The 60,948-nt window shown below is 31.8% G+C and overlaps 1 protein-coding gene across 2 annotated transcripts; it reads left to right on the forward strand.

The window, feature by feature from the left end:
* The first annotated feature begins 30,740 nt into the window (after nt 1-30,740).
* Nucleotides 30,741-54,244, forward strand: LOC143075613 (beta-1,3-galactosyl-O-glycosyl-glycoprotein beta-1,6-N-acetylglucosaminyltransferase-like). Of its 2 annotated transcripts, none has more exons than XM_076251096.1 (2): nt 30,741-31,007; nt 52,525-54,244. In XM_076251096.1, the coding sequence occupies exon 2, from the start codon at nt 52,756-52,758 to the stop codon at nt 54,226-54,228; it is 1,473 nt and encodes a 490-aa protein (XP_076107211.1). In that variant the 5' UTR covers nt 30,741-31,007; nt 52,525-52,755; the 3' UTR covers nt 54,229-54,244. The 2 variants fall into 2 exon arrangements, with proteins under 2 accessions (XP_076107211.1, XP_076107210.1); XM_076251095.1 differs by lacking the exon at nt 30,741-31,007 and adding an exon at nt 48,334-48,488.
* The last annotated feature ends 6,704 nt before the right edge of the window (nt 54,245-60,948 follow it).

The raw sequence follows: 60,948 nt of genomic DNA on the forward strand, positions 1-60,948 counted from the left end.
CGCATATGAATCCAGTTCTTGTCCAAAGCAATTATAGTCAGTAAGTACTTGTGGGACACAGAATTTATTTCTGTAAACTTCAAACTGTGTAGATAATATAATTGGATTAAAACTGTAGTTTGTACATTGGTTTGCACGGTTTTCAGTTGATTTGAATTCAGGGATATTTAAGCAATATCGGAGTTGAATACCTTCAGTGACAGATACTAACAAATATTTACCCAACGTCAAAAGTTTAGAAAGCCTTTCCTTTTGTTTAGTTTTGCTTAAATCGTTTATAGGATCCAACCCATCTGCTTTGATTTCAAGAGAAAAGTATTTAAATGTCTGAACACCATTGCATAGAGCACAAAATTTATTTCTATATATCATTGAATTACCGCCAATCACAAACGGGCCTCCTGTTACGATATCATCATTTAAACAACGAAAATGAACATCTGTATTGTTGAATAACGACGGGCAGTGTGAAAGCACCAATGCTCCAAGACGAACAGATTTATCGTTTGTGAATGGATGACATTCAGTGAAGAGGTTTTGCTCTGTTTGGTTTTGTTTGGCATCCACACAGCAATTATTGAACAAGTGACATTTTTCATCACAGTTGCAGTACTTAAATTTCTTTGTTGATACAAAGTGACAGGTTCCGTATGTGTAACAAACATCTTCTGTAGTTATATTCCACTGCTGATAAGATGTGCCTGTTGTAGTATGCTTTACTTCTCTAGTAGACAACATATTTTGGTTCCCCTCAATTTCAGATTTGTTAAGTAAGGATTCGTTGGTCATCAAATTTGATAAAATACTATCAAATGAACTGTGGTTATCCGTTTGTTCAGTATTGAATTGTCTGTTTTGCGGTAAAGTACTACCAGAAAACCCTAATTCTAGCATAGGGGTGTCTTCGTCTAAACTTATCTGAGTGTTGGTTTTATTGGTTGTCATACTCATTGTGGATTCACTGACATCCTTTTTGTGAACTGCCTGCTTTATTCGAGATGTTGATAATTCGATAAAGCTTGTTTTGTTTTCCGTATCGTTGCTGATTACATCTACTCTTGTAGAAGATAAAATACTATCACTGCCACTCCTGTTTTCCATGGAAGTCGTGTGTTCAGTATGTTCTAAGGTTATATCATGCTGTCCAGTTATCACAACGTTTTCAGCTTTAATGTCGTGTTTAAAAGACAATATTAGAAGAATATAAAATGTCCTCAATTGAAAGAAACGTAACATTGTTGAAATGTATTGTCTTTAATACAGTCTAGTGCGAATTGCTGATTCAAATGACAATGTTCATTTAGGATTGTCTGTTTTATAGTGATTTATAGTATTAATTATAATATCAGAACTTAGCACGTGGTCATTTTGTCTTAAGTATTGATTGGTTACAGTGATGGATAGTTGACTTCCTTTCCTTAATATAAGGACAGGTGCGTGTCTATATTTTATTTTTTTACCAGATGTACTACTTTTCCGTCGTAAACGCCATATGCATTGAATTTAAAGAAAATAGTCTTTTTTTTTAGGTTATTTATCATCATTTTATCTTTCATAAGTTTGTTTATTTAAACAAACATTAAAGCAGATCAAAAAGAAAAAAAAACCGGCCTTCCTATTGTACCATCGCAACAAATCTCTTAAATACTATTTTCATAACATCTGTTTCAAAATGTGAGAGTTACTGCGTATAATGATATTGTTAAAAAGGTTTCAGTTATATTTAATAAGGAGGAAGACAACGATTCAATGGTTTCAATCACGTTATTCTTAGTCATTAGTTTTTTATCTGTTTGTTTATGGACACGTTTGTCTTTTCGTAGTCTTTCGGGTTTTTGCCACATCATTGTCAGTTTCTCTACGGTTTATGCATTTTAATGTCCCCACTTTCTGCACCTTCTTTTTTCAACATAAGAAACACAAATTTCATTATGGTAAATACCTTACCTTCCAAATTTCATAAATTTCTCTCATTTCGTGCAATAGCTTTTCTAACTAATAATTATCCGTCTGCCAATGGTATTCTTTAATACTACTCGGTTTTTGTGTTTGCCTGCCGAAATTGCATGTAGAAAAGTGTGACTTTCACTGTCTTAAAATACCACGAATAGTAATCGAGCTTACATATCCATGTTCTTGTAAACGAATCACTTATTTGGTGAGATGAACTCACAAAGACGTTTGTGATCCGGGCCCGTATGCATAAAGCTACTTAAGTAAAAATGTGTTCCGAAAGGACATTTTTTTTTATAAATGTCCTTCGACAAATACATGTAAGTTCTACGATTGAAAATCTTAACTTTAAATTGTTTTATGCATATTGTAGTTTACGTCAATTTGTCAGCAACGATTTTGAATAAGAACCCAACAAGAACGCCATCAAAAATAGAGTGAACTTATATTTGTTACCTATTAAGCCACATGATGGGTAACACATGTGGTGCAGGAAATGCTTCCTTATTTAATTGTTTGAGTTATAAAAATAATTTCAAGATCAGTTCTCAGTTCTCCTCACAACAATTTTTCAAATAACTGATTTGGATCGTCAATGCTCTTTAACTTTGTACTTGTTTGGCTTTATAAATACTTTGATATGAGCGTCACTGATGAGTCTTATGTAGACGAAACGCGCGTCTGGCGTACTAAATCATAACCCTAGTACCTTTAATAACTATGTATAAATGTTTTGAACAGTTCTAGTTTTCCAAGGTAGAAGTATAGAAATATTTTTTGGGATGTTCGAATCAGAGTTGCGGTAGTTTTTATTAACATTCCTTGGAGCAGTTCTATGATTATCAGTATCAATGAAGAACTATGTATTTTTTTTCTGGGATTAACTTCGATATATGAATTTAGGGTAGAACAGTTTTGAATTTTAATGTGCGTATTGTTATGCGTTTACTTTTCTACATTCGTTAGAGGTATAGGGGGAGGGTTGAGATCTCACAAACATGTTTAACCCCGCCGCATTTTTGCGCCTGTTCCAAGACAGGAGCCTCTGGCCTTTGTTAGTCTATTATTTTAATTTTAGTTTCTTGTGTACAATTGAGAAATTAGTATGGCGTTCATTATCACTGGACTAGTATATATTTGTTTAGGGGCCAGCTGAAGGACGCCTCCGGGTGCGGGAATTTCTCGCTACATTGAAGACCTGTTGGTGACCCTCTGCTGTTGTTTTTTATTTTGTCGGGTTGTTGTCTCTTTGACACATTCCTCATTTCCATTCTCAATTTTATTTCAAAATTCTGATTATTGAATCTGCTGTATAATGAGTTATGGTTGCAGAAGAAGAAAAGGGCGGTTCCTTGTAAGTTGCATTTTAGACTCATATTATAAAGAAGTATAGGCTTGAATGTATGCTAGTCTTAAATTATATAAACATATACGTAATATGTTTGAACAACAGAGAACATTAATGTCTAAATTTGCCTTGATATTATTCAATATTAGATAAAGGGTAATAACCTAATCAAGTTTAAACTTTCAAAGAAAAAAGTTCTTGTGTCGGGAAACAATAACATCTGATCAAAACAACAACAATAAGGAATGGCTAGAAACCAATGTCAAGCTGATATTAATTTCAATAATTAGATAATATTGTATGATAATATATCGTATTGTATCCTCAAGCAAACTATAAAATAATGTAATTGTTAATTACAGCTAATGAAACAATTTGATATAATATACATCTATAGCTCATTAAATAAACCAAAAGGCAACTCATGATGATAATAATTATTAATTTTCTGCTTGTCATCCAGATACATTTTCTACAAAGATGATAAAGTTAGATTCTTCATAAACAAAAAACATATTTGCCCTTGAGGGCTTGGATGGGGTTAAATGATTAAAAGAATACCCTCAAAATATGAAGATTAGGCCAATTAAAATTAATTGATAGATTTTCATTCCCGCCCGCCCCTCTGAAATCTTCCCGCCCCAATTTTTTTGAAAAAATTACGATTTCCGGATTTTGTTCATTTCCATTACCGGTAACCGTCGATAATTTCGTTTCATTTAAAACTTCCTGTTTCAAATTTCGGTTTTCGTATTTCTTAAGATTATTCTTACTAAATGATTTTAAAAGTCGATATATTCTGCTGATCTATGATGACAACTTCATTTACCGAGAATAGAGATTGATTACAAGACGGGCGTGAAATATGCGGGTTAAGGGTAATATGCTGCGTCCAAGAACGGAAATCGCCGTATGTCACAAATGTTTGTGAGTAAAACACCTTGGATTCTTCTTAATTACACAATAACTTTGCGTCAAGAAATTTGGACTTGAGAGAGGTTCATTCATAATTTGGCGGGAATAAACATGTAAACAGAATCTTAAACTTCTTCCAAACTCGAAACAATGGTACAACAACATTATTTCCGAATTGATTTTCCTTTAAGTTCAGTGTTTTTGTGATTTTACTTTTTACATAATAAGAACTATTAAATGAGGCAAAAAGGGCTGATTTATTAGGTCGACACAACATAATGTCGGAGCCTTTTATAGAAGCCTTTGCATTATTATGTTTGCTCTCTCTATACGGCCGTATTGTATAGTGTAAATGTGTTTCATTTTGACTATATTCGAAAGTGTCCCTTTGTCAATACAACGTCCCTACCTCTCAGCATAAGCACAAAACATACTAACAAAATTACTAAAACGCAAAGAATCAATCTTCGAGTAGGCGTAGTGACTGAAAACTAGATAAAGGTCAAGTGCAACATATAAGTGAATCATATTTCCAAGACGTAAGTCATTCAACTCACATATAACATTTTTAGTTAATTAAAGACTCATAAACCCTTCGGAAACAATCTGGAAACAAACATGACCTAGTGCAATGAAATAATTCACAAGTTATTAAGTTTTCTATGATTTACAAATTATCCTGTTTCACGTACCTCCAGGACGCAGAGAACGGGTTCTAATACAGAAATGAAAATTTTGACACATTTGTATAGAATTGCCTGTTTTGAACATGTTGAAACTTAAACTTTAAATTTAGAAAAGTATAATTATTGCTGTTGATATTAGTTATTAGTTTAATAAATTTGTGCAGTATAACTTAAAAAGAACTTATCATTAAGGAACCTATCAAATTCAAATAATTTGAATTTAGAAATCCTGAGGACTTATTTTGTCCTTAATTTTGAATATCATACTACCAACTGTGTATGTTTTATAAAGCATGATGTCAAAGTTGTTTTTAATAAATGGAAAGCAATATAGATATAGTGACACAGACAGCACCCAAACGACAAAAGAAAAAAATAATTACCACAGATGTAGAAAGAAAGATAACATCATAAAACTAATTGAAAGGACGACAAGCCCAAAAGAATAAGAAAAGCTTTTTGTAAAAGACAAAGTCATGCATAAATATACTATTTGTTTTGAACAAATAGATTTTTTTGGTGATTTTTCTAACATTAGACAAACACAAATCTGTCTAATGATTATCATATTAAGCAGGGTATCCATACCCTTACGGGATCGCCTGAGATTTAGACGAATTTAAGAGGGTTAATCTTGTTGATCCTTATGTTTTCTTTGTTGTGTTTTCTTTGTTGCGTTTTGAATAGTTTTGTTCGTCTTTTTTTGTCTTTTCCTTTTTGCCTTTGCATTTTCAGTTTATTTTTAACTCCAGTTTTAATGTTTATTTGTTATCTTTCGTCTCTTTACTTTAATGATTTTGTTTCTAAAACTTCAAACTGAAAGGATGTTGAACAATTTTATTTAAAAAGTACATATACATTATACACATTGAAAGCAACCAATGACAGCTTACCCAACAACATACATGTATATATCACAAGAGAATATTTTCAATGTACATACAGACACATCTCAAAACATAGAATTACTTATATATGGTAGTAAATGCAATTGGCATTAATGTTAACAGTAAAAGTAAACTATTTTGTGATATAAAAAAAAACTGTAGAAGAATATTACACGTTTCATGCAGTAGTGTTCTTTAATTGTTTTCTTTATCTTTGTTTTTTCGAATAATCTTCCGAATCCCTGTTCAGTATAAAATACAAATTTTAGTTTTAAATTCTTCATCCAGTAGCAAAACCCTTGTGTAAAAGATGCAACCGTATGATTTTGTAAGATGTATAAATATCCAGTCGCGGCTCGTCAAAAATGGTACGCTTAATAAGATACCTTTCTCTACGCACGTTTCAGACCCCTGACAACAACTCTTTGGAAGAACCCATTAAGGATCTACATCGAGGTAAAACGTCAACCTCCGTCTCATTTACAATATGACAGATGTTATCCATTGGTTGATATTTTTGAGGTTTCGATTTTGCCATTTGATTAGGGACTTTCCCTTTTGAATTTTCCTCAGAGTTCAGTATTTTATGTGATTTTACATTTTTAACCGATGACAATCCAAATTTAAAAAAGACAAACAACAGTACATCACACACTACAAAACACACTGATGACTGAAAAATGCAAACCTCTACAAACATCTGGGATGATCTCAAGTGCTTTGGAACTTTCTCCACAGGAGAAAGTATGATGAATACACATTAGACACTTGAATTCGGTAACCACATGTATAATAAAACTACCAAAACAAGACCATTTTGATATTCATAACAAAAACCGTCTGTTAGACTTCGGTGTTTGCTTTTGCAATTTTGTTTTATATATTTGCATTAAAAATTTGCAGTCTTTTAATCTAGAAAAAAGCTGCATAACTGCCAAATATAGTCTCATGTTTAATCTTGTCATTACTTTATGACAAATAACCTCACTCAAGAAGATATTTTTTTCTATCTGATTTAGTTTACACAGCTGACAAACTGTGTAAATTATCTTTTTGGGTAGGATTGTTGCTTATGTTTGGTCAAAGCTATTGATTGAAAGGAATTTGATCTTAAAGTCTTTTATTTCAATATGTTTATGATATCAAAATTGACATTTCTGCGCATAAATGTTCAAATGAGTAAATTTCCTAATTAATATTTGGCAGCAACTTGGGAATTCTGAAATATCAATGCACTTCAATTTCATTCTTTAATTTTAATTTGTTAATTTGTTGTATAACTTTTGTAGACGCGCGTCTGGGGCAGAAAGTTTAAATCGTGGTTTTACGTGTTGAGTTAATTGACTAAAATCATAAGAGTTGTGCAACACGGATACCAGACCAGGTAGAAACTATAAACAAAATCAATTACAATCAACCATTCATATTCTTGTAGTGACACCCTGGTTTTGATTGTTTTTAATATCAAAAACGATTTGATGATTAGTCGAACTAGGTAAAATCATTTCGAAACACTTAACGTACTTGATTGTGTCGTTGATGTGCTTCCACTTCTAATCATTCTTATTTTGTTACATACAACCCTGGTAGTGAGATTAGCCACGACAATGAACATACCTTGTAAACTACAAGTGATTACACATATATTTTTTAAACTTTCCGACTCAAAAATTCTACCCAGAAGTCCCATGACCCAAAGAGTACCAGTAATAAGTGCAAGTCGAGTGTAGATATGTACCTGTTTGAATGATTGTGTTTTCCGTAGTGAACTAGCATTTTTCTTTTGTTTAGAAACGAATATTATGATTGAAATAATTGTTAAGAAATTGAAGATAATGCTAAATAGAATAGGACCAGTAAAAAAGATTAAATTTGTTCGAAATGATGTAGGAAAGCACGAGATTCCACCATATTTCGGAGAAAAATTTGGAACCTCAAAATAATTTAATAAAATGCAAGGTACGACAATGCAGAGTGGAATAAATAATCCAAAACATGTAAACTGTCTTCTTGTTTTCTTTTCTTCATGATCTCTCCCTACATTATTCACCATTTGTCTCAATTTGTATCCTACATAGCCGATAGCTATTGAAATAAACGAGAAATTGGCTAGCCAGGCAAAATGAATAGCAATTCCCAGGAAAAAGCATACGTTTTCATACTTGTTAGTCCCAATACCAATAAGAACTAAGGTACTCGATAAGAGAATACTTAGAGAAAAATTTTCTGTGTTAGACCCTGCAACAGAATTTGATAACCCCATCCGTTGGTTTACAACAATCAAACAAATTATGGAAACAATTGAAATAGAAGTGCAGATGTACGTAAACAGTATTTGAAGTTCTCCCCAATAAGGAGAACTGTTCATGTCTATTAAACATTTAAAATGTATAAGTGAGAGTACAGTTATATTATATACACCTGCAACTTCAATGTCGTTACACAAGTATTCTCCATTATCTATCAATGCTGTTGGTGTATGCATTTCTTTGAAATATGCTTTTATGAAACTTTCATTCATAAAATTGTTCGGCAAAAAAAGTTTGGTTATATTTGACTGATAATGATCATACTCGTATTTGAAAATTTTAATTAAATTCCCCGAAACCGCATTTGTTATAGCTATTGACCACTTAAATGTTTTAAAATGTTGGTTATAAATTTTCAATTTTTGTAAAGACAAACTTTCTTTAAATCTAATAACTAACGATATCTGATAAATAACGCTAATCTCCTCTAACGAACCATTGTTGTACATTGGACTAAACGTTACTACAGAAACAACATCGATTTTGTTTTGCACAAAAAGAGACCATACTAAGGCCAAACTGCTGTGATATAAAATTTGATCATCGATCGGAGCAACTGATGCCAAGGTCAAGTTGACTGTAGTTGTGTACCTTTCGTATGTTTCTGTTGCCATTGTATCACAGGTCAAATAGGTCTGAAAACAAAATATTATATCATAAATAAGAAATCACAGTTTTTTTTATTGACAATGCAATATCTGTTATATTCAATATTTAAAAAACAGTCTACTGATTGACTATAGCAAACTGATATCATTAAATTTGACGTTCGATAGTACAGAACATGGTCTGAATTTGTACTTTTTAATATAGTTAAGCTAACATTAAAACCAGGTTAAATCCATCATATCCTATATAAGAAAATGCCTGTACCAAGGCAGGAATATGTCAGGTGTTGTATATTCGATTAATGTGTTTTGGCTTTTGATTTTGCCATTTGATTAGGGACTTTCCGTGAAGAATTTTCCTTGGAGATTAGCAATTGTGATTTTACTTTTTACTTAGCTTTTGCATTGTTTGAGGGAAGCATTTAAACGATGTCTCATATTTTATGCCGTCATTCGCTTTGTATCTCTTGAATAACAAATCGTATTTTTCTCTTTTTTTGCCTTTAACAGAGTAGATCTCCCATTTGTAAATTCACAATGTATTTATGCAAATACAAAATTTCCAGAACTTTGCAAATATTAGTGTATCTTATATCAAAACTGGATGATGCAAAATTTGTGATCATTATTCTTCATTGTTCGACGAGTAACAATTTTCAAGTGTACGTGAAGGTTAACCAAAATTAAAGAAATTAAAATTCTCTAACAACTGTCTTGCCGAAACTGTTAGAATCCAATTAATTATAGTTATCAAAGGTACCATGCTTGTAATTTTATACGCTAGACGCGCGTTTCGTCTACATAAGACTCATCAGTGACGCTCAGATCAAAATATTTATGAAGCCAAAACGAGTGCAAAGTTGAAGAGCATTAATCCAAAATTCTAAAACGTTGTGCCAAGTACGACTTAGGTAATCAATGCATGGGATCAGAAAATCCTTAGTATTTCGAAAAAATTCATATTTTTGTAAACTGTTTCTGAATACACAACAATATGTTCAAAAGAAAAAATAGATCATGTCAATTGTGATAAATCAAATACGAGGAAATTTAACAATCGTTTCAATGTTAATTATGCATTTTAAAGAATTTAAAAAATGTATATCTCAATTTCTAATAATTTATTGACAATGCAAATGTCTGTTAATTTCTAATAATTTAGATTTGAAGTGTTTTGGAACTTACCGTATCGGTGCAGGACGTGTACTCATCTTGATTGTCATAATAAAACGTTACTTTCGTTGTATTGAAATCATTAGAAGGTTCAAACGCATATGAATCCAGTTCATGTCCAAAACAATTATAGCCAGTTACTACTGGTGGGACACAGAATTTATTTCTGTAAACTTCAAACTGTGTCGATAATATAATTGGATTAAAACTGTAGTTTGTACATTCATTTGCACGGTTTTCAGTTGATCTGAATTCAGGGATATTTAAGCAATATCGGAGTTGAATACCTTCAGTGTCAGATACTAACAAATATTTACCAAACGCCAAAAGTTTAGAAAGCCTTTCCTTTTGTGTAGTGTTACTTAAATCGTTAATAGGAAGCATCCCATTTGGTTTAATTTCAAGAGAAAAGTATGTAAACGTCTGAACACCATTGCATACAGCACAAAATTTATTTCTATATATCATTGAATTACCGCCAGTCACAAACGGGCCTCCTGTGACAATATCATCAGTTAAACAACGAAAATGAACTTCTGTATTGTTGTATAACGACGGGCAATGGGATAGAACTAATGCTCCAAGACGAACAGATTTATCGTTTGTGAAGGGATGACATTCAGTGAATAGGTTTTGCTCTGTTTGGTTTTGTTTGGCATCCACACAGCAATTATTGAACAGGTGACATTTTTCATCACAGTTGCAGTACTTAAATTTCTTTGTTGATACAAAGTGACAGGTTCCGTATGTGTAACAAACATCGTCTGTAGTTATGTTCCACTGCTGATATGATGTTCGTGTTTTAGTATATTTTACTTCTCTAGTAGACAACACATTTTGGTTCCCCTCAATTTCAGATTTGTTTAGTAAGGATTCGTTTGTCATCAAATTCGATAGAATATTATCATATGAACTGTGGTTATCAGTTTGCTCAGTATTGAATGGTCCGGTACTACCAGAAAACCCTGATTCTAGCATATGGGTGTCTTCGTCAAAACTTATCTTAGTTTTATTGGTTATCATACTCATTGTGGATTCACTGACATCCTTTTTGTGAACTGCCAGCTTTGTTCGAGATGTTGATAATTCGATAAAGTTTGTTTTGTTTTCTGTATCGTTGCTGATTACATCTACTCTTGCAGAAGATAAAATACTATCACTGCCACTCCTGTTTTCCATGGAAGTCGTGTGTTCAGTATGTTCTAATGTTATATCATGCTGTCTAGTTATCACAACGTTATCAGCTTTAATGTCGTTTATGGTAGACAATATTAGAAGAATATATAATGTCCTCAATTGAAAGAAACACAACATTTTTGAAATGAATTGTCTTCAGTACGGTCTAGTGCGAATTGCTGATTCACATGACAATGTCCATTTAGGATAGTCTGTTTTAGAGCAATTTATTGTGTTAATTATAGTATAGCACATGGTCATCTTGTCTTAAGTATTGATTGGTTACAGTGATGGAGAGTTGACTTCTTTTCGTTAATATAAGGACAGGTGCGTGTCTTTGTTTTATATTTTTACCAAATGAACTACTTTTCAGTCGTAAACGCCATATGCATTGAATTTAAAGAAAATAGTCTAGTCAAACTAGATAGTTTGATAAAGCCAAATTGCAATCAATAAAATAAAACATGTTAAGGTTATTTATCATCATTTTATCTTTCATAAGTTTTTTTTTTCTTTAAACAAACATTAAAGCAGATCAAAAAGAAAAAAAAAAACTGCCTTCCTATTGTACCATCGCAACAAATCTCGTAAATACTATTTTCATAACATATGTTTCAAAATGTGAGAGTTACTGCGTACAATGAAGATATTGTTAAAAGAGTTTCAGTTATATTAAATAAGGAGGAAGACAACGATTCAATGGTTTCAATCACGTTATTCTTAGTCATTAGTTTTTTATCTGTTTGTTTATGGACAGGTTTGTCTTTTCGTAGTCTTTCGTATTTTTGCCACATCATTGTCAGTTTCTCTACGGTTTATGCATTTTAAAAACTCTTACCGCTAATTTTATTACTACCACTGGGTCGATGCCTCTGCTGGTGGACTATAAGTCCCCGAGGGTATAACCAGCCCAGTAGCCAGTACCAAAATGAAAATACGGATTTTTCGTGTTATTGAAATTTGCTGTTACAAAATGATAGAAATTATTATAAATTAAGGAATGTATCTCCCTCATGCAAAGCTCTGATTCCTTTCACGGATTTGGCTATACGTTTTGGACCTTTTGGATTATAGTTCTTCATCTTTTATATAAGCTTTGGATTTCAAATATTTTGGCCACAAGCATCACTGAAGAGACATGTATGGTCGAAATGCGCATCTGGTGCAAGAAAACTGGTACCGTTAATTTTATTACTACCACTGGGTCGATGCCTCTGCTGGTGGACTATTAGTCCCCGAGGGTATCACCAGCCCAGTAGCCAGTACTTCGGTACTGGCATGACAATACGGATTTTTTGTGTTATTGAAATTTGCTGTTACAAAATGATAGAAATTATTATAAATTAAGGAATGTATCTCCCTCATGCAAAGCTCTGATTCCTTTCACGAATTTGGCTATACTTTTTGGACCTTTTGGATTATAGCTCTTCATCTTTCATATAAGCTTTGGATTTCAAATAGTGTGGCCACGAGCATCACTGAAGAGACATGTATTGTCGAAATGCGCATCTTGTGCAAGAAAACGGGTACCGTTAATTTTATTAATGTCCCCACTTTCTGCACCTTTTTTTTCAACATAAGAAACACAAATTTCATTATGGTAAATACCAAACCTTCCAAATTTCATGAAATTCTCTCATTTCGTGTAAATAGCTTTTCTAACTAATAATTATCAGTCTGCCAATGGTATTTTTTAATACTACTATGTTTTTGTGTTTACCTGCCGAAATTGCATGTAGAAAAGTGTCACTTTCACTGTCTTAAAATACCACGAATAGTAATCGAGCTTACATATCCATGTTCTTGTAAACGAATCACTTATTTGGTGAGATGGACTCACAAAGAAGTTTGTGATCCGGGCCCGTATGCATAAAGCTACTTAAGTAAAAATGTGTTCCGAAAGGACATTTGTTTTTATAAATGTCCTTCGACAAATACATGTGGTGCAGGAAATGCTTCCTTATTTAATTGTTTGAGTTATAAAAATAATTTCAAGATCAGTTCTCAGTTCTCCTCACAACAATTTTTCAAATAACTGATCTGGATCGTCAATGCTCTTTAACTTTGTACTTGTTTGGCTTTATAAATACTTTGATATGAGCGTCACTGATGAGTCTTATGTAGATGAAACACGCGTCTGGCGTACTAGATCATAACCCTAGTACCTTTGATAACTATGTATAAATGTTTTGAACAGTTCTAGTTTAGAACAGTCTTAAACTTTTCCAAGGCAGAAGTATTGAAATATTTTTTGGGATGTTCGAATCAGAGTTGCGGTAGTTTTTATTGACATTCCTTGGAGCAGTTCTATGATTATCAGTATCAATGAAGAACTATGTATTTCTTTTCTGGGATTAACCTCAATATATGAATTTAGGGTAGAACAGTTTTTCAAAATTCTGATTATTGTATCTGCTGTATAATAAGTTCTGGTTGCAGTAGAAGAAAAGGGCGGTTCCTTGTAAGTTGCATTTTAGACTCATATTATAAAGAAGTATAGGCTTGAATGTGTGCTAGTCTTAAATTATATATACATAATATGTTTGAACAACAGAGAATGTATAATGTCTAAATTTGCTTTGATATTATTCAATATTAGATAAATGGTAATAACCTTATCAAGTTTAAACTTTCAAAGAAAAAAGTAATATATTTGTTGTATTAGAACTGATTTAGTTCATTTCAATTCTTGTGTGGGGAAACAATAACACCTGATCAAAACAATAACAATCAGAAAGGGCTAGAAAACCAATGTCAACTTGATATTAATTTCAATTATTAGATAATATTGTATGATAATATATTGTATTGTATCCTCAAGCAAACTATAAGATAATGTAAATGATAGTTACAGCTAATGAAACAATTTGATATAATATACATCTATAGCTCATTAAATAAACCAAAAGGCAACTCATGATGATAATAATTATTAATTTTCTGCTTGTCATCCAGATAAATTTTCTACAAAGATGATAAAGTTAGATTCTTCATAAACAAAAACACATTTGCCTGCAAATGAAACATTCTTGAGGGTTTGGATGGGGTTAAATGAATAAAAAATTCTGCCCTTAAAAAATGAAGATTAGAGAATAACGGGCAAACAAAATGAAGATTAGAGAAAAAAGGGGTTAATGTTTTGAAGATTAGAGAAAAAAGGGGTGAATTTTTTAAGGATTAGAGAAACAAGGTGTGAAAATTAAATGTTTACAGAATAACAGACTCCCCCCCCCCCCCCCCATCCAGACCCTCATTCTTTCATAAGACACCAACGGACGATGGTATTAACATCAGTCTTAGTATATATGTTTTTATCAGTCTCAGTATATATGTTTCTGTCAGTCGCAGTATATATGCTTCTATCAGGATCTGTTTTAGACATATGTGCACGTTCTGTGCTACGTCTTACCACACATATTTGTACACACTCTTGTATCCCTGGACGTTCTGTGCTAAGTCTTACCACACATATTTGTACACACTCTTGTATCCCTGGACGTTCTGTGCTAAGTCTTTCCACACATATGTGTACACATTCTTGTATCCCTGGACGTTCTGTGCTAAGTCTTACCACACATATTTGTACACACTCTTTTATCCCTGGAAAGTTGTTTGAAATACACTCCATTTTAGACAGGGATGACTGCCGATGTGGTATTCTGCCGTTTTGATATTTTTTTGTTATAATATATTCATGTTTATTACTATAAAGAAGTAAAATTTCTGCTTTGCTTTTTTATCAGGATTGTAGACTGTAATTGGTGCCTTCGAAATTTGATTCAGGTAGAAGGCATAAATACAAGTTTTTGTCAATATAATTATACGTAAGCGGGTACAGAAACCAAAAGGAGATTACGAGCTTGTCATAAAATACGACGGATATAAACCTTTTTTAAACAATGGGAGATTACAAGGGCCTTAAATGCCGACCGGCATGAAGAGGATAGGTGAGGTGAGGTGAGGGGAAATTCTCTGCTCCAACAGAGTTATGAGAAGTAAAAGATTAAACATAACAATCAGTTACTTTTATGAACACCATCACGAATTGGTTGTTATATATAAATTCATCATAGATACCAGGATTTTATATGATGTATCTGTGTTTATACGACGTATCTGTGTCTAAACTGACTTACGACATGTTTATCCCATATTAGATTGCGATTTTACATCTATATCATAGGTCTGCTAAGTACATGGTACCGAACGTGACCTTTACCCAAATAATTATGACGTCACTACTGCATTTACTTTAGATAGCCTTTCAACACCGTCATAATCATGATTATTTGTTCGAGTAGTATTTGTAAACCTTTTATCTCGTGTCATATAGTTGTATGAATTTCAAGATTAAATATACGTCACATAAATAAGTCACTGTTCGTGGTTTATTGTGTGCTGTTGTGAAAGGAGGATGTCCGTTGTTATATTGTACATGTTTTAAAGTGTATTATTGTTTTTTACTCATGTATGCGTTTCTCTGAGCTGAGTGTTCTGGCGTTTATTTGTACTGTATTGTCATTATATCGATACTTTGTAACATTGCCGAGACATTTGCTAGACGTAACACCCGGTTCAACTCACTATGTTTCTTAAAATATCATAAATCAAGTCAGTATTATTGCAGCTGTTTTCAAATAGTTCGTTTCTTTGTATGTTTGTGGGCTTTTGTTTGTGTTGCACTTACGTGTTTCTGGTTCCGTTCTTTTCTTTATAATTGATGTGTTTCCCTCAGTTTTTTTTGTAGTCCGGATATGTTGTCTCTCAAACAATTTATGACTTTTGAACAGTGGAATTCAACTGTTGACTTTATTTGGTACCATTTTGAAATGCAATTACTTAAGGTTAATTCCGCCATGATCCTATTTTGTCGTTGATTAGCATCTTGGTTTTATAAACTCTTGCGGAAAAATGAATTTGAATGATAACAACGAAAGAGGATCAACAAATGACCAAAACTCCCTCCTATTCAATTGTATTACATGCATGTAAACTACCTGATTACCGTAATAGTTTACCAATAATTCAAACTATTTAAAAGACCAAAGTAAACATGGGATCAAAATAGCAATGCTTACAATTTTCATAACCTTGATTTACGAATAATAAAACAGTACACGAGAAAAAAATGTGTCTGAAATGACATTTAAATCATTCATACCGGAAATTAACAATGTTTTGTAACAAAACGAAATCTTATGTAGTAAACACAAGTAAAAAAACAACTTGGAATGATGTCTACATATAGGTAGGATATAAAGCGTTATTGGTACGTGGGAAAGTTTTAAAAGACAATAACAAATCATGAATGAATGAACTAACAATTGTTATTGTATGGTCTTACCAATCGATTTATTTGTATTGCTTGTTTTGATTTTGAAAAGATATCTTTCAAAACCTGATGTCGGAAGTCTTGAATTCTTCACCAGTAATATTGCACCCAAGGTCCAAGGTTACACAGTGAAACAAAATTACGCTGCAATTTCAAGCTTACATATTAAGAAAACTTCAAGAGATTGATGCATACATTGAGTGTATAAAATGTTCCTCTGTCCGACTATCCGTTCAATAGTTACGACGAGAAAACTCTAAAAAGTATAGTATATTATGTATTTTTTTAAGTTAACAGATATCAACCTACTATAAATTACAAAATTAATCAACAAATCAATACCTTCAATTTGAGGTCATTGTCAATGTAATAATAACATAAACATTGACCTTCTAAGTGTACTATGACCTTTACCTTGTGATATTTGAAAGGTCAAGTTATCCTTAGTTGAATGGTGGTAGTCCTATGTCTATACAACCTCCGGTTCTCAATTTTCGTATTGCCTCATATATTGAAATATTAATTGTGACCTTGATGACTTTTGGATATGTCACAATTGATTTTCAAAAATGTTGTACTTCAACTGCAGATCAATTTTTATTTAGCAGATTTGAGTTATCTGTTATCATTTAAGAGTTAATGCAGTTTGAAATTTGACGAGCGGAGGCATGTATTTCTAAATGAACGACAGCTTACATGTACCACTTGAAATTGAAGAAATTGGAGAATTTAATTCGGTTGTATGCTTGACTAATAACCAAAAACATTTAAAAAAAAAAACCTTTCCCAAAAAATCAATTTGAAATTTTCATCTTTTGCATTGACTTTTAAAGTTCCATAAGTTCTATTTATATAGTTGATATTGCATCATTTTTGGCTTGCCAAGTGTGTCAATTTGTATATTAAATTATAGGTCTAAATGAGGTATACTTAAAGTTGAAAATTTTAAACCACCTTTTCGTCCCAGTTGAAATGGACTGGGTCATTGAGGACAAACACATACTCAGATGGTTAGGTTGTCGCATATCAAAGAAACTCCATAAAGCATTCATTTCAAATATCAAATCGACGTCCCCATTATTGGGGTATATGCGGTCATTGAGTTCAAAAAATATAATGTCTCATAAGGTAAGGTTGTATCAAATAAAAGATCATAATGAGTACATTTCAAATATCAAATTCCTCTCCTGTAAAATATCGTACTTACGATTTCAGGTTGATAGGTCATTAAGTGCAAAAAGTGAAAAGTTTCAGAAGCTATGTCTGTCGCATATCAAATAAAAGGTCGTAAAGAGTGTATTACAAACATAAAGGGAAAGAAAGTTAGTTGCTGGATATGTCTAAACACAGTTAAAGTTAAATTAAGAAGGGGAAGTTCCATAAAATCTGACACAATCAAATGTTAAACCATATCAGCAAAACATTAGTGGGTTCAATCTGGCTTTAAAGATGTATAAATATACACTTTCTTAAATAAAATCACACAGGAGACAACAGTATGAGATAACCTTGTTAAAAGCAAACAAACTTTTGTATAAATGAAGTTTTTTCTTCGTTGCACTTCATATCACTATTTAACGTTGTTGTCCGTATTGGACGTTCAAGTTCAAAATATTTACTGTCAAAACAAAAATGTTGAGTCAGAAATGTACATCTCCCCATCATAGATGTACCAAACACTATAGTAAGATCTAATGGGGTGGGAGATAGCATCTAATACCTCCAGTGTTATTCTATACGTTCATAGAATTACCCTTTTAACTTCAACTTAACTTGAGTATCGTTAAATTTGGTAATTTTAGTACGTCATAACGCTTCTTGTATTAGATGAGACTTCAACGCTACAACACTTTTTAATTCCAGGTGTGCTTTTGAATATGTTCTTTCTCTCTTTGTTGATAATGAACTCCTGTGATGCAAATGATCATAAGATACACTTTTTGCAACAAGTAAATGTCAGTGATATGCATTACTGTTACTATTGATGTCTTTGAGAATGTATTTTCATTTTATAGAGTTAATTTTCAAATATTCAAATCATCAGTATAGAACATTCTTCGTTATGTAAGAAACATTTTGCGCAAACAGATCAAGTGTGTCGTTGGTTAATTTTTTAGTTTGTATTTACAAATATTTTGGCATACGACATTGATATGTCAAGTCAAAACACTATAATTGTCTTTAAACTGCAATCTAGAAAAAAATCAACTGTTGTTTATTGCATTATTTTTAATTGTTGTTTATTGTATCATTGTTAAATATTTTATTTAAATATCAAGAAATATCACCCTTTTAAAAGGCCTCACATCTGGCGGAGAAAAATATACAACACACTGAAATGTACATTACCTGTTGAAACTAAACGATGGTGAACGAATTCGTTTGAGTATGGACTAACATATCAACAATAAGCATAAAACATAAAGATTTCTAGGTTTTAAACAAATAAACAAAAAATATTAACAAGGGAAATATTTTTTTCCCGACAATTGTCAAAGAAATAAATTGATTTAGGTTCCAAGCTTCGTTGCATACATTGGAAACAAGGACAAGTTAAACAGTTTGTTATGAATATTTAAATATTGTTCCGGATCCACTATTTCAATACTCATGAGGAAAAGAGATATCGGTTCAGTGACTGTTTATGACATAGATATATACAATCAACGCATTTTGACTGCTCGAATAGTACGAAGGCAGTATAAAAGAATACAAATAACGTCTGTGGACATTATAAAATGAAGAATCCTGTCAGACTTTATTTTAACCAGAAACAAACTAGAAGTCTCTGATTGTAACAACGTTTTACGGAAAACATATCATGTAGTAATGCAAGATCATGAGGTGAAGCAGGAAAAGTACATCATGCTAATGTTGATGATAAACTCTTGAATTTTAAATTCAATACTCCTTTTTTCTACTTTATATCTGATGTTTTTACTTTCTCGCACAACTTTCAGCTAACACGATATCCTAACACACTCTGTAAATTCCACAAATTAGTTATCAAAGGTACCAAGCTTATAATTTGATAGGCCAGACGCACGTTTCGTCTACAAAAGACTCATCAGTCACTTTCAGATAAAAATAGTTAGAAAGCCAAGCAAGTATAAAGTTGAAGGGCATTGGGGACCCAAAATTCCTAAATGTTGTGCCAAAAAAAGTTTCATTAACATCTAGCTAGATGTTTCAATTCAGCATACACTTTAAATCAAACAGTAAATATTCAGTCCTGAATTAAAGTCTGAAAATATGGCACATCATATTTTGCTTCTATCCGAGCATAGACTGGAACACCGCAAACCAAATTCTGGGAATATCGGAAACACTGGAAACTAGAGTTGTAATACGAAACTGGTACGAGTCTTTCAGCGTATTGAATAAGAACCTATAACATGATTAACTTATAAATATATATGAACAAATATCTTAATTATTAATTATACAACGTATTGTGTATAGAATATAATGTATAGTTTTACAGTCTTAATTAGAAAAAAAAACAATGATATGAAATTATTTTCTTGTTTTTGATATGATTGCCAATCACCCATACTGACTGAATTACAAATATGATATCAATTCCTCTCATCTATACCAACTAATAAGGTAAACGATAGTATCACAGAAGCATCACTCCTGATAGGTTAATGAAGTATCGTTACAATTCAATCGAAATGGACTGTATTTATGAAATGCTACCCATGCCACGTTTTATCATTTTTGTAATTAAGGTTAATGACTCCTTCTGTAGCAGTGTGTGCTACCAAATTTTCAAAGTATAATAATTTCAATTTATCCCTTTTTGACAATTTTACCTATTATGTCTGGGTTTTTTCACACATCGTTGTACATATAATGGAATTTGATGTGACTGTCATACAAGTAAGATGTTAAAAACAGGTTTCATCCGCCATTTTCTACATTTGAAAATGCCTGTACCGAGTCATATGACAGTTGTTGTCCGTTCGTTTGTTGTGTTTTATCATTTGATTCTACCTTTTAATTAGGGACTTTCTGTTTTGATTTTTCCTTGGATTCAGTATTTTTCTAATTTTACTGTTTTCAATAAGTCAAAGCTAATCACGGAATAATAGCGATTGGCAATTTTGTACATATACCAAAGGGAAACTTCAGTCAAAGTAATATTTAGTATTATTTGTTGCATCTAGCGATTGGCAATTTTGTACATATACCGAAGGGAAACTTCAGTCAAAGCAATATTTATTATTATGTTTTTTTTGCATTTCATTTCATAAAAAGAGGGAAATTTGTGGCAAATAAAGTGAATATTCACAGACTTAAATACAGAGAATTTGGTTATAAGATTTCAAACATAAATTACATACTTGTTTGTTCATGATGTGCTAGCGTTTATTGTCTATAAAAAGTCCTGAACAACCATTACATTCAAAATTAACCTCGTTCTGCTGAGTCACTAAATTTTAATAGATTAGTGGTTCGGAGTAATACGTGGTTCAGAGTCCTGTAGATATATAGTGAAATTAACTACCCAATTCTTCTTTCATGCATATAAATTACAAACTCTTTCTGGTCTATATATACTATATTTAAAAAATGGACCTCACTCAATCAGTACACTATGAATACCGCATCTCAATCTAAATAAGTTGTATTTTAAATCAAAAGGTAAATACAGTTTAGTGAATTTCAATATAGAATTTAAAACACTCTGTAAGTACAATAAAACAATAATATTCAAATTGGATTACCTCCCCTTTATCAGTAAAGTTGCAACAGAGTAATCATTATAACTGTTATAAATTGTCGACAAATTACAAGATTAATATGTTTTCCAAAAATTGTAAAAGCAATAAGTTTGGGTCGATCCTCGCATCATCGTTATATACATTGGAAACAAGAACAGCTTAAAAAGGTCGTATGATTAATTTAATATAAATAGCAGTCAACGAACATTTTACGATAATACTTAAAGTGTGTGCATATTTTTATTTATTCTTTGGACAAATGTCTAATTAGTTTTTATAAACGTATGTTAGTAGGCTATTATACTAAACAAATCCAGACATCCTGGTCTAAGTTATTTAAAATTTAAGTGTTATTTTGGGGTGCATAAAATAGTATAAAAAAAGAGTTAATGCTGATGACTTGACCCTAAACATTTTAGACATTTCTTTAACATTGCTTGTTTGTTGTTTTCTCCTTTTTCTAATATTTTTAACTATGTATTCGTCAACTTCGTACTTTATTTGGCCTTTTAACTTTTTTGGATTCGAGCGTCACTGATGAGTCTTTTGTAGACTAAACGCGCGTCTGGCGTATATACTAGATTTAATCCTGGTATCTATGATGAGTTTATTTTTCAAATTTATTTTTCTGTCTTAAGTGTTAACGTTTGATTGAGTGGTGAATGTGAGATGGAATTCGGTCAACCCTTGAATTTTACCTCTGATACATGATTTTTTTTCTTGAAAAACATGTATTCCCGAAAATAAGTTAAAAGACATTCACGAAATTTTGGGAAGGTCAAACCATATAAGTGTTGGGGCATCATTTATTCATTCTTCTTTTTACAAAAGACTAATAGTTAAAGTGTGTACTCCCAATCCTTATCGTTTTTGTTGTATTTATATGAAAAATACATTAAGACCTCTATTCCACTTGGAGACATTGGTATTACCAATGCACTTTCTTTTAAACTGACCTGGTGAAGATTACGTTTCAATTTGCATAAGGACAGTCTATTCGAAGATGTACATGTGGTAAGGATGATTGCAATTATAACTGTTTTTAATGATTACTAATCACCTATCAGTGACATCAAACATATCAACACGGAGCCTTGGCTAACAGCTCACATCAAGCTATAAAGGGCCCTTAAAATGACCAGAGAGCCGTGGTATAGTGGTTAGTGCATCGGACTACTAACACAAAGGTTCCTGGTTCGATTCCCATCTGGGATGAAAATTTCAGGAACTGAATTTTCGGCTCTCCCTTGACACCATTTGCGAGTATGGTCCGAAACGATGATAGTCCGTCGGAAGGGGACGATAAATGGCTGACCCGTGTTAAGAGAGAGCTATACATTGTATCTCTTGCACGTTAAAGACACCCTTGCAGATTTCAAAAAAGAGCAGGTCAATGCAGCTACAAGACAGCACTCGCGACTGCAAAGTGGAAAGGGATTAATTTTAAGTTGCAAAACTTGTTTCCCAGTCCACTATAAATAAATATGTTTAAACTAAATAACTGTGTTAAACCATTCAAACGGGAACACCAACGGTCTATTCTATCTTAGAAACGAAAAAACAGTTCTGAACCACATCAACAAACGACAACTACTGAACATCAGCTAGCATGAATATGTGCTTACTTATACGTGATTTCTCTCTTAGAATAGTTGTCTCATTGACAATAATACCAAGTCTTTTCTTTATTTTTATAGTGTACAGTTACATTACAAATTGGAATTTCAATATCTATCGGTAGAAATTTAGATACAGAAATGTAGATTACCTTATTTATAAGATACTTTCGAAAACCAGGGACCGAAAGGTACATGTACTTAAATTTCTTGCAGAATCTAACTGGATTGTGCTGGATTGCATGTGAAACTTTGGTACGTGTTAAAATGATTTATTTATATTAATACATGCAGTTGACCAATTTTATTGTTTATGGCATTTAAATAAGCAAACAGATTTTGGTTTGACAAGACGAACAGCAAATATTGTGCTCAAATTTACACGATTATCTTACAGCGTACATGTATAAACCAGAAAGTTATTAAAACTTGGTGCAATTCAATATAAAAGAGTCTGTATATAATTTACTTTAAAAACGAACAATTTACATATCTCATATAAACATAGCTTAAAAAATGTTATGTGTTCACACTTCAAAAAGTTATTAAAGGTTATATAATTGCTACTGAAGAAAAAAATCTCAAAATGACACATTTTTTCACTGAGACCAACGCTAGTGCGATCGCCGAATTTATAACTAGATTTGTGATGTTTTAAATCTGATTACTACATACGGAAAAGCTTTCGGGGTGGCAGTACATTTCCTGCATGTACATGTATGTTCTGCAATAAAAACCGTGAGAGGATTTTCCGGTTGTGCTTGAGTGGAGCAATTGTCACCGCTTCAAAAGGTATGTGCATTTCTAAATCTCAAATTTCTAATTCAACTGATCAAAAAATTGAAAATCGGAGAATGCTATGCTGTGGTGAATACTTTAACGAAGAGATACATGTACAATGTATCATTTACTATTGTGCATGGAGCTAAACTCCTACAAAATTAGTTGTCCCACAAGAAATTGGCGAAAAAGATGACATTTCAATTTTGAAATGGTTATATTAACAGACATAAAAAGGTTAAATTTAAGACTTTGTTTCTGTCAATAGGTATAAATGTTGTTTTGGGTGGAGTGTATGCTGTCCGAAGTTGATAGACATTTTAATAAATCAAAAACTACAAATTTTCATTATTTTATGCGTGAGGGGATCGGTTAGGATTGGGGACATCGTCAATGCGTGAGGGGACGTGAAATCATATTATCTTTTTATCCAAGCTATGAGTCGTTGAAAGTTGCCTAAATTTGTTTAAATTGTTCATGAAAAAACATATTTGTATGCATAACAAATCGATTAGATAGAATTTTGAAATAAATTTCGGAAGATACGTACACGTTTTATTATATGTTTTAAGAAAAATAAAAATAAAAGTGGTGTCAACAATTTTGTTTTCTTGCTACAAGTTAAAATAAAAAAAAAATCCTATTCAGTCCAGTATATATTTTTTTTTACCAAAAGAGTTATCTTCTCTTAAAAGGCTTATTTAAAGAGAAAAAAAAAAAACACAAAATTTGTCCAAAATTGCAGATTTAGGCAAATAATCGGTCTAGTTATTTGCCCAAATCTGCAAATTTGGAGACATATTGGCAATATTTTGGTTAAACTGTTTATTTATATAAGGAAATATTGGCGATTTATTGTATAAATCAATATTTTTAGACAAATATCAAATTTTGTGATTTTAGAATTTTTCTTCCCACGATTAATTTCAAAATTCTATCTCGTAGTTTGGTATACGCCCGTCGTCAACATGTCGGACATTGATTCAAATATGCTATAACCAATATACATGAAACTTTGGTGAATTGTTTATATCTATTGACGTGAGCTCCCTTTTTCTTTTATATAAATTTCGGATCAGTGAGTTTTTGAGTTTTATTCATTAAAAAAGGGGGGGTTTTCAGACATAACTCAAAAATAATTTCTTAAGCTTGCAATAAATTTTGGTGATTTTTTTTTATTCTGTCGACATGAGCGCCCTTTTGATTTTTATAAATTTTAGACTATACGTTTCCGATTAATGGGGTTTTATTCATTACAAAAAGGAGGGGGGGTCTTCTTGTTTTTGACAGCAGTTTTTATAAAGTTTTATAAATTGTATATATCTATTGTTGTAAGCTCCCTTTTGATTTAAGATTTTACTATTCCGAGTTGTAAGCTTTTATTCATAAAAAAGGGGTGATTTTAAGTTTTTAGTGCTTAGAGAAGTTTTCATTAAACTCTGATGACTGATTAATATCTAGATAACCTCCTTTTAGTTTATTTGATAAATTTCTGATATATCATTAAGAAGTTATTGAACTTTATTTGACCATATTACTAAGTAGTGTGCAACAGCACAGTGTATTTATTGCACTGGCAAGAAATCTTTAATTGAATATATTATATTCAATTTATATATAACCAATTTCAAGTTCTTTGACTACATTTTTTCAGAACCTATGATTCGTGCCAAATATTCAATTACAATCCAAATTCAGACCTGTATAAAGCTTAAATATTGTGTCCATTTCTGTTCCAACTGTTTAGGGTTGGACCTCTGCGGGCGTATCTAGAGTGTTTATTTTTATACACTCAAATGTGTTTTTCATGAACACATTAAACAAATTTAGACAATTTCAACGACTCAAAGCTTGGATAAAAAGATAATATGATTTCACATCCCCTATCGCATTCACGATGTCCTCAATCAGAATCGATCCCCTCAAGCATAAATAATGAAAATTTGTAGTTTTAAATTTTTTTAAGATGTGTATCAACTTCGGACAGCGTACATGTCACCCAAAACACCATTTATACCCATTGACAGAAAAAAAAAATCAAATTGAAACGTGTATGTCTGTTAATATAACCATTTCAAAATTTAAAAGTCACTTTTTTCGCCAATTTTTCGTGGGACAACTAATTTTGTAGAAGTTTAGCTTCATTTCATGCACAATAGTAAATGATACATGTATCTATTTGTTAAAGTATTCACCACATCATAGCATTCTCCGATTTTCAATGTTTTGATCAGTTGAATTAGAAAATTGCGATTGAGAAATGCACATACCTTTTGAAGCGGTGACAATTGCTCCACTCAAGCACAACCGGAAAATCCTCTCACGGTTTTTTGTTGCAGAACCAATTGTTCTGCATGTGTAGATTACCAGCCGTGATTAAGATTCAATATATTTTGAAGAACTTAAGGACCTGGGGCCAGGGGTGGTGTTCTCGAAGCTATCTTAGGGCTAGGACGTGTCCTAAGTCCATCTTATGACATGTATTTATCCTAAGTCGTGTTCTCGAAGCGCTCTTAATTCATGATATATCGCAGTTTTCGTCCTAATTTTAGGACACCTAATTAGGTGTCTTAGGATCATCCTATCTTTATCCTAACATAATAACGTTTGGATTTCGCTTTTTGTTCATTTTTTTACCTGAAGGTTAACATGAAAAGAAACGCATCATCGGTTTTGAACTTCGTTTTTACGATAACACGTCTACCAATTCAATTCTCATTTCAAAACAAATTGTTTTCCAGTTTAAATTACAATCCTTTTTGATATAATCTTAGTATTACATTTAAAATCATGGATTTATTTCTGAACATGTAGTTAAATTCGCAAACAATTTTATTTATTGGTTTCGTCATTAATAAATGTTTTATCAAAAAATTACTTTGACGATTTTAAATTTCGACTTAGGATATGTTTATGACGTCCTAACATAAGATACGTCTGAGATAGCTACGAGACACAACTTAAGAGTGTCCTAAATCGATCCTAAGTCCATCCTAAAATTGGTCTTAGCTATCATGACTTAGGACGAATCTTAGGATACTTTCGAGAACTACGGAAGCGTATTAGTACGGAAGCGTATTAGCGCCACACATTTTTTTTTTTTATTTTTCTTCCTATGTTATAACGCAAACATCTTTATTTCAATTATTCATTAAGTTTTGTATATATGTCCGTCTGTCATTCATTTCGGATGTGATTTACTAGTAGATAAAAAAAGAAACATACAAGGCCAAATCATTATAATAAATATGCATAGGAATAATGGAATAATTGAAGTGCAATTATACATAAATTAAGACTGATTTGTGCATCAGAAAAGTATATAATTTAACAAGAAAATAGATATAGTATATAGTCATATTAAAATTGAAAGATCAAAAATAATGTCATACAATTGTGAAACCTCCAAGTCAAATAGACAAAATAATCTTTTTGCTTTAAAATGAATTATTAATAAGGAAACATTTTTTTTTAAATCTCAGAATATGATCAAGATTCTTTGATAGAAAGTCATTGAATTTTCATTTCAATATAATGAAGTATTTTTAAGATGCTTGGGTAGCAATTTGAATAGAGAGAACATAATTTTATTAATAAAACATCTTCATTCTATACATTTATTGCCAAAGGGTAGCTTGTTTGAATGTAACCTACTTTACACAGTTCTCAAACGAGAGCTTACTTTGGAAGTATATTTATATTCGGCTATAGCTATATTAGCAGGGTTGATTTTTTTCTTAGGTATAACCTCAATTTACTCAATTTTCTTTGTAATATATATACTAGTAGTAACTTGGATATCGTTTTTGAGGACCTTTATAGTTTGTTGTTTAGTGTGAGCCAATGCTCCGTGTTGAAGACCGTAATTCGGCCTATGATGGTTTACTTTTACGAATAGTGACTTAGATGGAGAGTTTTCTTATTGGCACTCATACCACATCTTCTTATATTATTCTGCTCATTATTAGTCATTGATATGATCTAATTATTCAAGCAGTTTACTTTGCAATTACTACAAAGGTGATAAATTTTATTATACACAGCCTCCTCCATTAATAACTACTGTTTCCTTTGAATCTTAAATAAGAAATAAGATAAAACAAAGTTTGCGTTATAACGCAAAGGTTTGCGTTATATCGCAAATGTTTGCGTTATAACGCAAAGGTTTGCGTTGTAACGTAAATGTTTGCGTTTAACGCAAAGGTTTTCGTTGTAACGCAAAGGTTTGCGTTATAACGCAAAAGGTTTGCGTTATAACGCAAAGGTTTGCGTTGTAACGCAAAGGTTTGCGTTATATCGCAAAGGTTTGCGTTATAACGCAAAAGGTTTGCGTTAAACGCAAAGGTTTGCGTTATAACGCTAACCTTTGTGTTATATCGCAAAGGTTTGCGTTAAACGCAAAGGTTTGCGTTATATCGCAAAGGTTTGCGTTACAACGCAAACATAAGAAGAAAAATAAAAAAAAAAAATGTGTGGCGCTAATACGCTTCCGTAGAGAACACCACCCCTGGTTTTCGAAAGTATCTTATGACTAAGACATGTCTTATGATGGTCTTAGGACATGTCATAGTCGTAAGATATGTTTTCGAAAGTGTCCCAAGTTACGATTTGTCATAACTTATGTCGTAAACTTAAGACCCCTTGCGACATGACTTATGATGGTCTTATGATTGTCAACTAAAATTTTAATTACTTTTCATGTATAATTTCATGTTAATTGCAATAAAAAATATATGTTGTGTTTCTCAGTTAGCTAATCAGTAAAGATCTGATTGTTCTTAGTCACCTACGTAAATTAAAATTTGAATCTCCTGCCTGCGACATACAATATTGAATTCTTTTCTTACTCATGGTTTTGTATAATAAATATACATATTATTTCGTTCCTAGTATATTTAATAGTACTTTATTAGTGATGTGCACGGGCATTTCGTTAAGCGGGTACTCGATGTACCGAATCTTAAAGTATTCACAGTTAAATAACAATGCATGTATGGTAATACACGAAAGCGAAGTTCAAGATTTATTATATATTACAAACTAAATTTAAACAAGTTATCCACTCATATTTCAATTCCTTTTTGTATAAAATTTCATGTTCATTATAACGAAAAAAATAAAATATTCGTAAATATTAAGAATGGTAAATAATTAATATGTTCATACTTTTCATTTTCATTTTTATATTTATCACTTTTTAATAATTATTTTAAATAATAGAAAATAATGTTCACTTATGACAGTCATAAGAGCATCATAGCTATGACTCTCTTAAGACAACTTTGATTTACATCCTATGACATATCATATGATAGTCATAAGATGATCACAAAATATGTCCTAAGATATATCTTATGACATATCTTATACTTTCGAAAACCAGGCCCCTGCATGCTCCTGTCTGTGCTGTGGGTTGTTTTATTAAAATAATCATAGCTGTATATTATTATATTAACATAATATTAAAAGAAAAAGAAAAAAGGATAATAAAAGAGGGACGAAAGATATCAGATGCACAGTCAAACTCAAAAATCGAAAATAAACTGACAACGCTATGGCTGAAAATGAAAAAGACAAACAGACAAACAATAGTACACATGACACAACATAGAAAACTAAAGAATATGTAACACGAACCCCACCAAAAACTAGGGTTGATCTTAGGTGCTCCGGAAGGTTAAGCAGATCCTGATGACATTGTCAAATCGAGACAAAGTAGTAGGTCCAGTAAAAGACCCTTTTTGGCCCCAAAATATAGCAGTTTTTCAAAATTGTTAAAATTTAAACTTTTAATTATTTATTGGACAGAAGAATGCTTATGCTACAAAAATATGGGCTGTTTTTGACAATACCATGCACATATATCGACTAGTAGCACCATGGAGTCATGGTAAATTACTGAAATCTTCACAATTCTAGCATTTTAGTTAAATTTTAGACGGTTTCCGTGTAAAACGAAAGTGGCCGCATTCGTGTTCATCCTTAATATTGAAATGTAAGTTGTATTTGATGATAAAACATAACAAATATAAAGGTTGAGGATGAACACGGATGCGGATACTTTCATTTTTGACAAAAAACATCTGAAAAGTGACATTTTTCGTCATATTTGGTAGATTTTTTTTTAAATTTGAGCTTGAATCGGATCGTTTTTAATGACTAAATCAGTTAAAATCTTTCACATAAACTAATTGAATCAAATGAAATAGACACTTAAGTGTTTAAAAAGTGGTCAAAATCTTTCGTCTGATGAACCTGAAATATCGGACCTTTAAATAAATGTATACCAACCAATACTTGAAGCAAAATTGTGTACCTTGTATAATAAAACGCATAGGTATTCTTTGTGTTTAATAAATCATAGATGTTATTTGCAGCACATTTTTAGTTATATATCAATACGTTTGGATTTAGTTTTTAATTAGATGGTTTGAACATATTTTATTGCGAAATGCACAAAATGATCAGCCACAAGTATTACAGCTTACAAAAGTCTTCTACAGTTAATAAACAAACATAATAATACACATGCATTAACATTATTTTTTTTTAAATACAATCAAAATCAAATGTATGAAATAAAAAGAATATGAACATTTTAACTGCGTGATGCATTTGTCTAAGTAAATTTCAAAACAAAAGGAAATTTACAACAAAAAAATTTAAAAAAAGATCAACACAGAATAAATTACAGGATAGTAGAAAACAAATTAAAAATAAAATGTATTTTGTAGATATTTCCACTGAATATTTATTATTTTTCTTTTGGTGTACAATTGAATTGGCATATTTTAGTTCAAGTTTGTTTCTTTCATACATTTTTGCACACAGTGATGGGAGACGGAAGTTGAGACTTCGACTGATACAATGTTCATAAATTAGCAAAATGCGTCTGGTAAAAATTTACTGTTCCACATATCTTGCCCGTTGATAATTTGTTTTTCAAGAGAAATTTAACGTACATTTTGACAAAACTTATTTCCAATGATAATAAATGTTCTCCCACTTCTGAATATTTCATATACTTTGTACTTTGTTAATTCAGTCTAACGAAAATCCTCGTTCAGTATATAAAAAGGATTTATGATCATACATATTATGTGTGTTACAGTAACAAGAAAACAGAGGTTTTTACACGTAAAGAGGGTTCATCTGATTAATGTATATAAATTGTTGTTCGCTTTGTCAGTTTTACATTAATCTTACAATGTAATGGCCACTGGCTAATCATACAATCTGGATGTGCAACACTGCATTGAAAATAAGTAAAAATTACGTTTTCATGTCTGAAAGAAATACTTATCTTATATAAACTTAATTATAAGTATGTAATATCATGAGAAAGCATAGGATAATATTACAATAGATTTGATTTATAAGACAGACTTTTCTCCTGAAAATTTAGTCATCTTATTCCGGACAAAAGCGTATGTGGAGGAAATTAGCATAGTGATAATACCATATAGCTGCTGAAAACTACTGAAATCATTGCTGGTAAGCTGTTTTTCATTTCATTTCTGTAAATGGGATATGTTATATATCATAGCCTGTCTTTCGTACTCAAGAATTGTCATGTTTATCTAGATCTACGAAGAAAGACACAAAAAGTTATACTGCAACTAGATCACTTCTCAACTAGAACACTTCCTGTAATCTTTATCTAACTAACAAAGGATTAAAATATTATATACAATATATGCACATTGTCCGTAAATATAGCATTTATTAGTTATGAGCTTTAGAAACAGGACAAAAAGCGAAGCAAATACATTTTATAATTTCCGACAATGTACGTTTATTTTTTTTCATCCTGAAATTTACACTTGAAACTTTAGTTATTTTAAAAAAAAAATCTAAATCATTGTCTTCAATTATTAAAACAAATCGACATAGTTTAAACGCGAACCGCAAAAAAAAACCCTAAAATGAACTTGACTTAACACAAAAACAGTATTGACATTATACCGCTTGCTCCACATTAAAGCGGGACAACAAGGAACTTTTTAAGTACAAAGAAAACAAAATCTGTTATTTGTACAATAGTTGGCTGATTGCATGATAAAGCTGATTTCGTGCTATGTATAGTTAAAGTCCATCTTCGCTATCCAAGGATGACTTACGACCTAGTCACTTTCTTCACAATTTGGGGTTCGTTAAGGGATGAAACATCCCTTTTAATTTTATACTTGGAACGAAACAGTAAAAGAGCTCGGCCTTCACCAGTTGAAAACATTGATTTTTGGCTGTTGTCTTCCATATGAGGATTAAACTAATCTTCAAACTTTTTGGAATTAGAATAAGACAAATCTGCATAAACTACTAAATTCGCCTCTTTTTGAGATTCTATTAAAACATGGATTAAGATTTTACCCTAAAAGCATGTTGCTTTATGGTGTATGTTAATCATAGATGTATCACAGTGTAGAGTCCAATACTTTAATCATTGTAGTGACAGCTAACAACTGTTTTTTGTAATTTTGTTACTTTTCCATCAGTTTTAGTTTTTATTATGTACATAAACCTTTTTGATAGAGTTCAGGTTTTTTTTGTTTTTTTTTTTGGTGGTGGGGGGGGGGGGGGGGAGGGGGGGATTTTCCATGATTCTAATGTAAGCTTTTGTTAACTTTTAATTGATCCATTAATCAGTATCCCAATATAATTATGTATCTCGACTGCATGTTCATGTGCCTGGCTATTGTCCGGAAATGTGTCAATAGTTGTCTTTTTTTACATGTATGTCATAGTGGTTTTTGTCTTTTTCAGAATTTGGTATTGATATTTTGTCTTTTGAGAATTTGGTGTTGATTTTTGTATCTTTGATATCTCTTTAACATTTATTTACTAGGGGAAACTTTGAGTTTTTATACATAGAAAGTAAATTTGAAACACACTTCAGTTTTAATATAGATATAATCCAAAATAAACATCTGTCCAGGATAGAAACAAGAGAAGGTGTAAAGGATGCCATCACAAAGTCAAATAAAAACAAGACAACATGGAGAAAAAAATAAAAACCACAAAGGCACAATTGGAACGAGCAACACCAACGCGTTACACAGGACACTAAAGTGTGAGCAACACTTACTCAACAAGAACTCAATTGCAGGCGATGCAGACTTAACTGCATGTATTGTATCATTTATTTTACTGGGACAGTAGTACACATAGTAAGACTCCATTGCATTGTTCATTTAAAGTACATCATCATGCAATAAAGAAGAAAGGAAAGATATAGAGGATAATGTTGCATTTTTTGCGTTTGTCTTTAAAAGCTCCTACATAAAGTCATTATGCATACTAAAAAGGTGTTCATTCCTGCTGGATGATCTTTTAGACAACAGAAAAACATGGGCGAACATCAGGTTTTTTTTTTAGTTTTTTTTTTTTCAGCTTAAGTGTGGTTGGCTATTTTTTTGTTGTTGTTGCTAGTATTGACTCCCTACTAACACTCTCTTTCGAATCAATGTAGTTTCCTGCATTTTGTTTCGGTTTTGAAATCTACATTGTATATGCATTCACAGACATAATAATACATGTAATATTATATGACATTGGCATTGATTTGTTTCACATTTTTCATACTGGATTCGCATAGCTTTATATTATATTATTGTTGGTGTCGTACGTGGCCTACATGTACATTTGTACGTTCCGTGTACGTCCTTGCCCTTTTTGTACTTGTCTGAGTTTTTATTGACAGTCATGTCGTATACGTCATAATCTTTACAGTCAATTTCCAGCATGTCAGATTATACGCTTTACTTTTTTTTAAAAGTGCTTTTTCATTAATAAATACTGACAAGTTGGCACCTGTGCCATAAGTTTATAGTTATATATGAGAGTTGTATATTATATATATGTCCACGTCTCCGTCTGTTTCATGTAACTCGACTTTTAGTCTTCTCACTGTTACGTAACGTTTATCGAATGTGAGTGATAGCAATTTGCACTATGTGAAATATCAGATGATTATTTACAAAATTTATGAAATTATTATCATTTGCATTTGCATCTGGGCAAATATCCTTTATACACTTGGTTTTTGTCATGTTTTTGTTTAACAATCATATAAACTAGAGCTTTTAAATTTCATTAAAATGGTGTAATAAGTTTTTGAATTCGCTACTGAATTTTTGCAATGAATATAATTATATTTAAATATTTATAAGGTGCCAATAAGACAACTCTCTGTACGCGTCCAAGTCTCAATTAATACAAGTAAACCATTATAGGTCAAAGAACGGTCTTCAACGCCTCAGAGTTCAACACGGAGCCTTGATCTGTTTCTAAATTGTTATATGCAGCGTTAGAGACTTAACCCAAACTTTGAAAGAACCGAATCATAAGCTGTCCTGAACAGTCCTGTCATTGTTCACAAACATATATGTTGTTGTTTTTGGGTGAAAAACAAAACAAACAAAATATAAATGTAACCTTGAATGTCAAAGGTCAGCGGTCAAAACTCGCTGTATGGTCTTGAATTGTTGCACACATTTCCTGAACATGCTGAATATCAGTCGCCTATATGAAGAAATAAACTTAAAAAAAAAGAATACGTAAATTAGTTCATGACATGAATATGTCCTTAAATCCGTTATTGTGACCTTGAGTTCAAAAGTCTGACGAATCTTTCAACTATTTGCAACACGATATCCTATGGTAATACACAGTCATCATGCTTATGAATAAGAATAATCTAAGGAGAGTCTTACAAACTGTCTGTACACGTACATCAAAGCTATCTTTAGCGGATTATCAAATCGATGTCCTAAGTGTTGTTTGCAATCTTAAGTATGATAATGATGACAATAATTACAATAATAGTGATAAATAATAATGATTGCATCTGGTAGTGACATGAATGTTGACTATATATTTGAATCTCTGTGGATCGCAACTTTAATAATAGTAAAGTCAGCTTCCCCTACATTTGTTTCAATCCTACTCGGTTAAAACCAACATTTTCGACAAAGGCAAACACAATGTAGGGGGGGGGGGGGGGGTTCTAACTATATGCTCCAATTCAAATGCATTGATCGGTCAAAATAAAGGGGGTTCCAACCCCCGGAACAACACCCCCCCCCCCCCCCCCCCCCGTATCCGCCACTGGTTGTTATCCGTTCGTTTCATATATTTGTAATTAAGCTCTTGATTTTGCCATTTACTTAGGGACTTTCCCTTTAGAATTTTCCTCGAAGCTCGGTATTTCTGTTTTTACTTTTCACTCACAGAATCGAAATTGACAAGTTTTGCATCGAACGCCATCGCTGACCAATATAAATTGATTTATACCTGAAAGATAATATTTCACTTCTATCATAGTTATGGTTTTCGTTATCGATATCTTTGATCGGACTTTTTTTTGGGGATAAAATTGATACTCAAATTTGCCACAATTTCCCAAAATTGCGGTTATTGGCTTTATGAAAATGGCCAATGATATGGAATAAAATTTAGAACAAATAGGTTCAAGTTCAAAGTTTCTGTAGTGTAACTACTTCTATAACCGTAAAATAGAATACACTCTTACGCTAATAAGAGCAATACCCTAATCAAAAGCTACAAACTCTGTGATGAAATGGGAAAGCGCAAATATCTAAAACAAAGTGAGGACCTTCGAAAAATACCCTCATAAGACATTTTAATTAGCGACATAGAACAAATTCAAAGATTTATCATAAATTGAGAATGTTTGTTAGACTTACTCAGGAACAAGATATGTCATATACGTATACATTGGATTAGCAGAATAAATATTTAAACGTTCTTTGTTGTTTTTTGCAGAAATTGAATGATTATGTAAGAGCAAAATACAAGTATATGCGCCTGCCTACTTAATTATACTAATTCAACGTGTCTGTTTTTAAAACTGCATTTTATTTGAACATCAGTTGATATAAGTATAAAAGCGATTATATAATTTCTTTCAACTCTAATATACATGTATACATATCAGAGACACGTAGGTTAGGCAAATAATTATAAATAGTACAGAAATATTTCAGTCGGTAAAGTAATTCTAAATTAAAAAATTGTAATAAAATCTTAGTTAGCTGTTGTTTCTATAATAAGATAAATTAGATAGGTAATGAAGTTTATCTCTTAAAAGTTCGGTATTTTTTTTTTTTATCTTTTACCTCTTGTATTACTTCAATATTATATATGATAGCATTTATTTCATAATGCTTCTATCTCTGGAAACTTATGTTTAGTTTAAGGTTCTACATTTTTGTAATATAAAAAAACAAAGCAGAATGTAATACACGTTTACAAACTGTTTAAATGGTTTCAGTTACATTTTTTGTCCTTTTAATCTAATTCGTAACACACCTATAGAAAAGTAATATCAATGAAGTTTTGTAAATAAACATGAACAGTTAGAAAAGGTTCATTAAAAGTGTAGAAGCAAGGGTTGATTTGGGAAGACTTCCTCTGGAACTTTATACTAGTATTAAATTTCCATCTATATAGTATCAAATAAGATTATATTCTGGTGACATTCATGCTTTTGTCGAAGAATCCTTTGTTTGGTCTCAACATCTTGGATCTGTGATTGTATTCCTTGGTTTTCATATGTAAAACATGTGTTAGACATGTTAGACGGACACATTGAAGTAATATTCCTCACTTACGACTACAAGAGAGAGAATAAAAAAGATAACAGATTTTATTAAAAGAAAAGGAAAAAATATATCTAAAAATGCCAAGAGAAGAAAGATTATGTAAAAACTGAAAGATGATTTTTTTTTTTCATTGTGATATTAAAAGTGATAATTTTTTTATAAGTGTATTTTGATCTTTTGTTTAATGAGAACGCACACTTTGTTTATAGATTTACTTTCATAATGTATATTAATGATGTTTGTTTTTGTTTGCTATATAATGTGCCTTTTGTGAACACTTTGGAAATATTATCGTTTCAAACTTTAATTTAGTTCAGGGTTTTAGGATAAGAGGATGTACCAGAAAAAGGGCGGTATTAATATTATATAATCACCATAACTGACGTATCAAAGGCGTTCAAAAAGATTAGCAGGATGGGAGCCCTACTGGATCAGGAACTTATTTACGTTTATACCTTGGTTTTTCTTTTAAAAAAAGGGGGGGGGCTACTCATTTTTTAGGATAAGGGGATGGTCTATTTTGAAAGTTTTAATTTAGGTTATATGTTCCTATATGTGTTTTTTTTTTTTTTTTTTTGCTTTTTTTTTTGTCGAGAAAGAGCAATGATAATGACTTTAAAAGTTACTTAGAAAAATATTCTTTAATTAAGATGTTTTTGACTAATCATTTCGACATTTTGGGTTTTTATATGCGCTTCATTTCAGTACTATATTAGGCATTTTAACTTATTTTTTTTTAATTATTTGAGCGTCACTGATGAATATTTTGTGCGTTTTTGCGTACAAAATTATGGGACTGGTATTTATTGATGAGGTTTGTTTTCTTCTTCTTATATTTGTAATCTAAAACTGTTTCTTGCACTCATTTCCAATTTAAAGAAAATTCTTTTAAGAAAAATAATTGTTCCATTATACAAAGCGCCTTAATCTATACTTAGTACAAATACATTCATCTTCAGTTAACGAGAGTTGATAGCAGCATATTTAGTGCGGTGACTGAAGGCAGATTTTTTGGAATTTAATCTCCCCACCGAACACACACCTACATAATATATCATTGGAAAGAAGAAATCGTGTACTATAATAATATGCCTGTCGTCAGGGACTTGATATGGTCACATTTTTTTTAAATTGAGGTCAAAAGTCATATGTAAAAATCTGTGAAAGTTTGGGAGGGTTTCAATTTTGACATTTTTTTTCTATTTCTAAACTCTACTTAATATATACAAATGATACTGTTTTGGCTTTAGTAATGTTTGTTTTTATACATAAACCTTAATCATTGAGATTTTTTTATAAAAAAAAATCCTAAAACGACGTTTTATAAACAAAACTTCAAAAATCAAGTTTTCAACCTATAAAATGTTTAAAGCACCTTAACCTTATGAAAAATATCAATTTCAGGTAAAAATCAAGTGTCATGCAGGACAATACTTTAAAATTATTTTTTAAACTATCATAGTGGGTGAGTCATCAAACCAAAGCCATAGAACACTACAGTCAAATATGACCTCAAATTGAATTTGCGGATACTTCAGTTTTGTTTTATAGACTACTCGTTGGTTTTGTTTTTTTTCACAATTATTACTGCTCCCATAGTATTATCTTTTGTTGTGTATTTAACTCTGGTTAATATCTATTACATTATAGGTTTTGTAACTATATCCCCCTTTTTTCCCTTGCAACGTACCCCAAACTTCAAAAGTATTCCATATAAAAAAAGAAGATGTGATATGATTGCAAATGAGATAACTCTCCAAATGAGACATAAAACAATTATAGGTCCCGTACGGGCTTCAACAATGAGTAAAATTCATACTGCATAGTCTTCAATTCCCGAAATGAATAATGTAAAACAAACAAAAAATCTAACGACCTGATTAATGTACAAAATAAATAAGAAAGAAAAAAATATAGTATATAGATAAAAACGACAAACACTGCATTACCGTCTCGTGACTTGAAACAGACACATACAGATAATGGCGGGGTTTAACTTTTTTAAGGGCACGCCAACACTCCCCTAACCTCGGGACTGGAACCGTGTGTACCAGTGCAACAAGCTTTATACCAAATCAACCGTTATCTCCATCATCTTTATTTTCATCAACTGTCACAAGACCTGTTTTAATATTTCTACACATTTCACTCATGGCCACAGGTCTGCACATGAAAGGTTCTGCTCAAAGCAAACACGTTATTTTGAGTACAGACAAGGTATTGTAGGAAGTCCGAAGACATTTGTTCCTAAAAAAATACCAGCTTCAAACCATCCCTATCAATCCAAGATTTTAAAGGAGATCTAAAAGGGGGTTTAGGAAGGTGTGATGACATCCATATGCTTGTCAGCAAAGATGCTGGGGAAACATTATACGAGACGTACACACTATCTTGAATTCGCTCAATTTCATGGTTGGCAACGCATTAGATAGCGTCGCACTTTACCTTAAGTAGCATAAAATCCATTGGCATTCAATGTTTCAACAAGTTGTTTTGAACCAAACTCATGGTACATTTGTAAAGCCAATCCTAAATGAAAAGGAGTAAAACAAAAACGATTGCATCAACAATTGCTTAGCATTTCCACAATTTCTCTGGTGCCATTTCCTGAGAATAGTCTTGGCTGTATGCATTTTCATTGAGTAACCATAGAATGAATTGCAATAAATACGAAGGCATTGGCTGAATTCAGAAGGAAGAGACAATTCATCCGAAGTTGGGTAGTCTTCTTTAGAGTTTCGATGTCTTTTCTAAGTAAACTTGCAGCGGAATGAAATATCTGTCCGTTATTTGTGTCTATTTCAGTAGACATTGAGATTTTGAGGTCAGTTTTCAATTGACTAGAAGCTTATATGGCATCTTAAATAGTTATTTTGCTACTAAATATTATGTTATATTTGCCTTGAACTTGTTGAAGTTGTTTGACAACTGAATTTCTATAGAAATAAATTAGTTTAGACTGCATTTTACATGTAGAATATTTTAAATTAGAATCAGCCGGAAGAAATGATCTATAGTTATCGAGTAACGGTGTCATGAGGAATGACCATTAAATCGTTGTCAATAGCCAAAATAAAATTACTAAAAGCAGTATCGTGTTTTGAGATATCTGCTTCCACGGGTTTGGATTTTTTTTACGTTTTTAGCAAATAATTTGTAATGCAACCAAATTGACAGAGTGATTGAAGTTTAAAAGATGGACGGGAAACTATTTCAGCTTTAACTTTATCTGACACGGATAAAACATTTTTAATACGCTCATCTGATTCAAACTTGAGTATTTTTTTTTATCTTTCTAAAATGTTTTGTTGCAACAAAATATACAAGCGCTCCAGTTGAACGACTGCATTCTAGAACGTGTACAAATACCCGAAACTGAGGGACAACAGTCAGATAATTGTATGTCGTCATTAAATATTAGACTAGAAGCTTCCTCGCTCTAAAAGGGGGAACAAATATGTTTACTTGTGTAAGTTTTGTAGCATGAACGATGATAAACTGCCTGCACGGAGTTCTTCTTTAAATTAACAGCTATTGCATGAAACAGCTTGATGTTCACCTCATTCAATCTTTTATGCAATGAAGATACAAAAATCGACTTCCCTAAACTGGTAAATTGACTCAAAATTTTAATCGAGGTTTTTTTTTGGCTTATTATGCACTGCATAAAATGTAACGACTTTTGTCTTTTCTTTGAACTAAATAGAGCAAGTTACAAAGGACTTGACATATCACGGAATAGTTACTGAAACTATCCGTCAATTATTTTGATTTTACAGTAAGACTTTTCTGATAAAGTATATTTGATGTTTTATAACGAAAAAACATAGAATATAAACATATACAAACAAAGTATGTGGCATATATCAGTGCACTTTAATAGAAAATATGTGTATATAATAGCGAAAAGGTAGTAATTTCATATATCATTTGAGAGCAAATTATTGACTAATACACAAAATGTGACGGAAGACAAGTGATTGAGTTCCGTGAAGAAATTGAAGATTTTTACTCCATTCTTTTTTCATTGATTTCTTAAGGTTTTTTTCATATTTTGGTTTCGAAATTTTTATCACTAATTTGTTTTATTAAATATTATATGCTTAAAATATTATGGGATATTTTTTATTACTACTATGAAGAGGGAACTAAAGTTTGAGTCTGAATTTGCAATTAAAATTACCTCAATTTTAAATAGTCTAAACTTCGCAAATTTTATAGATTAGAAGAAAATAAAATACTGAATGGAATATTTGACATATAAAAATAGCTTCAGGAAAAACTATTTCAATTAAATATAAGCAAACATAAACATTTTTTTTTCATTTTGAAAAAGGGGGGTTGAAACTCTCCAATATACTACCAGTCATTAAAACGACTTTTTAGAAAAAAGTGACCGTACGAAATTCTGACGACAGGGCAAAAACTAAAAAAGACTTATTTGTCTTTAAGTTAAGACCATTTTTAGCCGTGTGTTATTTGGGGAGATTAAACTCGCGATCTAGACGACTTTTTACACTTCTGTCACCGCACTAATTTAGATGAACATGCGTAAATAACGTATTACATAATATACATGCTTAAAATGCTTTCAATCGACTCCTGTCGCACAGTGTATATAAATTAGATATAATCTCTAACCGGAAACTCTCGTTAAACGTTATTCATCATAAACACTTGCAATCAGGTAATAAACAGTTATAAGCCTGCTGGTGCCAGAGAAAAGAATCATATTATATAAATTAATAATATGCTAGTTTATTAAAGCTCACGATACTTCACATGCTTGAAATATGTGCCACTGGTCGTTAAGCAATCAACTATAATTGATTAGTTTATAAATTGATTGGTTGTTGATTGCTTAACGCCCAGTTATTAATAAATTGATTGATTGTTGATTGCTTAACGCCCAGTGGCACATATTTCAGGCATGTTAAAGACGAACTTTAAATATAATATGAAGATTCTTATACATTGCACGAAATACGTTGAGAAATTTAAAAACAAGGGATCTCTTAAAAATCAATTTGTGATAATTGTTTAGCTAAATATTACGAAGCCTGACATCATGCTCCAACCTCCTCTCTGCGTCTAGTCAACAGACCCAAGGGCTAAAGATAAGGACGAAATCAACGATCAAGTGTGGTATAAACCCCGTATACTTCTCTCTTTAAACGATGGGCTTGTGTAAAAACTGTTTCAGGAAACGGTGTTTTCACAGCTGGCAGCACATTATATACATGTAGGTAACACCAATCAGAAGAATCGCGGTTAAGAGCATTTCGAAAATGAAAAGTTTTCTCTTAAATCTTGACTTTTATTGAAACGTGACAATGGTCAGATTGAACATGTTGAAGAGGTTGACCACTAAATATTTGAATACAGCATAAGTGAAACTCTATCAGATACCCCAAAAAAAAGAAGACACATTTGCATTGTAAAAAACTTGTTTTAACAATGATTATTCTTAAGCCTGTACAGACTGAGGATTGTCGACCATATTTAGTGGGTTTTTTTCAAAAACACATGTTCATGCGAAGAAGGTAATCTATAATTGCCTCGGTAGACGTTACTTTATTTTGGTTTCGAAATACATGTACTGAGTGACAGTAAATATGCACAATAACAACTGTTAGCTATTTTACTTTTTGTCATTTATTCAGAAATTACATAATTTCGACATTTGATATTCTTTAGAAATTTATTGGTTTTGTCATGTTTGCTGCTATGCCAGAAAAATCCGACTGATTTTGTTATCATGTGATTCGAGATACACGCACTCCGCCGACTTACCCCCTTCTTACCTTGTTTGTAAATTTCGTGCGATGCCAGCAGATGCTTATTCATTTTGATATTAATTTCAATTTTAGTAGTTAATCATTTTAAAACTTGCACGTGTTTATCTCGTAATTCAATCTTGAAATTTCACTCTTATTAAATTATTACATGTACTTTCTACTGGCTTTAAATACATGGAATGGTATGTTTATATTTCAATCGTTTAAATTAAACAAGAACATACTGTCATACTTTTAGGAGTTATTGTCCATATATACATGTTGTCCTTTATATATATATATATATATATATATATATGTATATATAAGTACTAGAACACACCTGCGAAATCGCTGGAGTTTAGTGGTCCAAGGACACAGCTATCGTCCTTTGGTTTTCGAATATAGTCCCTAGTGTAAACAGTGTATAACTTGCATGTTTTATTTGATACACTTTTCCAATTTATTTCTTGATATTAAATGAATGAAATATTAAGTAGGGGGATGTTATTACATGTTAAAAAAAATTGGGTACTGAATCTTTACATTAAGTAGTGATTTGGTCCAGTTCAAAAAGGTCAAATTTTTTCACGTCTGAAGCTGTCAAACTGAATTGTATCAATATTTTGAGTTAGAGCTGGTAGAAGTGTCTACAATTTTAATATTATTTGTCTCACTGGTAGTACACTACGCTGTAAAAATCTTTTTGAGAAAGATCTAAGAGCAGGTGCGATTTTTTTAATTTGAATTTATTGTCTAAAAGAAATAACTGTGTTCTCGGGCCTAGTGCGTGATGAAGCATATATATACATTATTGAAGAATGAATTTTCCTAAAGGATTTTTCGACTGGAATTATGACTGCAAGCACGGCATAAAAGTCTTAGCCTGCGGGTACCGTGGAGACAGGACAATTTTTTAGCCCTCCCCCTTTTTCCAAAATCCGTTATTTTTTGTTTTCAGTTTTTCTGTATACTTTTTTGTTTTCAGTTTTTCTGTATACTTTTTTGTTTTCAGTTTTTCTGTATACTATGAACATGAATATACTAAAAATAAAGTGTATTTGCTGTTTACTACCAATTCACTTTATATATATATGAATATATATGCGATAGGAATGTTAGAAGTCAGAACGGGATCAATCAGAAGTAGAGCGGGACATTTAGATTTCTTTTGGGAAGTTAGGTTATGGTGAATAGTGAAAGATTTTCCAAATTGAACCGAACGTGGTTGCAAACGAATACGACCCTCATAGCTGAACTTACACGTCGATACTTCATAGCTAAGGTTTTTTCGTTTTTTTTTTTTTGCGGAAACGGGAGATGTCTAAAGATAACATCACCGTATTTTTCTTTTATATCGCAGTCAATTATTTGGTTGTGTTCATTTTCCTAATAGTGGAGTGACAAATCGGGAAAAGTCGCTTAGTTAAGGAGTTTAATGGACCGAAATACCTCACGGCTGAAAATTCACATGAAGATAAACATTATACTTTCATTTTAGCCCTGTCGTAGAGTTTTCCCACGGTGCAGTTTTTTTTGTAAAATCGTGTAAAAGTGAGATTTTCTGATTTTTTTCATTTTCATTTTCAAACACGAGAACGCTTATAATTAATTCCCGATTGAAGATATCATAAACAAATTTGGTATCATATGAAAGAGTGATGTATCAGCTTTTATTTGACATCAAACTTTAATATCATATGAACATATAAATTGAGTGAATTGGGACGATTTTCAAATGTATGTAACATTTTTGTCAATCTTACCGTCTATCAAAGTCTATTACATTTCTTATGTATATTACCAATAGTAAATTTTCACAAAATATAGTGAAACAACCAATACTTAAGAAGTTTTGATATATAAAAGTTTGATAGAACATAAAAATCAACTTTTACGAGCATTTTTATAAAACTCATCACATAGCAGTATTACTACTCAATTTTCACCTCAATGATTCATGTAACGTTCCCCTTTCCTATTTATCCCTATCATATGAAATGCAATGACTTTAATATGCATTTTCCTAAGTTTTATAAAAAAGAATATATATTTGTATCAATAGTTGTGTCGATGTGCTTGAATAGGTACAGATGCTAAGGTTTAATAACTTTTGAGGTGCTTTTATTCTTGTTTTTCGAAAATACTAATTTTAAACCACATTGAAACACATCCGAACAATTCCGGAAAATTATTGTCGGTGTTAATTCAATTCAATAGTGGGTCTCATTCGGGTCTAAGCGTGACACGGGATTGCGTATTTTAAGTAAGCGTGAAACGTGAAAGTCAAATTATTGTGCCGTGAAAACGGGAAAGTCTATCGGGACACGGGAATTTACAAACAAAAAGAGAATTGCTTAGAATACGTATATAGTGTAATTAAGCGGGATACAGGAATCTGACAAACCAGTAAGCGGGATCCGGGATCAGAACCCCCCAATGAGACCCCCTTAATAAGAACAAATAGAGTATCTTAGACCATGTTATTAAGCCTTTACATGTCCAAGAAGAAAACATGATCATGCATTTGAATTAGTGAGAGAGAAAAACCATGCGTGTAACGATGAATCAACTTTCGTTAAAACACGCTTCATGGCATTACAATGACTGGTATAAAATGTCTATTCTGGAGACAAAAGTTATACAACAAGCTAAGCAATTAAGGTATGTTGAGTTATTTGTGTGTGCCAATATTGTTTTAAATCAGTGACGCAAATTATCAGGCAGGCCATCTTGTGGTGATTTTACTCGTAATAAATAACTTCAAGGACAAGCCGCTTCAACATTCAGCTTGCACTTATTTGCAACTATTTGATGAAATAAAAAATCATTTGCTTCTGATGTTTTAAATTAATCGGGACATGATGTTGCTTTTCAAATACTACAGTACAGCATGTCTTCATTCATTAAGTCTACAGGATGATTTGTTAGCGAAAGAAAGAAAAAAACATGTTCGTTGTCGTATAGCTTGTGACATTTACATTAATTTTGTTTACAGATATTGTATTTTGTGAAAAAAAAATATGTAAAAAGATGTTTATGATCGTTCGAGATTTCAAATCATTTCTATCTTTACAATGAATTCCAACCTCTCTGGTAAATATTTTTTATATTATATTTAATATTTGCCTGGTTAGTAGATGACAATTTTTTCAAATGGATAATAATTACAATGCACTCTTATTTGATACTGAACGGAAATGTATGCTCAGGCTGAGTGTGTGATATTCCTTTATGAAGAACTAGTACACCCCTGATCAAAAATATGGTATTGGTACTGTCCAAAGTCTTTATGTAAAATGGTACAGCAGTAACTGATATTGAGATTTGGCCAATGACTGCTTTAAAACCATAACAAAATGATTGTGGTATGATTGCCAATTCGAAAAATCGCCACAAAAGACAAAAAATTACACATATATTTACTACTATAGGTCACCGTACGGCCTTTAACAATAAGCAAAGCCCTTACCGCATAGTCGGCAATAAAGGGCCCGAATTGACAAAAATAAAACAATTCAAACGAGAATGTGGCGATGTTGTACATGTCAGCGGGAGCCCACCCCTTTCCTTACATCGGACATTGGTGTATATAAAAAGCAGATGTGGTATGATTGCCAATGGAATAACTCTTCACAAGAGATTAAAATGACACAGATATTAACAACTATAGGTTACCGCACGACCTTCAACAATGAGAATATCCCATACCACATAGTCAGCTATTAAAGGCGTCAAAGAGACAATAAGGTTTATTTCAAATGGTGGTAGGATGTCTGGCACACCAACAGAAACTTGCGGCGCTCTTACAGAATCTAATACGTCTTCTACAATCGAAATTGGCAAAAGAAGACAATAACAAGGGTGGGGAAAAACATGCATGTATCAACATTTGTCATTCTAGCTGTTGCTTATATTGACACATATTTTGGAGTGAAAATCACTTCACCGCGGATCAAATGATCCCAGAAGCAATGGTCAATCAGTACATGGTGATCTGAATAAACTCATGAGTATTGTCGACGCCATACAAAGACATCCTCTTTTTTCTCTCTAGTATTACGTTACCTTTTCAAATTGATGTGCATATTGATGTCTAGTGATAGTGTATTATAATTATACATTGACAGCAACTTCTGAAGCGTAATATCCATGTGAATCTTTATTTACATATATATCGGGCTTTCAAGTCTGCTATACATTCCATTGTTTATAGATATAAGAAGAGTATGAGTTCCAATGAGACATCAAGGTCATTTAACCATTAAAGGTCAAAGTACCGTCTTCAAAACGTAGCCTTGGCTCGTACCGAACAGTAAGGTCTCCAAAAATTGACTAGTGTTAATCCAATGCAATGGTATAATCTATATAAAAACTAGAAACGAGAAACATTTATGAACCACATCAACAAACGACAACCTTGTCTGTTGTTGTTTTATATAAAATTTAAAAAAGGGGGGACACATCTTCTCAATGTGCAATTGGTCTAGTACCGATTTATTTATTAAAATAAAAACAAACTTCATGTACTATAGTTTCATGAACATGAGGACTCATTTTTATAGTTCTTACATCCTTTTAAGTTTAAATAATCAGAAAAGAATTTCATCATTTTTTTTCCATAACACCATGGACAGAGTGTAAACTTTACAGTTCTTATTTCTCCTCTGTTCTTTATGGCATTTTAACAAAACTTTCCCAAAAATATCTTTATATGTGGCCATATATTATTGCATAGCTAAATCTTAATTATGAATATTTTTGTCGATAATTTCCGTATATAAAGATATTTATTTCATTTTCGTACATGTTGCAAGCGAGGGTACGTATCACTTATATCTGGTAATCAGACATAAATATGACTAGCTGTATTTGTGGAGCATGCTTAGCGCATGCTTCCATCGAAAAAAATCTCAGTTAACATGAGAGACTACCGAGTAATTGTCCAAAATGTCTAAAATTTGCAATTTTTTAAAATCCCCCCTTTTGACCTTTGAACGCAGTTTTCAAAAATCAGCACCACTTTGGCACTCTACGACATGCCTTAATCAAAGGATAGTATATTTATCTACAAAATAAGACCAAAATCAGCCATGAGGTATTTCGGTCCATTAAATTTTCTAAGTTACCTTATTTGTCACCGTACTATAAAAGGGACCCTAGATGCGAGATATGTAAAAAAAAAAATAAAATACAATTATTTTTTTTGTTCAATTATTAATGAAAGTGAAACAGTGAAATAATATATAGCTTTTAGCAGCACGTATGGTTAAACTTTGTCAAAATAAGCTAAGAATCATCGATAATGAATTATTCACTTGCATGCAAGAGATGGATACTCCATGCATTTTGCGTGTTTAGTTATTTAAAGGAAAAGAATGTCGACAACTATAGTACAAATAACAGGTATACAAATCAATTTTTGCTTGTACAAATAAAGTCTCCTGTTACCCCACTTTCACGTTGAGCAAGCGCTAACATGAATGTTTCCTAATCAATTCATTTTAGGATCCTCTTCGCGGTCCGCGTTTCAACTATGTCGATTTCTTTGAGAAATTAGAGACAATGATAAGTTGGAAATGTTGGGAGTAATTTCAGGATAAAAAACAATATATGTACATTGTCGGGTAATTTATTTGTACTCGCTACGAAACAGGAGAAAATCTCGGCAGAGCCTCGCTTTTCGTCCTGTTTCTAAAGCTCATACAAATACATTTTATATAAAAAATATATTTTCCGACAATGTACATATATATTGTATATAATTTATATCTATATGTATGTGTATATCGCTTGTATTTGCAATCGTAGGTATTCGGAAGTCAACTCGAAAATTAATTAGATGGCGTATAGACAAACTACACATGAAACGAAGCTACATATTATCGAACCCATGTCCGGTATATTGTTTATTTTAGACTTTTTTTGTAATTTGGTTAAATGTTTTATATTGTAATAAATCAAATATGAGAGTTTGAGTCAAATTCGTGAATATGAATTTGACAGCTAAATTTAGTGCCCGTTTAACATGTGCACCTTTTTACAGGGAGCCTTGGTATTCTCCAATGTTTCTTTTCGTTTGATTTCCGAACAATGATTTGCTCTTTGAATCATTGGTCACAGTGATTTAATTAAAAGGTCTGGCTCTCTTGTACTTAGCAACACTAAATTTTGAAACTATTTAAGCGTAATATACGCTTATAAAATTTTGGTCAAGTACATATGTCCTGCTTCAATAGTTCATTAGATCAATAACCTGCACACGTGTTTCTACAAAACAATATCACGATGATATAAAACATCTCCGGATGTTAAAAAATCTTTAGTAATAAAATACGGTAGTCGTAAAATATCACGAATTCAGTCAATCTTTTCTTGCTTGTTCTGGAAATTCTTCATGCATGAACCACATCAATTGCTCCTTAAAATACTTCATAAACTAAGAATAGTGATTCTATATCATATATATCATTAAGAAACACCAACATGCATGCACGTGTTTGGCTCATTAGATAATGACATGTGTCTGTTTTGAAACTGCGTGTTTACGTTAAAAGTAAATATACTGATATCAGGTAAGAAATCATTTGATTATATACTTTTGTTTTTAATTGTCAATGAAATATTTATAATCAAAATACTACATAAATGGTATTTTCACATATTTCATATATTTCTTAGAAAGGAAATATAAATAGTTTCAACGTGTCATATTTGTCATACTCGGAGGTAGAAATTGTTGTAATTAATCCTCAAGTTAATTCAAAAACATATTTGTCAACAAATTCATGAAAATATTTTGATCAAACAAAAAATCTATCGTGACAACAAATGAAATTTGCGTTCAATTGCGGCAAAACAATGACATTATTCAGTGTACTAGGTACAATTTTGGTATTCGAGATAAAAAAATTCAGAGCAGTCCTGATATATAGGATATTGACATAAACATATCGGACGCAGATTTAGTTGGTGTTTTTTTCTTCAAAATCTTCAAATTCCTAATTTAAAATTAAAACGAGTATGATAATTTACAAGTGTCTGCTGGTTATATTTTTCAAATACGCTATTTCACTTTAAATTCTCAGTCTTTGAAAGAAACGAATAATAATGATTCCAGTATGATTTCCCTAGAATATTTTAATCAATGAAAATCTAAATTCAACTGATTAATTAGAATACTATTGACTGATAAAGCTATGTATTTGTACTCTAGATACGATGTATCACAACCCGCACTCACATTCTCTAAATATTATTCTGTAGTAGACACAGTCATAATTATGGTCACTAAAATATTTCGGAGATTATCTATTCAATTGGTTTAAAATCATTTCCTGTTCATGCATTCTCCTTATATATTTAACTTCATTAACTTTTAAGATGCAAAAAAAATTAAATAACACAAAACGTATATCCAAAGGGAAAAAGTATATGTAAAATAGAAAATTGTATCGCATCAGAATTTAAGAAATGTTTTGTACATGTACAAATTATTCCACAAGAGATACATGAAAAATTTGTACATTTTATATATTAAGTTTTCTTCAAGACAAATGTTACACTGAAACCATAGACCATAATATTGTTGGTTTTTTTTTATTATTTTTGTTATTGTATATAACTTTATATAAGCTGATAAACAAATTAATGGATATTCAATTTAGATTTTTTCCAATTTTTTAATCTATCTGAAATAAGATTTGCTTCTAAATTAAAAATATAATTAATTTAAATATTGGTTCTTTTGTGAATATAAAAGGAGATTTGATATGTTCATTAGTGAGACAGCAACCGAACAAAACATATATAGAGGGTAACATAATCATTTTTTTTTTAATTCAACACTATATTGCATACTGTCAACAATTTTCTTCACTAGTCCAGCATTCTAGTGAAGGGTTATACTAAGTTTTAAATCCTCTTGAGTTGGAAAGTTTTGACGAAATTATTCTTTTCAACCAACACATAATTCTTAAACAAAGAAAAAAAAATTAGTTCAGTCGTAGATAAATGTTTAATAAATCTAAAAATTCATAAAAATGTTAATATCAACAGATTTTAAATCTGTATGACATCGCTATATCAGAGTTTCTGTCGCTTAATTTATATTTAATTTAATTTTGGATGTAACGCGTCTTCTGATTGGCTGACGTTATTTTGTTATGAGCACATATACATAATTAAGTCATGTGACCGTGACGTCATCAACGTTTTTTCATGGTTTTCTACGGTTTAAAATGGAAGTTAGAATAAATTATAAGAAATGACTGTAATAGTTTTTCTGTCTATTCGAAATAACATAAGAAATGTGGTGAACACTGTTAAATAACCCGCTACGCGCGTTATTCAGTGTGCACCAAATTTTTTATGTTATTTCTTCATAGACAGAAAAAATATTACAGTCATTCCTTAAATAATTTGAACACATGTTTTAATATAAAGTGATAATCTTTGATTAGTTCTTTCCAAAAAAAAAAATGAACAATCTAATGCCTCGTTCACACGTACATTTAATTCGAAATGAATTCGAATCGAATGCGAATCGAATTCGCCGGTCGCGTTCACACACTCCTGTTTTTTAATTCGAATTGATTCGAATTGGCTAATTCGAATTATCTAATTCGCATTAGAAATACGCTTTTGTCAATACGAATTAAAAGTTAACGTCGTTTGGACAGTAAAGCGAATTTGACGCGCATTGTAATTCGAATAAGAATTAACGTTAGGACGTAAAACATTTCGAATGCGAATTAAACTATATGTTAATGCGAATCGAATTCGAATTACGTGTGAACTCAGCATAAGACGCAAAACGTTTCGAATGCGAATTAAACTAATTCGAATTAGTTAATGCGAATCGAATTCGAATTACGTGTGAACTTAGCATAAGTTTCCTCAGTGCCACTTTGAAGTCTTCCTTTATCCTTAAAGATGAAAAGTTCTGTTCTCTGATGCATTGATCTTTTTCAAGTATTTCATGGAATATTTGTCTGTCTGATATATGATGTATATTAACTCAAATGTCCTTTTTGTCTTTATATTTTTACGTTCTCTAGGTTAATGTTCAAGTTTTTAGTACATTAATATTAATAATTCTTCATTCTTACATACATTAGTTTTACATGCTATAATTAAACATGTATATCCAATACCGAAATAAATACATAAATAAGATATAATCGGCAATAATGATGCATATAGCTTCATGTCAAAACGTTTTGAACTTAAAACACATCTGTGCGCAGAATGATAAAACGCGCATTACGTTTTTATTGCAAATATTGTTACCCAATATCTTTATGGAATCAAAGACTAGATTGACCAGAGGTTTAATTGATAACAACGTCATGTATGAAAAATGTATATAATAAAGTGTATGATGTGGGTAGTTTGATCTTACTAATTGATCGCTGTTTGGTTTTTCCAGCATAAACGTGTCTACTATATTATGAAAATGTGTCTTAGCCTTTTTTCATTTAATAATCTTCTCGTGTAGATGCCAATGACTTTTTGATTGAGATTTTATCTGAGATTAAGTGTTTTCTGTGAACCCTTCTTTGAATTTGTAATGATTTATAGGTACTTAACCAAATTACTTTGTAACGGTCTATGTGTTATACTGACCCCGTTATACAGAATTAATAATTAAAAAAGTCTGAGCTCTTAACTCTGCACATGCTTTCAGGAATGCAATTGTATTAATATAACATTTTTGAAAAAGGGTCAATTTACTCAAAATATCTAAGTTGTCAAATACAATCTAACGTCTCTTTCAATAATTTGATTCATGTATCATTACATTTCAACACCCAAACGGACGACTCGTCAGGCGGAGAAACTGGGAAACACGGAGTACATCGGGTGAAATTCAGGATTAAATTTTATGTTATATGAATTTGAAACCTTCAGTGAATTTGAAACCTTCAGTGAATTTGAATCTTCTATGAATTAGACCGACACAGATTGGATTTTTAACGTATTAATTTGCAGGGTACTATTCCGCAGGACAACATGATAACCTATCCGAATACAATTAGTTGGCCTTGAAAAAGACTTAGAGCAATTTGAAATGCAAATTTTACGATGATTTTAATTGACCAGGTCAAGCATAAAACCATCGAACAACCTGCATTCGAGGGGAACACGCTACAACAAGGCAACCAAATCGTGCGTTAGGCAGATCTTTGATGGTCCATGCTGCGTTTAATTGTTAATATAAAAAAAGAAGATGTGGTATGATTGCCAATTAGACAACTCTCCACATAAGACCAAATGACACAGGAATTAACAACTATAGGTCACCGTACGGCCTTCAACAATGAGCAAAGCCCATACAATTAAGGCTGGTGGCGATTAAAAGTTCTATAGTTGTAGACTGAATGTTCAACTGTAGAATATTCGTTTTTTTTGGGGTCTTAGGTTGCTGTTTTGTTACAATAATAAATACTTCACATAAATATAATGCAGGTTTTAACAGACAAACAAAATTAATAGTATGTTTTTAAAGCTAGTATATAAATAACGGTTGTCTTAAAAAAAAATCGGGCAACTCATCAATTAGCCTTGACCAAATATTCATTATAAAGAGTTCTATTTGTTTATTTTCAGAAGGAAATGGCAATAAGATAACAGATATTATAGCACAGATATGTAAATTAGTCGTGTAATAAATAATTAAAAGGAGTGCTTCGATGAAGCGTTGGTATGCCAATGAAACCGCAAATGACTTACAGCTGAGCAAAAAAGGGAATACGTGCAAAAACCTATATCATTGTATGAAGACAAAATAAACGTTAGACCACTAACCTGAAAATTACATTTTAAAAACGGTCAGAAATTATGTTTTTGTCATCATTGAAGAAACAATTTGATTTTTACAATAAAAACAGGAGGAAGATATTGGTTGTGTGTCTATCTTTATCCATATTATTTTGTCTGGTTTTTGGAGGAATAAATCATGCCACATGCTGCATTCAATTTAAAGACCAGATTTCTAAAACTTATTTAAGAGGTTTTTATTCAGACATTCAGAAACAAAAAGCCATTGACCCTCCTACAACATGCATTCCTAAACATATAAATTGTATAAAATTAGTGATGGGTGAACGTGAGGAGCTTATGAAGGCTTCAGGATACATAAAACATAATAAAACAGGGAATAAATGTCAACTAAGAAACCTAGTAGAAAATTGTAATGCTTTGAAAATCGCACACAATTATGTAACAGATAATAAAACAATCTTCAAAGAAGAGCTGGAATTTCCCTTGGCGTTTGCTATAAAAATGCACACCAGTCCCGAACAAGCCGAACAGTTGCTTCGAAATATATACCGACCACATAATGTTTATTGTATTTACGTTGACAAAAAATCAAAAGAAGAAACTTTCAACTTGATACAGAAAGTGGGAAATTGTTTTGATAACATATTTATTGTTGAAAATCGTATAGAAGTTGTATATTCTAGTATTAATTTAGTCGAAGCTGAAGTTGAATGTATGAGAATTGTGTCAAAATCAAAGAAAAATTGGAAATATTACATTAATTTAACGGGACAAGAATTTCCATTAAAAACGAATTTAGAAATTGTTAAAATATTGCAAAGATTGAATGGCGCTAACGATATAGAATCTTATGAGTATCCATTCATTATGCAACAAAGATACACGAAGGAGCACGTGATCAAAGGCAATTCTATACACAAAACTAACAATTTAAAACATTCCTTTATCAAACGATTCCAAATGAGCAAAGGCTCAGCTTATGGCGCGTTTTCAAGACCTTTTGTAGATTTTATTTTGACCGACAATATCGCAAGAATGTTTTTAAAATGGCTGAACGGAACATACGCCCCTGAAGAAAGCGCCTGGGCAACATTGAACACTCTACCATGGACACCTGGTGGATTTCACAAAAAAGCAAAAAATCCCACGGCTTCTTTCTTGTCGCGTGCTGTTATTTGGAGTTGGGATAAGTCTAGATGCCGAGGACATTATATAAGAGGTATTTGCGTGTACGAATCCGGTGATTTACCTTGGCTAGCGCACAGAGAGGAGTTGTTTGCAAACAAATTTGATATCAATCGGGACCATGTTGTGTTGGACTGTTTAGAAGAGGTTTTACGAAACAGAACAAAAGACAATAAAGTGGAAAATTTGAATTGGGATTTTTATAATACATTGCCACATGCTGAGTATTATGCTAAATTCAGACAAATGCAATCATCTAACAATTACCTACAACGAAAGAAAGAAATGTGGTTAAAAGATCACAATGTGACGGAAATGTTGGAACCAATATCTAGTAGGGGATAAAAGGAATGAAATAATATTTTTCTGTGTTTGTTTATTAAGAAATAAGATTTAGTATTGTTGCCAATGAGACCAATCTACACCATAGAAAAAAAATGACATGGAAGTTAACAACTATTGGTCACCGTACAGCCTTCAACAATGAGAACATCCCATAAGGCATAGTAATCTATAACAGTCCCCGTAATGACAAATGAGTCTCATATATATAAAAAAGATACGATATGATTGCCAATGAGACAACTTTCCACAAGAAACAAAAATGACACAGAAATCAACATCTATAGTTTACCGTACATAGTCAGCTATAAAAGGCTTGAAATAGCATGTAAAAGACAAATAAACAACTCACAGGGTTGAACAAATTGTCACAAACTAAACACTCATTCGTTCCATTTTTAACTCGTCTTTAGATCTTATTGTTTAGTGAAATTGAGAATGGAAGTGGAGAATGTGTCAAAGCGACAACAACCCGACCATAGAGTAGACAACAGCCGAAGGCCACCAATAGGTCTTCAATGTAGCGAGAAACTCCCGCACCCGGAGGCTTCTTTCAGCTGGCCCCTAAACAAATATGCATACTATTTCAGTGATTACGGACGTCATACTTAACTCCGAATTACATGTATACACAAGAAACTAAAATTAAAATTCATACCAGACTAAAAAAAGCCAGAGGCTCCCGCAAAATTGCGGCGGTGTTAAACATGTTTTTTGATATCATCCCCCTCCCCCTATACCTCTAGCCAATGTAGAAAAACAAACACACAAAAATACGCACAGTAAAACTCAGTTTAAGAGAAGTCCGAGTCCGATGTCAGAATATGAAACAAAAAGAACATAAACAAAATGACAATAATACATAAATAACAACAGACTATACCAGCAGTTACTGACATGCCAGGTCAAGACCTCAATTACTAGTATACTGATTGAAAGATTATGTCTTATTATGTGATTAAGTACTCATTCCTTCCGTTTTTACCTCCGTCTTTAGAACAACTGAAGATACATAAAATGCACAATTGAATTCAAATTAGTATAATCACTCAATTGAATTATATCGGTATTACATAATACTATCACATCAAAAATGTAACAATTCTATGAATTACCTAGCGTAAGTTGTTTATACATTGTAGGTTTTGTCTCATTCGGTATTTGTTATTTTCTTGTGAAATATTTGATATTCTTCCATGTGTAAGAACAAATCTGAGATTTCTAGACACATTTAAATCATTGGTAGGGAAAACAGGACGTATTCTCTATAGATTTCATTCCTGTAAATATAGATTCTGCTGCAACTTTTTATAGATAAAACGTTCCAAAATATATACAATTAAAACTGTGTACACTTGGGTTGCTGTCTATGGTGCAAAGTGGACCGACATGATGAAGATGCATGAGGATGTGTAGAGTCATACAACAGCAGCTCACCCTTTAAAGAGTTGTTGAAACAGTAACTTGTGGTCTAGGTGTGGTCTGTTGTACTTTTTTTCAATGTTTTCGGTATTTCCTCTTGTACAGAGATGGTAGCCCTTTTTTATATATATAAAAGTAATAAAATTTAACGTTCCCGGCCTTTCTTCGCTCTAACTGTAGGTGGCTTCGAATTTATATATCTTGCATAACAAAAAATAAGTCCTATTTTAGCAGGGGATGTCTTATTGACAGTTGGTATGCACAACGAACGCTTCCTACAACCGTGATTTAATTTCAAAGTTTTTTAAATGAAACTCTTATGATATTGTGCACTTTCTATATAAATTATTTCTTTTCAAACAAGGAACACGAAACGTGTGATACTTAGAAATTTAGCATGCTTTTGATTTGCGTATATACATGTACCCTTCATAGTACAGGAGATTACATTGAGACATTTTTTAGAAGCGCTTTTACCTCCGATAGCATACTTGTCACTAGTTATTTGCGTTATATAATTATGCTTTAGTACGGAAGCGTATTAGCGCCACACATTTTTTTTTTAATTTTTCTTCTTATGTTTGCGTTGTAACGCAAACCTTTGCGTTTAACGCAAACCTTTGCGATATAACGCAAACCTTTGCGATATAACGCAAACCTTTGCGTTGTAACGTAAACCTTTGCGATATAACGCAAACCTTTGCGTTGTAACGCAAACCTTTGCGATATAACGCAAACCTTTGCGTTATAACGCAAACCTTTGCGATATAACGCAAACCTTTGCGTTATAACGCAAACATTTGCGTTACAACGCAAACCTTTTGCGTTATAACGCAAACCTTTGCGTTATAACGCAAACCTTTTGCGTTATATAACACAAACCTTTGCGATATAACGCAAACCTTTCCGTTATAACGAAAACATCTTTATTTCAATTATTCATTAAGTTTTGTATATATGTCCATCTGTCATTCATTTCGGATGTGATTTACTAGTAGATAAAAAAAGAAACATAGTACATACAAGGCCAAATCATTATAATAAATATGCATAGGAATAATGGAATAATTGAAGTGCAATTATACATAAATTAAGACTGATTTGTGCATCAGAAAAGTATATAATTTAACAAGAAAATAGATATAGTATATATTAGTCATATTAAAATTGAAAGATCAAAAATAATGTCATACAATTGTGAAACCTCCAAGTCAAATAGACAAAATGATCTTTCTGCTTTAAAATGAATTATTAATAAGGAAACATTTTTTTTTAAATCTCAGAATATGATCAAGATTCTTTGATAGAAAGTCATTGAATTTTCATTTCAATATAATGAAGTATTTTTAAGATGCTTGGGTAGCAATTTGAATAGAGAGAACATAATTTTATTAATAAAACATATTCATTCTATACATTTATTGCCAAAGGGTAGCTTGTTTGAATGTAACCTACTTTACACAGTTCTCAAACGAGAGCTTACTTTGGAAGTATATTTATATTCGGTTATAGCTATGTTAGCAGGGTTGATTTTTTTCTTAGGTATAACCTCAATTTACTCAATTTTCTTTGTAATATATATACTAGTAGTAACTTGGATATCGTTTTTGGGGACCTTTATAGTTTGTTGTTTAGTGTGAGCCAATGCTCCGTGTTAAAGACCGTAATTCGGCCTATGATGGTTTACTTTTACGAATAGTGACTTAGATGGAGAGTTTTCTTATTGGCACTCATACCACATCTTCTTATATTATTCTGCTCATTATTAGTCATTGATATGATCTAATTATTCAAGCAGTTTACTTTGCAATTACTACAAAGGTGATAAATTTTATTATATCCAGCCTCCTCCATTAATAACTACTGTTTCCTTTGAATCTTAAATGAGAAATAAGATAAAACAAATGTTCGCGTTATAACGCAAAGGTTTGCGAAGGTTTGCGTTATAACGCAAACATAGGAAGAAAAATAAAAAAAAAAAAATGTGTGGCGCTAATACGCTTCCGTACTTTAGTCAAGATTGCCTTTAATTTATATATTGCATAAAGAATTTTGTAAAAATCAAATTACTGAACATTAATAGAGCACTTTTAAATACAAAAATTCAAAATCAATTATTTGAAAATTTACAAAGCATCGCACCTGCTTACAAATTATTGTTTGACAAGCTTTTGGCTAGTACATTTATAATGTAATCCAATCCCTGAAGATGAAGGTATGTTGTCTAAATACATCAAATGAGCCACACATAAGTAAACGACTTCTCTATTTATTTTTTGTTAATTCAATTATCTATGTCTGATTTCAGAAGCATTTAGTTACATTATACCAGACATTGGGATTATGTAATTGTTTACTTTATACAAATAATTAAAATACCAAACATGTTGCTGTGTGTTTGTATTTTCAACACTGGCTAGAGGTATATGAAGAGGGTTGAGATCTCAAAACCATGTTTAACCTCGATGCATGTTTGCGACTGTCTCAAGTCAGGAGCCTCTGGCCTTTGTTAGTCTTGTATGATTTTTAATTTTAGTTACTTTAAATTATATATTTCGAAGTTTAGTATGACGTCCATTATCACTGAACGAGTCCACATTTTTGTTTTGAGGCCAGTTGAAGCACGCCTAACGATGAAGGATTTTCTCGCTGTATTGAAGACTCATTAGTGGCCTTCGACTGTTTTCCGCTCTTTTGTTGGGATCTTGTTTCTTTGACACATTCACCATTTCCATTCCCAATTTTACTTGAATCATTTTGAAAAAAAAAAAAACCTATTATAATGTTTAAATAATAACTAGAGCGATAGGTAACTAACAATCATAATATCAGATGAAACTGGAAACTTCCCTCCAAAATGCATAGAATTGTTTATAATATATTGGAACCGCAATTAATGCTCATACAGTGGAGATCACTTCTAACCTCTCATTAAATCTGTCAGGAGAACTGTTCTAGAACAGTACGTAGAACTGTCAGCCTGACACCTTTTAGTCAGTTCTAGGTTAGAACTGTTCTAGCTAGAACTGATTTGGTCAGTTCTACCTAGAACTGATTTGGACAGTTCTACCTAGAACTGATCCTGACAGTTGTTGGTTTTTATTTGGTCGGGTTGTTGTCTCTTTGACACATTCCCCATTTCCATTCTCAATTTTAGCTAGAACTGACCAGATATTTGGTCAGTTCTACGGTTAGAATTGATTTCTAATTCTACGGCTAGAATTGATTTTTATAAATTCTACGGCCAGAATTGATTTATAAATTCTACGTCTAAAATTGATTTATAAATTCTACGGCTAAAATCATGTGAAAATTGATTTATAAATTCTACGGCTTAAATTGATTTTTATAAATTTTACGGCCAGAATTGATTTATAAATTCTACGGCTAAAATTGATTTATAAATTCTACTGCTAGATTTGATATGTAAGTTTTAAGAACACTTTGCCTTAATATACAGGGTTGGGTAAAAAGGCGATTTAAATTATATAGAGTTTTGCTATTTTGCCGGTTTTATTTCAGATTTATAATCGGCAAGACTTAGGCAGCAACCATTTGATTTTCTGGGGGGGGGGGGGGGGCTATGGTTTTTTTTTCTGGACAAATTTTTTTCGCGAAAAGTCGAAAACAATTTTTTCTTTCAATTTTAGCATTACATATAGTGGCAGCTGAGGGTGAAACAAACAATTTTTTTTTCTCAGAATCAAAAACTAATTATTTTTTTCTCCAAAAAAATGGAAACAAACTTTTTTTTCCAAAAAAAACCATAGCCCCCCGCTAAAAAAATAGATTGTTCTTTGCCGAAGTCGAAAAAAAAGTTTGTACAGAAAAAAAACCCATAGCCCCCCCCCCCCCCCCCCCCCCCTCGAAAATCAAATGGTTGCTGCCTTAGAGAACATGTTTAACCTGTTAACCCCGCCATATTCTGCATGTATGTGCCTGTTCCAAGTCAGGAGCATGTAATTCAGTGATTTTCTTTTGTTGATGTGTTACATAAATTTTTGTTTTTCTCTCAATTTGTACATAAATTAGGCCGTTAGTATTAGGGGGGGGGGGGGGCATTATTATTTGAATTGTTTTACATTTGTTATTCCGGGAGTCAGGATGGCTCATTATCACATAACAAAATTATCGGACCTCAATAACCAATATAATATCTGTTTACGAGTAGTTTTCATACCTCGGACGACCTGTTTAACAAAAATCTTTTGACCGCATCAATCTAAACTGCCTTTATTAGCTTTTTCTTTCTGCAAATCTATATAGCTGCACAGTACTTCAGTTTTAATTTTAGGTCTAGAGGGACTGTAATATACAAGTAACAGCAATTTTGGAAAAAAAATGTAATTGTTCACATCAATTTATAGTGCCAGCATGCAGGGGCAGCTAGATCCAGGCTGGGGGTCCAACTATATGCTCCCATTCATATGCATTGATGTTAAAAAAAAAAGTGGGGTTTCAACCCCTGGACCCCCTCCCCTTGATCCTCCAATGAGCATGTCCTTGTTTTATTCAAAATATTGAATCATAAACAAATATCAGTAGTTTTTATACTTCAGACTGAGTAGTGTAATAAAATCTTTTGACTGCATCAACCAAAACTTACCATATTTGCTTTTTATTATGTAAATCTATATAGCTGCACAGCAATTCAGTTATAATTTTAGTTCGAGAGGGACTGTAGTATATAAATAACTGCAATATTGGAAATCAATGACCACAAATTTTTTTCTCCATTAATTGAGGGTGCCAGCATTTCCTATTTTTATTCAAAAATATGGCATCAGAAACAAATATCAGTAGTTTTCATACCTCAGACTGACTCATGTTACAAAATTATTTGTCTGTATCAATCAAAACTGACCATATTTGACAGCATCAACCAAAACTGACCATATTTGACCACATCAACCAAAACTGACCATATTTGCTCTTTTTTATACAACTCTTATAGTCGCATAGTAAATCTGTAATATTTTTATGTAAGGCCAAATAAAAATATATGTGTGGTTCCAGTAACCCTACCGTCCCTACTTTTTCGGCTGAAAAATAGCCTACCCTAAAGATTTTATTGTCATTTTTCATTAAGCACTGTTAAAGTCAGAATGTTGCTCCCATAGACTCAATGTAAAAAAAAAACATAAAATAAAAAAAAAAATCCCTACCTACCTACCCTAACTTTTTTTCAGATGTAACTGGAACCACACATACTTTTTTATTTGGCCTAAGGATGGAGTGTATAATCATTATAATACAAATGATCTATATTCTGATATTATAGGGTTATTGCATGAATATTGG

The sequence above is a fragment of the Mytilus galloprovincialis genome, chromosome 5 (genome assembly GCF_965363235.1).
Source record: "Mytilus galloprovincialis chromosome 5, xbMytGall1.hap1.1, whole genome shotgun sequence".
Taxonomy (NCBI): Eukaryota; Metazoa; Mollusca; class Bivalvia; order Mytilida; family Mytilidae; genus Mytilus; species Mytilus galloprovincialis.

Bases quoted from the DNA above. Each gene is read 5' to 3' on its own strand.
- LOC143075613 (XM_076251096.1), top strand. From the start codon at position 52,756: ATGTTTTTGTCATCATTGAAGAAACAATTTGATTTTTACAATAAAAAC.